This window comes from Salmo salar, chromosome ssa28 (assembly GCF_905237065.1).
Source record: "Salmo salar chromosome ssa28, Ssal_v3.1, whole genome shotgun sequence".
NCBI classification, from domain to species: Eukaryota; Metazoa; Chordata; class Actinopteri; order Salmoniformes; family Salmonidae; genus Salmo; species Salmo salar.
The window spans coordinates 34,938,283-35,010,371 of NC_059469.1; the positions used below are offsets into that span (position 1 = coordinate 34,938,283).

Sequence of the window (72,089 nt, forward strand, 5' to 3'; positions counted from 1 at the left end):
GCACTTTTTGCAATATTCTCAGTAGATAGCCCGGCATCACAGGGCTAGCTATTTAGACACCCAGCAAGTTTAGCACTAACCAAAGTCAGATTTACTATAAGAAAAATGTTATTACCTTTGCTGTCTTCGTCAGAATGCACTCCCAGGACTTCTACTTCAATAACAAATGTTGGTTTGGTTCAAAATAATCCATAGTTCTATCCAAATAGCGGCGTTTTGTTCGTGCGTTCAAGACACTATCCGAAAGGGTAAATAAGGGTGACGAGCATGGCGTATGTCTTGTTAGCAACCAAACGGTCCCTGTTTGCAAATGATTAAATCTGAGACGTAATTAGTTATATGAGTATGGTACTTTCAAGTTAGTCCTTCCCTTCCACCCCAGACAGAGTAGTCCTACCTTTCCACCTCAGACAGAGTAGAGCTACCTTTCCACCCCAGACAGAGTAGTCCTACCTTTCCACCCCAGACAGAGTAGGGCCTACCTTTCCACCCCAGACAGAGTAGGGCCTACCTTTCCACCCCAGACAGAGTAGACCTACCTTTCCACCCCAGACAGAGTAGTCCTACCTTTCCACCCGAGACAGAGTAGGGCCTACCTTTCCACCCCAGACAGAGTAGGTCTACCTTTCCACCCCAGACAGAGTAGGTCTACCTTTCCACCCCAGACAGAGTAGGGTCTACCTTTCCACCCCAGACAGAGTAGGTCTACCTTTCCACCCCAGAGTAGGCCTACCTTTCCACCCCAGACAGAGTAGGCCTTCCTTTCCACCCCAGACAGAGTAGGCTTACCTTTCCACCCCAGACAGAGTAGGCCTACCTTTCCACCCCAGACAGAGTAGTCCTACCTTTCCACCCCAGACAGAGTAGACCTACCTTTCCACCCCAGACAGAGTAGTCCTACCTTTCCACCCCAGACAGAGTAGGTCTACCTTTCCACCCCAGACAGAGTAGTCCTACCTTTCCACCCCAGACAGTGTAGACCTACCTTTCCACCCCAGACAGAGTAGACCTACCTTTCCACCACAAACAGAGTTGACCTACCTTTCCACCCCAGACCGAGTAGACCTACCTTTCCACCCCAGACCGAGTGGGCCTACCTTTCCACCCCAGACCGAGTGGGCCTACCTTTCCACCCCAGACAGAGTAGGACTACCGACGTAGAAAACATGTGAACTTTTACTGCTGTCTACTCTTCAACCATGGCTTAACCTAACAATAGAAGGTCACAAGTGTTTCCCTAAAAGCTTTCTGGGTTTAAATATCTTCTAATGTACAGAAAGTGAATAGCTTTAATCAATTGATAGTGACTTAATTAGATTACTCCCCTAGCAACTCCCCTAGTCAGACTCTGAATATCAAAGAAACAAAACAATGCTATCCCATAATGCATCAGAGTCACGTCTTTTCCCGAGTGTTTTACAGCTTCTTTCTAGCATAAAGCATTGTGGACCAAAGTGCTGGTACAGATCACTTTATACACTATATATACACAAAGGGATGTGGATTCGGCTATTTCAGCCACACCCACTGCTGACAGGTGTATAAAATTCAGCAAACAGCCATGCAATCTCCATAGACAAACATTGGCAGTAGAATGGCTTTACTGAAAAGCTCAGTGACTTTCAACATGGCACCGTGATAGGATGCCACCTTTCCAACAAGTCAGTTCGTAAAATGGCTGCCTTGCTAGAGCTTCCCTGGTCAACTGTAAATGCTGTTATTGTGAAGTGGAAATGTGTATGAGCAACAACAGCTCAGCTGCAAAGTGGTATGCCACATAAGCTCACAGAACGGGGCCGCCAAGTGCTGAAGTAAAACTCGTCTGGCCTCGGTAGCCGCACACAAGCCTAAGATCACCATGCACAATGCCAAGTGTCGGCTGGAGTGGTGTAAAGCTCGCCACCATTTCATTCTGGAGCAGTGGATACGTGTTCTCTGGAGTGATGAATCACGCTTCACCGTCTGGCAGTCCGACGGACGAATCTGGGTCAGACCGATGCGAGGAGAACACTACCTGCCCCAATGCATAGTGCCAACTGTAAAGTTGGGTGGAGGAGGAATAATGGTATGGAGCTGTTTTTCATGGTTCGGGCCCCTTAGTTCCAGTGAAGGGAAATCTAAATGCTACAGCATACAATGACATTCTAGACAATTCTGTGCTTCCAACCTTGTGGCGGCAGTTTGGGGAAGGCCCTTTCCTGTTTCAGCATGACAATGCCCCCCTGCACAAAGCGAGGCTCATACAGAAATGGTTTGTCGCAATCGGTGTGGAAGAACTTGACTGGCCTGCACAGAGCCCTGACCTCAACCACATCGAACCTCTTTGAGATGAATTGGAATGCCAACTGCGAGCCAGGCCTAATCGCCCAACATCAGTTCGCAACATTACTAATTCTCTTGTGGCTGAATGGAAGCAAGTCCCAATGTTCCAACATCTAGTGGAAAGCCTTTCCAGAAGAGTTGAGGTTGTTATAGCAGCAAAGGTGGGACCAACTCCATATTAAATGCCCATGATCCTGGAATGAGATGTTCGACGAGCACATACTTTGGTCATGTAGTGTTTAATTGGGTCCGTTTTATTGTTTACTGCCAAAGTGGTACGCTACATAAGCTCACAGAACGGGACCGCCAAGTGCTGAAGTAAAACTTGTTTGGCCTCGGTAGCCGCACACAAGCCTAAGATCACCATGCACAATGCCAAGTGACTTTTGTCTGACTCCGTTTTATTGTCTATAAAGTCTTAATCTAACAAGGGGTAGGCCTGTGCTTTCTGCTATTTTCTTTAATATAAAATAGGCCTATGGCATACCCTTTCATACCCCCTCCATTCCAGTCTTGGTTTTAACTTAACAGCCCTTCACTGACAAGGAGATAGGCTATTTAAAGAGTGCATGGTGGGTGGAGGAATTTAACGACACATCTATGGAAAAAACAGCAGTCTATAGCCTAATATCGTCTGTCAAACAAGTAGGCCCACCTCTTATTTCTAAACTAGGAAGAAACAGGCTCCGACACAAAGCCCTCTTGTTGTTACTAAAGTCGAATTAAAATGGAGATGGTTTAAATGAATTTGCGTACTTTCAGCAACATGAGCTGTCCGATTGATTGTGCTGCAGCTGCTGCTTCAAGTTTTAGCACCAACATGCAAGTTACTCGAATCTCGCTTATTGTGAGGTCAATAACTCTGATAAATACATCAATTCTAGTAGAAGCAAGCGATCAAAGTAGGACCTCTAGTCCTCCTTCTCATCTTCGCGCTCTCCTTTTCAAACTGAACAGAACATAGGCTATAGGCTAGTCTGCGTGCATATGTTGGGACTAGGCCTAATATAAAAAATTGTTTTTGGAAGAAATCTTTGACTGTCCTCTCTGAACTGCCATCATAACCCTACATAGCACAACCAATGGTTAGGCAGCACACATATTTGTTTTTGATCAGCAAGAGCAGATTAGGCCAGGGCTCAGGGTTGGAATATCCATTTCAGTGTGTAATGCAGCCTGGTTTTATTTACAACATCAGCAGCGCAAAAGACTCGTGAAGGACGTACATTTTCTTTGAAATATAACTATGCTCTGTGCTTCTTACTTCATAGCATATAGTCTTTAGGCTACGGATTATTTAATTGAGACCACACAAATAGCCTAATGTATCGATATTGCGCAATCAGCGGAGAATCAGAGATCAAATCAAATCAAAGTTTATTTGTCACATGCACCGAATACAACAGTTCGAATACAACTGTTACGTTGAGGGATAGGTTGTTATTCTGGCACAACCCTGCCAGGTCTCTGACCTCCTCCCTAAAGGCTGTTTCGTCGTTGTCGGTGATCAGGCCTACCACTGTTGTGTCGTCTGCAAACTTAATGATGGTAAAGGAGGGGACTGAGCACGCACCCCTGGGGGGCTCCAGTGTTGAGGATCAGCGTGGCAGATGTGTTGCTACCTACCCTCACCACCTGGGGGCGGCCCGTCAGGAAGTCTGAGGGGCGGCATTGGGCACACATCGATATATAACCTAATAAAATAACTGATTCTACAACATTGAGAAATATTGTAGAATTTTGGAAGGGGAGATTCGGCCCCATAGACTTGCCCGTAACTTGCAACGAGAGAGGGTGGAGCTCGTCGTTCTGGTTCCAATCCTCGTTCTCTCTCTTCTCTTAAAATACAGAACTTCATTGAGCATCTGACCAATTACACAAGCCTTTAGTTCTGGGTTAACCAAGAATACTGAAAGAGCGACAGATCAGAACCCATGCTGGCAGCGGTACGCATGTTATATGTGTTCTAGAGACAGTGGTTTAGAACGCTATACCAGGCCATGTACGTCACCTATGGACCGAGTCAACAGTAGTGCTCTATGTTGGGAATAGGGTGCCATTTGGGACGTAGCCTGAGATGTAAGTCTGTCTGACTTTTGTCTGACTCCAGTAGAATTACAGATGTCCCTATTGTTGAGTTAATGTCTCCCCCCAAGCTTTCAGTCTCAGTCTCATTCTCTAAAATGTCTTAGGATTTTCAAAGGTTTAGCTGTGAAGCTTTATCCTTGATCTCTCTCTCCGCTTTCTCTCTCTCTCAAGTTCTCTAGCTCTCTCTCTCTCTCACCCAACTCTCTCTCTCTGCATCCCAATTTATTTTCCCCAGGGCTCCCCCGTTTCATGGATCTAGTCAGCGGAAAAGTTAAGAGTCTCAAGGCCTCACCTAAAGCTACAGTAATCATGGAGTAGTTTGAACTATTAGTACCACAGGCCTAGCAGTGGCAGACGTGTGGGATGAGACGGCCTTGGATGGGGAGGAGGGAAGAGAGGATGTAAGGGGAAGAAGGGGTAAGGAGGGGAATAGGAAAGGGGGTCTCTTACACCTCACCTAAAGCTACTGTAATCACACTGTTAGATCTATTAGCACCGCAGGCCTGGCATGTGGGATGAATCGGATCCAAGTAAAAGCAGAGGAGAGGAGGGGGAATAGGAGGAGAAGGTAGGAGTCTCAAGGCCTCACCTAAAAGTACTGCAATTATGGTGGTATAGATCTATGCTGTAGCATCGCAGGCCTGGCAGGAGAAGATGGTGGTGGATGGGGGGGCCTCACCTAAAACTACTGTGTATCATCCTGGCAGACATGTGGCAGCCATTCTCCTTCACAGATCATCTCCCCGATGTGGGTTCCCAAGATACCTTGGATGGGGTAAGGGAGGAAGGGGAGGGAGGAGGGAGAAGGGGGGGTAGCGGTAGAGGACTGGGGATGTGATTTTCAGGAAGGGAGATTTTGAGATGCTGGATAGACTGCTCATGCTAATAAACCATCTGGGCATAGCTAGCACTGAGTGATGGGTTCACCTCTCATTGTACCAGTTAAAGGGGTAATACGCAGTTGAAACAATAACAAAGTGACTTCCCTGCCACTGGCTCAGTAAAAAGCTGAGGGATGGGTCTGGAGAAATATAACAACTCTCAAATTCATAGACAAAACTTTGGATGCAAGAACTGACATTCCATTATGTCTATATAATTTCGGGTTTGACAGTTAAACTAAGCTAATGAGGCATTTCTATATTCTTCACAAATCAGTGGGTACATATCATACATTTTTAAATGGTTGCAGCAACTGCAGATTGCCCCATTTAAATCTGCTCAACGTCAAAGGCAGGTATGAATAGAATGATTCTATCCGGCAACATTTCGGACAATAGCAAACATTTCATTCTTTGATCTAAACATATTGCGTTAGCACTCAGTATGTGGTAGCTAATGAGGTCTCAAGTTTTTACCTCGCCTGAGGTAGAAAACCTCATGATAAGCTGTAGACCACACTACTTACCGAGAGAGTTTTCATCTACAGTTGAAGTCAGAAGTTTAGTACCACCTTAGCCAAATATACACTGCTCCAAAAAATAAAGGGAACACTAAAATAACACATCCTAGATCTGAATGAATGAAATAAATTATTTCATAAATTATGAATGAATCATTTCTTTACATAGTTGAATGTGCTGACAACAAAATCACACAAAAATAATCAATGGAAATCCAATTTATCAACCCATGGAGGTCACACTCAAAATTAAAGTGGAAAACCACACTACAGGCTGATCCAACTTTGATGTAATGTCCTTAAAACAAGTCAAAATGAGGCTCAGTAGTGTGTGGCCTCCACGTGCCTGTATGACCTCCCTACAATGCCTGGCCATGCTCCCGATGAGGTGGCGGATAGTCTCCTGAGGGATCTCCTCCCAGACCTGGACTAAAGCATCCGCCAACTCCTGGACAGTCTGTGGTGCAACGTGGCGTTGGTGGATGGAGCGAGACATGATGTCCCAGATGTGCTCAGTTGGATTCAGGTCTGGGGAACGGGAGGGCCAGTCCATAGCATCAATGCCTTCCTCTTGCAGAAACTGCTGACACACTCCAGCCACATGAGGTCTAGCATTGTCTTGCATTAGGAGGAACCCAGGGCCAACCGCACCAGCATATGGTCTCACAAGGGGTCTGAGGATCTCATCTCGGTACCTAATGGCAGTCAGGCTACCTCTGGCGAGCACATGGAGGGCTGTGCGACCCCCCAAAGAAATGCCACCCCACACCATGACTGACCCATCGCCAAACCGGTCATGCTGGAGGATGTTGCAGGCAGCAGAACATTCTCCATGGCGTCTCCAGACTCTGTCACGTCTGTCACTTGTGCTCAGTGTGAACCTGCTTTCATCTGTGAAGAGCACAGGGCGCCAGTGGCGAATTTGCCAATCTTGGTGTTCTCTGGCAAATGCCAAACGTCCTGCACGGTGTTGGGCTGTAAGCACAACCCCCACCTGTGGACGTCGGGCCCTCATACCACCCTCATGGAGTCTGTTTCTGACCGTTTGAGCAGACACATGCACATTTGTGGCTTGCTGGAGGTCATTTTGCAGGGCTCTGGCAGTGCTCCTCCTGCTCCTCCTTGCACAAAGGCGGAGGTAGCGGTCCTGCTGCTGGGTTGTTGCCCTCCTACGGCCTCCTCCACGTCTCCTGATGTACTGGCCTGTCTCCTGGTAGCGCCTCCATGCTCTGGACACTACGCTGACAGACACAGCAAACCTTCTTGCCACAGCTCGCATTGATGTGCCATCCTGGATGAGCTGCACTACCTGCGCCACTTGTGTGGGTTGTAGACTCCGTCTCATGCTACCACTAGAGTGAAAGCACTGGCAGCATTCAAAAGTGACCAAAACATCAGCCAGGAAGCATAGGAACTAAGAAGTGGTCTGTGGTCACCACCTGCAGAACCACTCCTTTATTGGGGGGGGTCTTGCTAATTGCCTATAATTTCCACCTGTTGTCTATTCCATTTGCACAACAGCATGTGACATTTATTGTCAATCAGTGTTGCTTCCTAAGTGGACAGTTTGATTTTACAGAAGTGTGATTGACTTGGAGTTACATTGTGTTGTTTAAGTGTTCCCTTTATTTTTTTGAGCAGTGTTTTTAAACTCAGTTTTTCACAATTCCTGACATTTAGTCCTAGTAAAATTCCCTGTCTTGGGTCAGTTAGGATCACCACATTATTTTAAGAATGTGAAATGTCAGAATAATAGTAGAGAGAATGATTTATTTCAGCTTTTATTTCTTTCATCACATTCAGAAGTTTACATACACTCAATTAGTATTTGGTAGCATTGCCTTTAAATTGTTTAACTTGGGTCAAACGTTTCAGGTAGCCTTCCACAAGCTTCCAACAATAAGTTGGGTGAATTTTGGCCCATTCCTCCTGACAGAGCTGGTGTAACAGGTTTGTAGGCCTCCTTGCTCGCACATGCTTTTTCAGTTCTGCCCACACATTTTCTACAGGATTGAGGTGAGGGCTTTGTGATAGCAAGTCCAATACCTTGACTTTGTTGTCCTTAAGCCATTTTGCCACAACTTTGGAATCATGCTTGGGGTCATTGTCCATTTGGAAGATTTGGTAAGGGTCCTCAGTTCCTCAAAATATTGAAAAGCTTCACCATTTTAGTGTGTGAGCACCTCTGCCTGCAGACACTCAATGACCCTGAGTGTGAACGGGTCACCTATTCAGCCACGTAGTCCGGGCCTGATGAATGAAAGTAATCTTCGTCTGCAGACTATGCACACACACACACACACACACACACACACACACACACACACAGTCCCATGAGGAAGTAAAAGAGGTGTCCTTCACCAAAGACAGTACAGTACAGAATGACTATAGACATAAATGGCTTCTCCAATAGAAATCCACGATCATGCTTGTCATGGAGATGTTGGCTAGCTAAGCTCATGTGCAGAAACACGTCATAGGGTCTAACGGTTGTCTCGTGCCAAATCAAAAAGGCACTGCTTCAACAATAAAGTTGTTTTTGACCAAAAACATTGGAGTAACAACATGTTCAACTACTTACAGTTTTTTTTCCCCCCAATTGCTAACATCAAAACTGAAGTCACACGGTCAAAACTGAAGTCACAAGGTCAAAACTGAAGTCACACGGTCAAAACTGAAGTCACACGGTCAAAACTGAAGTCACACGGTCAAAACTGAAGTCACACGGTCAAAACTGAAGTCACACGGTCAAAACTGAAGTCACACGGTCACACGGTCAAAACTGAAGTCACACAGTCACAACTGAAGTCACACAGTCACACGGTCAAAACACAAACCAGTCATTGGCCCCTACAATACAGAGAGGCTCATTTCTTTTCTGGATGACCTGCATAATCGTCCCTTGCCAGCAGAGGAGAGAGGGGCAAGAAACTCCCCTACCTTTGTTATTGTGTGGGATAATGTGGCATTCCACCACTCTGCTGCAGTCAGACTGGTTTGCTGCACATCCCAGGATATCAGTACTATTCCTGCCTCCATACTCCCCCTTCCTAAACCCCATAGAGGAGTTTTTCTCTGCGTGGAGGTGGAAGGTTTATGAACACCATCCACATGACCAGATGTCCTTACTGGATGCCATGAATGCAGAGTGTGGAGACACTTCTCCTGAAGACCGCCAGGGATGGATTAGACATTCCAGAAGATACTTTCCAAAATGCATCACCAGAGAAGACATAAGATGTGATGTAGATGAGAACTTGTGGCCAAATGCAGGAGAGAGGGAGAACTAGAACCCTCACAGTACTGTACAGTATGAGTGATTATACTATACATGTTGCTGAGAACTAGAACCCTCACAGTACTGTACAGTATGAGTGATTATACTATACATGTTGATGAGAACTAGAACCCTCACAGTACTGTACAGTATGAGTGATTATACTAGACATGTTGATGAGAACTAGAACCTTTACAGTAGTGTACAGTATGAGTGATTATACTAGACATGTTGATGAGAACTAGAACCCTCACAGTACTGTACAGTATAAGTGATTATACTAGACATGTTGATGAGAACTAGAACCCTCACAGTACTGTACAGTATGAGTGATTATACTAGACATGTTGATGAGAACTAGAACCTTCACAGTAGTGTACAGTATGAGTGATTATACTAGACATGTTGATGAGAACTAGAACCTTCACAGTACTGTACAGTATGAGTGATTATACTATACATGTTCTTTATGAGAACTAGAACCATCACAGTACTGTACAGTATGAATGTTATACTATACATGTTGATGAGAACTAGAACCCTCACAGTACTGTACAGTATGAGTGATTATACTATACATGTTGTTATGAGAACTAGAACCTTCACAGTACTGTACAGTATGAGTGATTATACTATACATGTTGATGACGTCATTTTTATTGCAACTCTGGAATTTCAGGAATTCGTTTAAACTTTTTATTTTTCACAAGTAAATTACTATATGCAAAGATATAGAAAAAAATAAAGTCGATTGAAGCAAATTGCTGCATTTCTGATTCATTCTTGTTACATATAATTTAGTACAGTCAATAAAGTGAAAAGGTGTTATTCTTATTCTATAATGAAATACTGATTTATGTGAAAAATCTTTCAAACTTCAACGAAAAAAGTGAATGATTTATGTAATGCTCCCTGTTGTTAGTGTTTTTCAGGTCAGCGTGTTATGAGGGACAATGTATGCTTTCTGAGTGAGAATTGTTGCCACTGTTATGGTCAAACAAGCTTATTTTGAGACATGTATGGAGTGTTTTGGTGGTTTGAGGGAGTTTTGGAGGTGAGATGAACTGTTTGGCCAAAATGCGTGTTGGTAACACAGACTGTGTGAAGAGCTTTGAAATGTGGCTTCAGTATTGACCGATGCTTGTTAGCAATTGAAAGAAAAACGGTAAGACATTAGCGGTTGAGAGCAGTTAAGAGTTTTAAGCCAGTAACTGAAAGGTTGCTGGTTCGAATCCCCGAGCCGAATAGGTGAAAAATCTGTTGATGTGCCCTTGAGCAAGGCACTTCACCATAATGGCTCCTGTAAGTCACTCTGGATAAGCGCGTCAGCTAAATGACCAAAAAAATTCAACAATAAATAAAATACAAATCTAGGTTGTGACTTTAAATTTCTAGAAAATTAACAACGAAGAAATAAGATTTTACGGTCCTGCTGCAGCTGTAACCAGAGAGAGACCAACCGAGAGAGAGAGAGACCAACCAAGAGAGAGAGAGAGAGAGAGAGAGAGAGACCAACCGAGAGAGACCAACCGAGACCAACCGAGAGAGAGGAGACCAACCGAGAGAGAGGAGACCAACCGAGAGAGAGAGAGAGAGAGAGAGACCAACCGAGAGAGAGAGAGAGAGAGAGAGAGAGAGACCAACCGAGACCAACCGAGAGAGAGACCAACCGAGACCAACCGAGAGAGAGACCAACCGAGAGAGAGAGAGAGAGAGAGAGACCAACCGAGAGAGAGAGACCAACCGAGAGAGAGAGAGAGAGAGACCAACCGAGAGAGAGAGAGAGAGAGAGAGAGAGAGAGAACCAACCGAGAGAGAGAGAGAGAGAGAGACCAACCGAGAGAGAGAGAGAGAGAGACCAACCGAGAGAGAGAGAGAGAGAGAGACCAACCGAGAGAGAGAGAGAGAGACACCAACCGAGAGAGAGAGAGAGAGACCAACCGAGAGAGAGAGAGAGAGATCAACCGAGAGAGAGAGACCAACCGAGAGAGACCAACCAAGAGAGAGAGAGACCAACCGAGAGACCAACCGAGAGAGAGAGAGAGAGAGAGAACCGATCGAGAGAGAGAGACCGATCGAGAGAGAGAGAGAGAGAGAGAGAGAGACCGACCGAGAGAGAGAGAGAGAGAGAGAGAGAGAGACCGACCGAGAGAGAGAGAGACCGACCAAGAGAGAGAGAGACCGACCGAGAGAGCGAGACCGAGAGAGAGACCAACCGAGAGAGAGAGAGAGAGACCGACCGAGAGAGAGAGAGAGAGAGAGAGACCGAGAGAGAGAGACCGAGAGAGAGAAAGCGAGAGACCAACCGAGAGAGAGAGAGAGAGAGAGAGAGACCGAGAGAGAGAGAGACCGAGAGAGAGAAAGAGAGAGACCAACCGAGAGAGAGAGACCAACCGAGAGAGAGAGAGAGAGAGACCAACCGAGAGAGAGAGAGAGAGAGAGAGACCAACCGAGAGAGAGACCAACCGAGAGAGAGAGAGAGAGAGAGACCAACCGAGAGAGAGAGAGAGAGAGAGAGACCAACCGAGAGAGAGAGAGAGAGAGAGAGACCAACCGAGAGAGAGAGAGAGAGAGAGAACCAACCGAGAGAGAGAGAGAGAGAGAGAGACCAACCGAGAGAGAGAGAGACCAACCGAGAGAGAGAGAGAGAGAGAACCAACCAAGAGAGAGAGAGAGACCAACCGAGAGAGAGAGAGACCAACCGAGAGAGAGAGAGACCAACCGAGAGAGAGAGAGACCAACCGAGAGAGAGAGAGACCAACCGAGAGAGAGAGAGACCAACCGAGAGAGAGAGAGAGAGAGAGAGAGAGAGAGAGAGAGAGAGAGAGAGAGACCGAGAGAGAGAGAGACCTAGAGAGAGACCGACCGAGAGAGAGAGCGAGACCGAGAGAGAGAAAGAGACCAACCGAGAGAGAGAGAGAGAGAGAGAGAGAGAGAGAGACAGACAGACAGACCGAGAGAGAGAGAGAGAGACCGAGAGAGAGAGACTGAGAGAGAGAGAGAGACACCGAGAGACCAACCAAGAGAGAGAGTGAGAGCACCTCTCCATTATTTGAACCTCTCAAGACCTCACTAAGATGTCACTGCGGGGCAATAACAAGTAGTTTCAGGAAGATCTCCATTACCTCATTCTTACAGCTGTTCTTGTGCATAGCGTCTCTACAATAGTACAATAGCCCAGTGTTGTCTTTCCATTATTTGGAAGTGCATGTCAATAAGCAATAGTTTCCGGAGGAGATATCTATTGTCTCTCGTCTCTCTTCTCTTAGTACTTAAAACTATTCTGCTGCTTTCCTCCCTTCTACAGTAAAACAATACCACAGTGCTTTCCTCCCTTCTACAGTAAAACAATAGCACAGGGCTTTCCTCCCTTCTACAGTAAAACAATACCACAGTGCTTTCCTCCCTTCTACAGTAAAACAATAGCACAGGGCTTTCCTCCCTTCTACAGTAAAACAATACCACAGTGCTTTCCTCCCTTCTACAGTAAAACAATAGCACAGGGCTTTCCTCCCTTTTACATTAAAACAATAGCACAGTGTTTTCCTCCCTTCTACCGTAAAACAATAGCACAGGGCTTTCCTCCCTTCCACAGTAAAACAATAGCACAGTGTTTTCCTCCCTTCTACCGTAAAACAATAGCCCAGGGCTTTCCTCCCTTCCACAGTAAAACAATAGCCCAGGGCTTTCCTCCCTTTTACAGTAAAACAATAGCACAGGGCTTTCCTTCCTCCACTCCCTCATCCAAACCTAAAACTACATTATAGAGCTGTACTTATCAATGGCACTTTGGGAGTAATAACTAATAATGATCAACTTTTCCAAGGCTTTCCTATACACTAGTACACTTGTCTCATGTGCCCCTACCTGCATCACATTTGGATGATGGAGATGTAGTTATTGTACTTATTGCTACCACTTTGGGAGTGATAAACGGAATATACAACAGCTCTAGAAACCCATCTCACAGCACTAACATTATCATGCTCCTCAGGTGCATGGAGACAGGCAATATCATTACCGACTGTACAGTGAAGGAAATCTTTCAGGAAAGAGTTTCAGGAGAGTGGGAGGGAAGTAGGGGGGAGTGAGGAAGACAGCGAGGCAGGGAAGGAAAGAGGGAGAGAGAGAGCAGAGCGGAGAAAAGAAGGGAGTGGGTGGATGACAGGAGTGTGGGGGAAAGAGAGAGTGGGAGAGGGAGGGAGCGAGTGGATGACAGGAATGTAGGGGAAAGAGAGAGTGAGTGGAAGACAGGAGTGTAGGGGAAAGAGAGAGTGAGAGGGAGGGAGTGAATGGAAGACAGGAGTGTAGGGGAAAGCGAGATGGGGAGAGGGAACGTTAAGGGAGGGAGGGAGGGAGAGAATGGTTGGATATGATGGAAGGCAGCGTAGAGGGAACAAAATATTCTCCATGATGGGAGGCAGAATAGAGGGAACAAAATATTCTCCATGATAGGAGGCAGAATAGAGGGAACAAAACATTCATGATAGGAGGCAGAGTAGAGGGAACAAAATATTCTCCATGATAGGAGGCAGAATAGAGGGAACAAAACATTCATGATAGGAGGCAGAGTAGAGGGAACAAAATATTCTCCATGATAGGAGGCAGAATAGAGGGAACAAAATATTCTCCATGATAGGAGGCAGAGTAGAGGGAACAAAACATTCATGATAGGAGGCAGAGTAGAGGGAACAAAATATTCTCCATGATAGGAGGCAGAGTAGAGGGAACAAAATATTCTCCATGATAGGAGGCAGAGTAGAGGGAACAAAATATTCTCCATGATAGGACGCAGAGTAGAGGGAACAAAACATTCTCCATGATAGGAGGCAGAGTAGAGGGAACAAAATATTCTCCATGATAGGAGGCAGAATAGAGGGAACAAAACACTATCCACGTGAGAGGCGGATGAAGATGAAGGCCTGACACTTTTCTGTCTAGGAGTTGGGGAGGTGGAGAAAGAGAGAGAGAGAGCGAGAGACAGAGAGTCATACAGAGAGTGTCACATCTGCTCCTGCAACACCCTCTACTGCTCATCCTGTGTCTCCTTGACCTGCCACCACCCTCTCCGTGTGTGATTGTGTGGGCAGAGACAGTTGTGCTGGAGTCAGAGCAGATCCCCACCAGCTGCAACCTGTTCCAAAATCAAGATCTTTACAAATACTCAGTCCTGCCACACCGCCAGATCGTAATCTCTGCTCAGTCAGTCTACGTTCCTATCCGTTTGTTACTATTCAGATCCTGTTATGCGTTTTTTCCTGTTTCCCCTTGTCTGACACTGTTTTCCTCTCCGCTACAGTTCTGCCCGCTCTGACTCTGGTCCCCGTCTCCAGTCCCACGTCTCGTCATCCTGCTGACCTGGATTCCCCACTACTACTCCCTTGGATTCCCCTCCGGAACTGCTTACCCTGTGCCAACCCCTCTCGCTTCAGCCTCCGCACCTGGTTTCCAGCAACCTGCTCAAGCTTCCCCTGACCTGCACTCCATCTCCCCCTGTGTCTCAATAAATACCTTGGTTACTTCATCCCAGTCTCCTCGTCTGAGTCTGCTCTTGGGTTCCCCTGTTCCACTCCGCTTAACAGAGAGAGAGAGAGATTGTGAACGAGAGGGAGCGAGAGACGCACACTAGCTATCTATACACCCCTTCTGCCCTTCAGCTCCAATCCTCCATGGTCCCTTAGCAGTCAGAGACGGTGACTGGTTGCTCCTGGCTACTGGGCTCAGAGATGAGATGAGAGCGGAGGGGTGTGTGTGTGTTTGTGTGGAGGGTTGGGTGGCAGGGGAGGTAGGGACTGGGAGCCGCAGAAAATAACGTCTGTTTGTTTATCTATTGTCTCTGTGAAACAGCCCTGCTTTCCTGTGAATGCTCCCTGGGACTCCCTTACAGAGAAATGCCCTTTTCAGCAGAGTGCTGACTGGTTGGTTGTCTGGTTGGTGGGTTGGCTGGCTGGGTGGTCCAAAAGGAGTACTCAGATTGATTCTCGAGTTGCCCCTCAAACACTGCACAAATAATCCATAGGCCTTCTCACTTTGTAAAGTACCTGCCACTAAAGTTAGACGTAAAGTAATGAGGAACAGAGTTACAGTACATGGCATGACAGTCGTCAATCTAAACAGAAGCAGGCATTACCTTGGAAGACTTGAGGGATTTTGTCCTTGTAGATCCTGTAGTCTGTGTCCAGGAAGACACAGAAGATAACATGTTCGATCTGCACAGAAAGGAAAGAAAAGAGAGAGAAAGAGAAAGAGAAAGGATTGCATTATTCCACTATTGCTATTAATTTCACATTCAACTCCGGACCATCGGGACTGGCAGATCACAAAATAGCTGCTAAATGGACACAATTAGGAACAATTGATGAACCTATGATACCAGTCTACCCCAGGGAAACCCAATCAGCTAATATGTCACGATCGTCGTAATGAGCGGACCAAAGCGCAGCGGATGTTGAGTTCCACCTATTTATTACAAAGTAAAACTTTAAGCAAAAAAAATACAATACGTGACTACATTGTGCACAAACACAAAACAATATCCCACAAAACACAGTTGGGGAAATGGCTACCTAAATATGATCCCCAATCAGAGGCAACGATAAACAGCTGCCTCTAATTGGGAACCATATTAGCACCGACATAGAAATAAACATACTAGATCACCCCCTAGTCACGCTCTGACCTACTACACCATAGAGAACCAAGGGCTCCCTATGGTCAGGTCGTGACACCGTAAGCACAGTTCAGAATATCCAATTAGCCAATTAGCTGTCTTCCCAGGACAGACCACCAGACTGTCTTTGTTCCAAATGTCACCCTATTCCCTATATAGTACACTACTTTTGACCAAGGCCCATAGGGTCTAAAGTAGTGCACTATATAAGGAATAGGGTGACATTTGGGACACAAACCCATGTCCCACTGGTTGCAGCTGTGGGATCCACTACTGAACAGGCGCTATATGAATATTACACTACATTACATTAGATATTGGCAACACTATCTGAACGGGAGAATTTCATTTGGTAGGATAAATAAATTATGTACCCAGTACCATAGAATAGTATTAAAATGTTACTCATAAACCATAAACTAAACGTTGTAAGTTATAGGTACCCTCTCTGATTCAGAAGGGTTGGGTTAAATGCAGAAGACACAATTCAGTTGAAGGCATTCAGTTGTACAACTGACTAGGTATTCCCCCCCCTCCTTTCCCCTTTGAATTTGACCCAGTAATGTGTTCTTATGCACTACCCCAGCATGTCCCTAACTTGACCCCCTCCTCGGGGTGCTCGTCTAGGTTATAATAATTAGCTCATTATCAAGCTTTGCTCCTTTGAATCAGCTGTGTAGTGCCCGGGCAAAAAAACCTAATTGTCAAATCAAAGATTATTTGTCACGTGCTGTATTCTACAGCTCACCCAGGGGGGTGGGGGGGCAGGACTGAGTTTAATACTAGCCCCCTACTACTGTAGCAGACCCTCACTAACCTGTGATTCATTGTAAAGTTTGAGTGGATGCGATCTAATTATTAGTCATTCATAACCACTATAGTAATCATCTCAAGCCGACACATTGGAGGGATTTTGCATCTATATTACTTTGGCAAAAATCTAATTGTACCCTATAAATGTAAATGTATTATTTTTCAGTTACTATATCCTCTTTAAATTCATTTCCTTAAGTCTCATTTGAGGTTCTGAAGATTTCCCTTTGTGGGTTGCAATATATTTATTCATATTACGCCAATAAGCAACAATTCAAGAGCTATTCAAAAACATTATTTAAATATAAATCCCTGTCTTCAAATGCTGAATACATTGTACACATATCACTGAGATAATGTCTGCTCAAATTAACAATAACGTGATGGAATGGGAAACCGCTGTGAGACTCTATCCAAAGCTCACCCTCAGCCTCCTCCCCACAGCTCACCCTCAGCCACCTCTCTTCAGCTCACCCTCAGCCTCCTCTCCACAGCTCACCCTCAGCCTCCTCTCCACAGCTCACCCTCAGCCTCCTCTCCACAGCTCACCCTCAGCCTCCTCTCCACAGCTCACCCTCAGCCTCCTCTCCACAGCTCACCCCCAGCCTCCTCTCCACAGCGCAACCTCAGCCTCCTCTCCACAGCGCAACCTCAGCCTCCTCTCCACAGCTCACCCTCAGCCTCCTCTCCACAGCTCACCCCCAGCCTCCTCTCCACAGCTCACCCCCAGCCTCCTCTCCACAGCTCACCCTCAGCCTCCTCTCCACAGCTCACCCTCAGCCTCCTCTCCACAGCTCACCCTCAGCCTCCTCTCCACAGCTCACCCTCATCCTCCTCTCCACAGATCACCCTCAGCCTCCTCTCCACAGCTCACCCTCAGCCTCCTCTCCACAGCTCACCCTCAGCCTCCTCTCCACAGCTCACCCCCAGCCTCCTCTCCACAGCGCAACCTCAGCCTCCTCTCCACAGCTCACCCTCAACCTCCTCTCCACAGCACAACCTCAGCCTCCTCTCCACAGTTCACCCTCAGCCTCCTCTCCACAGCTCCCCCCCAGCCTCCTCTACACAGCTCACCCTCAGCCTCCTCTCCACAGCTCACCCTCAGCCTCCTCTCCACAGCTCACCCTCAGCCTCCTCTCCACAGTTCACCCTCAGCCTCCTCTCCACAGCTCACCCCCAGCCTCCTCTCCACAGCTCACCCCCAGCCTCCTCTCCACAGCTCACTCCCAGCCTTCACTCCACAGCTCACCCTCAGCCTCCTCTCCACAGCTCACCCCCAGCCTCCTCTACAAAGCTCACCCTCAGCCTCCTCTACACAGCTCACCCTCAGCCTCCTCTCCACAGAACAACCTCAGCCTCCTCTCCACAGTTCACCCTCAGCCTCCTCTCCACAGCACAACCTCAGCCTCCTCTCCACAGTTCACCCTCAGCCTCCTCTCCACAGTTCACCCTCAGCCTCCTCTCCACAGCTCCCCCCCAGCCTCCTCTACACAGCTCACCCTCAGCCTCCTCTCCACAGCTCACCCTCAGCCTCCTCTCCACAGCTCACCCTCAGCCTCCTCTCCACAGTTCACCCTCAGCCTCCTCTCCACAGCTCACCCCCAGCCTCCTCTCCACAGCTCACCCCCAGCCTCCTCTACACAGCTCACCCTCAGCCTCCTCTCCACAGCTCACCCCCAGCCTCCTCTACACAGCTCACCCTCAGCCTCCTCTCCACAGCTCACCCTCAGCCTCCTCTCCACAGCTCACCCTCAGCCTCCTCTCCACAGTTCACCCTCAGCCTCCTCTCCACAGCTCACCCCCAGCCTCCTCTCCACAGCTCACCCCCAGCCTCCTCTACACAGCTCACCCTCAGCCTCCTCTACACAGCTCACCCTCAGCCTCCTCTCCACAGCTCACCCCCAGCCTCCTCTCCACAGCTCACCCTCAGCCTCCTCTCCACAGCTCACCCCCAGCCTCCTCTCCACAGCTCACCCTCAGCCTCCTCTCCACAGCTCACCCTCAGCCTTCTCTCCACCTTTCTATTATTAAATACCACACCCTCTCCACACAGCAAGCAGGCATGAAATACAGTACACAAACACATGACATAATGTTATCCAAATAAATACTACAGTAAACTTAACTGTTCTGTAATGTTCCATTTGAATACAGAACTCTTAGTTTGCACTCATTCAAGAATTTAAATGTATTTTTATTTAACATTTTTTTTTTAACCTTTATTTAACTAGGCAAGAGAAGAGTACTAAAGAGAAGTATGATGTTTTCCTGTCTGTCCTGTCTGTCTATCCGTTTGGCCGCCTTGGCGAGACAAAAAAATTGCCGCCCCGCACAAGAATAGTCCCAGTAAGCAAAAGGATGTTGAAAAGACGTCTAAAATATGTATTTTCCAGACTTTGACGTTAGGTTCAATTTAGGTTTTGAATGAAAGGTGAAAATACGTATTTTCCGGACGTTGATAATACATATTTTCCAGATGTTGAAATCAGGTACATTTTCAGTTCTGATTGAAAGTTGAAAATATGTCATTCATAAATGTCTATGTTTTGGCCCCGGTAGGAGATTATGACATAGGGTTTCACACGAGTGTGTTAAAATCCATTTAATCCGTTTTATTTAGAAATTCTTAATATTTAAAAGATAAGTCTAGTTGTCCTATTTTAATTATTTATATAAAACATGGGGAGGAAATGGTGTTGTACATGCCACCATTAATATCTGCACTATGAGGAGACGATGTAAAGTCAATCTTTCTAACTCAGCTGCACATTCATTTTCTTTGTTCTTTCTTTGTTGTTCCTTTTCCATACATTATGTACAATTGCACTAAATATGATTTGAATAATTAAAGATTTTAAATCCCAGCAGATTTTTAAATTCAGTTCAGGAGCAAAAGGTTTTAAATAATTGTATTAAATTCATAAAAACTTCATTGGAATATAAATAATAAGATGAAATAATATTGGAATATAACATTTAATAACAATAACTTAACTAGTTAACTCACTGTGACATTGATGTGGCAACTATCTTATGCTCTGCTATTGCATGATTCTAATTTGTACCTGTACTCTAGGTCACATAAATCTATCCCCAGTTAAATTGGAGCACAACTCATGAGCCCACCTCCTGCACTGCTCATACCTCATCCAATTCCCACCTGTGACTGAAAACAGTGGGAGAGATGCCAATTGAAAATCTCTCTCTTAAAAAACGTAGCTAGCTATATGACATAAAATGCTATGTAAAATAGCTAAAAGGCTATGAAGTTGCATTAACTGTAAAGCTATCAGTCACTAGTGGAAACATGTACAACTGAAATTAAGTTACGTTATCTTTTTTGATGTACTTCACCTCAGACAATCTGGTAGTAAGGTTGCTAGCTAGTACTCCTAGCAGCTTATGCTAACTAGCTAGCCGGCTAGCATTTACTGATAGTTAAGTTTCTAGCTAGCAAGTTAGCATAAACTAGCGCTAACTTGGATAGTCATTGTCTAAATGACAGGTAGAAACACATTCATAACCATAAAGGGGTAACAAGCCCCCAGGGGCCAGTTACAACCTAGTGAGTTGCCCCCAACACACTCATCCAACATATTACTACTTTACAAAAAAAATATAAAATGTTTTCTCTTTAAACAAGTGGATTATTTATCGTAAGGCTTTCCTACTTGAAAATAAAAAATATATAGATAAATCTAACTTCAATTGAATATATCTACAACTTACCACAAAATCGTTTTGTTGAAATATCTCCAAAAGTTGTGTTGCCGCAGAGGCCATTTTTTGTTCAGTAAGAACAGTGACAGCCAGGGAAAGTGTTGGGAAAATAATTTGGTGACTTCTTGTGGTCTTTATGTGAATTACAGGGGGGGGGGGAGTTACCCCAGGGAGTTAGTTACCCCTTACTACCCTACAAACTTGAAACCACTGATCACGACTATTTAGGCCACGGGATGAAACTCCTGGACAGCAGTTGTGAGTAGCCTGATTGTTCATTCGATATTGTCCATTTTACTTTGACCATGTCCTGTTTTGTTAGGATATGTTGTTTGTTATTAACATGTCAGTGCAGTTTTTTTTGATTGGGCGCCATTTAGATCATGCTATTTGATCAGAGAAACCTGCATGATGTAAATACTTTCAGTCTCATTGCATTGTCATACATTTTCATACATCCCTGCCTTTATCTCTAGTCTGTAGGCTACTGAAAAGTCCACATGCTCTTTCTACCATATATCTGCTACATGATTTATGTTACATCATTTTTTTGACTGAATTTTGGTGAAGCGCCACTGTGATACATCTCTCCAAAAGCACCCAGGAGAGGCATGCTGGGATTGGACAAGATACATATTTTGCGTCCCTGCCTTTGAAACAAAAGTGTCCGCTGTTTATGACAGGTCGACATCAAAGCTCACATAAAAAAGCCCATATGTCACATGGTTGAGAGAAATTGTCATTGTTTTTTGGGGGGCAGAATTATGTGAGGTTTTAAGTGTTGTTATTGGAGGTAGGTCTTGGTCACTTTGGTTCAGAAAATGCAGCCCTCGCCCAGCTGCCGCCATAGGCCCTGCCTAATCCTGCCCAATGAGAGTGATCCGGCCCTGCCTAATCCTGCCTAATCCTGCCTAATGAGAGTAATCCGGCCCTGCCTAATCCTGCCTAATCAGAGTGATCCGGCCCTGCCTAATCCTGCCTAATGAGAGTGATCCGGCCCTACTTAATCCTGCCTAATCCTGCCTAATGAGAGTGATCCGGTCCTACCTAATCCTGCCTAATCCTGCCTAATGAGAGTGATCCGGTCCTACCTAATCCTGCCTAATCCTGCCTAATCAGAGTGATCCGGCCCTACCTAATCCTGCCCAATGAGAGTGATCCGGCCCTACCTAATCCTGCCTAATCCTGCCTAATCAGAGTGATCCGGCCCTACCTAATCCTGCCCAATGAGAGTGATCCGGCCCTGCCTAATCCTGCCTAATGAGAATGATCCGGCCCTGCCTAATCCTGCCTAATGAGAGTGATCCGGCCCTACTTAATCCTGCCTAATCCTGCCTAATGAGAGTGATCCGGCCCTGCCTAATCCTGCCTAATGAGAGTGATCCGGCCCTGCCTAATCCTGCCCAATGAGAGTGATCCGGCCCTACTTAATCCTGCCTAATCCTGCCTAATCCTACCTAGTCCTGCCTAATGAGAGTAATCCGGACCTACCTAATCCTGCCTAATGCATCTCTTTCTTCCTTCTCTGATTGGTGTCTTGGGCTAGGGAGACACATTACAGACAGTGGGACATAGAAACAAGATAATAGCTCCACTCAATATGGCAATGTTACACAACAGCCGTAATGGGGAAAATACAGACAAGCCCTATATAGAGACAAGCCCATGCCAGCTGTAATGGTGGAGATTACAGACAAGCCCTATATAGAGACAGGCCCTAGATACAGACAGGCCCTAGATACAGACAGGCCCAAGCAAGCTGCAGAGACACCCAGGGATCTGATTCAAAGAGGTCGACGCCCTTTCTGGCGCTCAGACAGCCATACATCTAGTAATACTTTTATGCTTTGAAGTAAATGTTAAGAGTTGAAATGTAGAATTGTAACATTTTATTTTGCTGGATGCCATGGGGGAGGCTTTGTTAATAAAGTGTTGGGCTTTTTCTCTCTCTGTCTCGATCTCGCTCTCTATGCCTCTCTCTGTCTCCCTCTCTGTCTCAACCCTTTCAACCCCTCTCTCCCTCTCCCTCTCCCTCTCTCTCTCTCTCACCCCCTCAACCCCTCTCTCTCTCTCTCCCCCTTAATCTTTATCTCTCTCTCTGTCTCACACCCCCCTCAGCCCCCCCCCTCTCTCTCGCTCTCTCTCTTTCTGTCTCACCCCCTCAACCCCCTCTCTCTCTTTCTGTCTCACCCCCTCAACCCCTCTCTCTCTCTCTCGCTCTCTTTCTCTGTCTCAACCATTTCAACCCCTCTCTCTCCCTCTCTCTCACCTCCCCTCTTCTACGCTCTCTCTCACCCCCTCAACCCCTCTCTCTCCCTCTCTCTCTCTCACCCCCTCAACCCCTCTCTCTCCCTCTTTCTCTGTCTCATCACCTCAACCCCTCTCTCGCTCTCTCTCTCGCAATCTCTCTGTCTCACCCCTTCAACCCCTCACTCTCAGGAAGAAAATGAAACAAATATTTTATATAGTTCTTTGAAGTCTTGTCCGTCTGACAAACGGACTGTGTGCAATGTGATAATACGTCTTCCTACTGAAATGTTCAGCAGGAGCTGTAGCACAGTTCAACGATTACATGTGTACGTGTGTGTGTATGTGTGTGTGTGTGTGTGTGTGTGTGTGTGTGTGTGTGTACATCCCAGGCCCTTACAACAGATCAGATCCATATTGTCCCTATTGTACACCCTGAGATGAATAGGAGCAGAAAGCTGTGCCAAATTAGAAAATAAACACAGGTCAGAGAAGGTCACAGAGTCTAACCACAGAGTCTAAACTGCCATTATAGCTATATGGGTAAATGGATGGATTCTCTATGAAAATAAAAACACGTAAAAACTTGAAATTCAACTCAGCAACGGACCTGCAAATTGTTCTCTTCAATTTGCATCTGACCCCCCCCCTTCAACTCTGCTGCTACTCTCTGTTATTATCTATGCATAGTCACTTTAATAACTTTACCGATATGTACATATTACCTCAGTTACCTGGACTAACCGGTGCCCCGGCACATTGACTCTGTACCGGTACCCCCTGTATATAGCCCCGCTATTGTTATTTACTGCTGCTCTTTAATTATTTGTTATTCTTATCTCTTAGGTATTTTTCTTAAAACTGCATTGTTGGTTAAGGGTTTGATAGTGAGCATTTCCCTGTAAGGTCTACTACACCTGTTGTATTCGGCGCATGTGACAAATACAATTTGATTTGATTTGGTTTGAAAAGTAATTTCATCCTGACTTCCGTCGCAAGTAAAAATATGTTATTTGCATCCAAAATGGCACCCTATTCCCTTATGTAGTTCACTACCCTTCACTAGGGCCCATTAGGTTCTATTCAAAAGTAGTGCACTTATGTTCAACAGGTTTCATGTGTACCCCAAAGCCCCTCACATCTGCAACCTGAGACCCAGCCGTCTCGCACTCCACCTTTGGCAACGGCCCCGGCAACAGTCGTCCAATCAGTGATGAGTAATGAGCAGTCTGACGACCATGCAGTGATCCCAGCTATCTAATTAGTCTGCAATTAACTTTACCAGCCTCTGTTGGACGCAGGTGCACGTGAGTGTGTGTGTGTGTGTGTGTGTGTGTGTGTGTGTGTGTGTGTGCCTTCCTTCGACATCAGCAGGTCGCAACACCCAACACACTGGGGTCAGTCAATCAGAGCAGGATACAGACTCTGTCTACAGTCAATTGAGAGTCGCCACAGCGCTGGCCATCAAATATACCATCTGCCAGTTCATATTTATAGAACCATAATCTTTTACATTTTTTTTATTTAACCTTTATTTAACTAGGCAAGTCAGTTTTAAGAACATATTCTTGTTCACAATGACGGCCTACCCCGGTCAAACCCAGATGACGCTGGACCAATTGTGTGCCGCCCTATGAGACCCCCAATCACGGCCGGTTGTGATACAGCCTGGAATCAAACCAGGGTCTGTAGTGACGCCTTTAACACTGTGATGCAGTGCCTAAGACCACTGCGCCACTCGGGGGGACCAACTCTCAGCGGTCTTCATTATTCTGTAAAGTTACATTAGTTTATACAGTATATTTATTTTCAGTACAGGCTTAAGAATTCCTGGATGATGAAGATACAGTACCAATGTCATTTTCAGTAGGCAAGTTGGAGTGAAAAGGCTTTGTGTATAGAGACGAGACAAAATGGCGGGTTAGTGTAGGGGAGCTAGAGACTGGGAACAGAGCATCATGTGTGGGTATCTATGGTCTCCGTGGATGCTCTCTGGGATAACCATGCCCTTTTCAGCATGTACCACCAGTGTGTACACAATATTAGAGGTTTATGTATTTTTGATTAATCAAGCATATGTCTCGGTGTGTGGAGGCTGCTGAGGGGGAGAACAGGCTCATAATAATGGCCGGAACGGAGCAAATGGAATGGCATCAACACCTGGGAACCATGTGTTTGATGACATTCACACCGATTCCGCTCCAGTCATTACCACGAGCCCGTCCTCCCCAATGAAGGTGCCACCAGCCTCCTGTGGTCTGGACATGTGTGGACATAGGACATATCAACGTTGTGTACAGCATGAATGTCACATCCTCTCGTGGCGTTCCAGGCAGTCTTGTCTCTGACTGCGTGCTCTGCTCTAGCAGCTAGGGCTCAGCTGTGTGTAATTACAGCCAGTAATAAGCCTTGGATATGGTCCACCTGCCTCCCTGTGTGTCTCCTCTCTCCTGCCTGCCTACGCTGGAGCTGCTGACAACAAAAGAGACGTGTGTGTGAGTGTGTGTGTGTGTGTGTGTGTGTGTGTGTGTGTGTGTGTGTGTGTGTGTGTGTGTGTGTGTGTGTGTGTGTGTGTGTGTGTGTGTGTGTGTGTGTGTGTGTGTGTGTGTGTGTCTGTGTGAGTATGTATTCACACTCTCCTCTTGCAGATTGTGCATCGTTGGGTCCCAGCTCAGGCTGTGTTTTATCCTTGGCAATACAATACAAAGAACTGTGCTGTTGTCACTGAATCTTTATAATGATCTGCGTACTGTGTCATCATGTCATATACTGTTGCCTATGGCATATGCAATATACAATACTTCATTGGGCTGGACTGGAAGCTCTTTCTGGGTTGTGTAGGCAGGTATTCCCCCCTTTACTTCCAGCTAGAGAAGTCATGCTAGGCTAGGCTAGGGTAACGTATCCCTGCTATGTCATACTATGCTAGGGTAACGTATCCCTGCTACGTCATGCTAGGCTAGGGTAACGTATCCGTGCTATGTCATACTAGGCTAGGGTAACATATCCCTGCTATGTCATGCTAGGCTAGGGTAACGTATCCCTGCTATGTCATGCTAGGCTAGGGTAACGTATCCGTGCTACGTCATGCTAGGCTAGGGTAACGTATCCGTGCTACGTCATACCAGGCTAGGGTAACGTATCCCTGCTATGTCATACTAGGCCAGGGTAACGTATCCCTATTATGTCATGCTAGGCTAGGGTAACGTATCCCTGCTACGTCATGCTAGGCTAGGGTAACGTATCCGTGCTACGTCATGCTAGGCTAGGGTAACGTATCCGTGCTACGTCATGCTAGGCCAGGGTAACGTATCCCTGCTATGTCATGCTAGGCTAGGGCAACATGTCCCTGTTATGTCATACTAGACTAGGGCATCATGCCCCTATTATGTCATACTAGACTAGGGCATCATGCCCCTATTATGTCATACTAGACTAGGGCATCATGCCCCTATTATGTCATACTAGACTAGGGCATCATGCCCCTATTATGTCATACTAGACTAGGGCATCATGCCCCTATTATGTCATACTAGGCTAGGGCAACATGTCCCTGTTATGTCATACTAGACTAGGGCATCATGCCCCTATTATGTCATACTAGACTAGGGCATCATGCCCCTATTATGTCATACTAGACTAGGGCATCATGCCCCTATTATGTCATACTAGACTAGGGCATCATGCCCCTATTATGTCATACTAGACTAGGGCATCATGCCCCTATTATGTCATACTAGACTAGGGCATCATGCCCCTATTATGTCATACTAGACTAGGGCAACTTGTCCCTATTATGTCATACTAGGCTAGGGCAACTTGTCCCTATTATGTCATACTAGGCTAGGGCAACTTGTCCCTATTATGTCATACTAGGCTAGGGCAACATGTCCCTGTTATGTCATACTAGGCTAGGGCAACTTGTCCCTATTATGTCATACTAGACTAGGGCAACTTGTCCCTATTATGTCATACTAGACTAGGGCATCATGCCCCTATTATGTCATACTAGGCTAGGGCAACATGTCCCTGTTATGTCTGGGTAAGGGGAAAAGGGGATACCTAGTCAGTTGTCCAGCTGAATGTATTCAACTGAAATGTGTCTTCCACATTTAACCCAACCCCTCTAGGCTAGGGCAGCATGTTCCTATTATGTCCTGCTAGGCTAGGGCATCTTCGGTCAGGGAGAGGTTGAAAATGACATTGAAGACACTTGCCAGTTGGCCCGCGCATGCTTTGAGTACACACTCTGGTCGTGCGGCCTTGTGAATGTTGACCTGTTTAAAGGTCTTGCTCACATCGACTATGGAAAATGATCACACAGTCTTCCGGAACAGCTGGTGCCTGTTTGATGGTTCATCTGAGGGCATAGCAGGATTTCTTATAAGCGTCCAGATTAGTGTCCAGCTCTAGCCTTTTAGCTCGGTGAGGATGTTGCCTGTAATCCCTAGCTTCTGGTTGGGATGTGTACGTACATTTACATTTTAGTCATTTAGCAGACGCTCTTATCCAGATCGACTTACAGTAGTGAATGCATACATGAATGCATACATTTCATACATTTTTTTCCCCGAACTGGTCCCCCGTGGGAATCAAACCCACAACCCTGGCATTGCAAACACCATGCTCTACCAACTGAGCCACATGGGACGTACGGTCTCTGTGGGGACGACGTCGTCAATGCACTTATTGATGAAGCCGGTGACTGAGGTGGTATACTCTTCAATGCCATTGGATGAATATATTCCTGTCTGTGCTAGCAAAACAGTCCTGTAGCGTAGCATTCACGTCATCTGATCAGCTCGGTGTTGAGCGAGTCAATGGTACTTCCTGCTTTCGTTTTTGCTTGTAAGCAGGAATCAGGAGGATAGAATTATGGTCAGATTTGCCAAATGGAGGGCGATGGGCTTTGTACGCGTCTCTGTGTGTGGAGTAAAGGTGGTCTAGAGTTGTTTTTCCTCTGGTTGCACATGTGAAATGCCGGTAGAAATGTATTTATTGTCACATGCGCCGAATACAACTGGTGTAGACCTTACCATGAAATGCTTACTTGCAAGCCCTTAACCAACAATGCAGTTCAAGAAATATGGTTAAGATAATATTTGCTGAATAAACTAATGTAAAAAATGTAAAATTAAAAGTAACACAATAAGATTACATAAAAATAACAAGGTTCTATACGGGGGGTACCGGTACTGAATCAATGTGCGGGGGTACAGGTTGGTTGAGGTAATTTGTACATGTATGTAGGGATGAAGTGACTATGCATAGATAATAAACAGCTAGTAGCAGCAGTGTAAAAAAAAGGGGTGAGTGGGGTGTCAATGCAAATAGTCCGGTTGACCATTTGATTAGCTGTTCAGCAGTATTATGTCTTGGGGGTAGAAGCTGTTAAGAAGCCTTTTGGACAAAGACTTAGCGCTTCTGTACCGCTTGCCGTGTGGTAGAAGAGAGAACAGTCTATGACTAGGGTGGACGGAGTCTTTGGCAATTTTTAGGGCCTTCCTCTGACACCGCCTTTTGTAGAGGTCCTGGATGGCAGGAAGCTTGGCCCCCAGTGATGTACTGGGACGTTCACACTACCCTCTGTAGCGCCTTGCGGTTGGAGGACGAGCAGTTGCCATACCAGGCGGTGACGCAGCCAGTCAGGATGCTCTCGATGGTGCAGCTGTTAAACTTTTTGTTGATCTGAGAACCCATGACAAATATTTTCAGTCTTCTGAGAGGGAATAGGTTTTGTCTTCCTCTCTTCACAACTGTCTTGGTGTGTTTGGACCATGATAGTTTGTTGGTGATGTGGACACCAAGGATCTTGAAGCTCTCATCCTGCTCCGCTGCGGCCCCGTTGATGAGAATGGAGGCGTGCTTGGCTCTCCTTTTCCTGTAGTTCCCGATCATCTCCTTTGTCTTGATCACGTTGAGGGAGAGGTTGTTATTCTGGCACAACACGGCCAGGTCTCTGACCTCCTCCTTATAGGCTGTCTCGTCGTTGTCAGTGATCAGGCCTACCACAGTTGTGTCGTCAGCAAACTTAATAATGGTATTGGAGTCGTGCTTTGCCACCCAGTCGTGGGTGAACAGGGAGTACAGGAGGGGACTAAGCACGCATCCCTGAGTGTTCCCGTGTTGAGGATCAGCGTGGCGGATCTATCCTTACCACCTGGTTCAGCCTGTCAGGAAGTCCAGGATCCAGTTGCAGAGGGAGGTGTTTAGTCCCAGGTTCCTCAGCTTAGTGATGAGCTTTGAGGGCACTATGGTGTTGAACACTGAGCTGTAGTCAATGAACAGCATTCTCACGTAGGTGTTCCTTTTGTCCAGACGTGTGGTGTGTGTGTGTGCGTGACTCTACATGACCATCTTTGTGTGTGGTTGCGCATACGTGCGTGTGAGTGTTTGTGGTGTGTGTGTGTGTGTGTGTGTGTGTGTGTGTGTGTGTGTGTGTGTGTGTGTGTGTGTGTGTGTGTGTGTGTGTGTGTGTGTGTGTGTGTGTGTGTGTGTGTGGGTGTGTGAGTGTGTGTGTGTGTTTGTGGTGTGTGTGTGTGTGTGTGTGAGGTTGTGCGTACGTGCGTGTGAGTGTTTGTGGTGTGTGTGTGTGTGGGTGTGTGAGTGTGGGTCACTCTGCCCTCGGCTCTTCCTGCAGCTGAGCTCAGTACCATAACCAGGAGAGAATTTGCACGTCCTCTCTCCTCATCTCCCCATCTCCTTCTTAAAACCCATTGGAGGAGAAGGTCAAAGGGGTGAGAGGAAGTGAGGCGTGTGCAATTGTGATTCTCCCATTATCATTTCAAAGAAGAGGCTCAGAGAAGGTTAGACCTTTGAAAAAAAAGACTGACCTTAACCCTAACCCAGAGAAGGTTAGACCTTTGAACAGAATGCCTGGTATCATACATCAAAGGAAGACTCTGACATAGACAGATAGATAGACAGACAGATGCACTAAGCTCTAAGCACTAAGGAAAGGGAGAGAAAGTGATGATGTCTGAAGTCCTTCACTTTTCAAAGCAACACTTTTCTGGTCAACATAGCCCCTTACTTTGGCTCTCTCTCAATGTTCTAACACCCTGTCCTCTCTCCGTGTCTCTCTCTCAATGTTCTAACACCCTGTCCTCTCCTTGTCTCTCTCTCAATGTTCTAACACCCTGTCCTCTCTCCGTGTCTCTCTCTCAATGTTCTAACACCCTGTCCTCTCTCCGTGTCTCTCTCTCAATGTTCTAACACCCTGTCCTCTCTCCGTGTCTCTCTCTCAATGTTCTAACACCCTGTCCTCTCTCCGTGTCTCTCTCTCAATGTTCTAACACCCTGTCCTCTCTCCGTGTCTCTCTCTCAATGTTCTAACACCCTGTCCTCTCTCCTTGTCTCTCTCTCAATGTTCTAACACCCTGTCCTCTCTCCGTGTCTCTCTCTCAATGTTCTAACACCCTGTCCTCTCCTTGTCTCTCTCTCAATGTTCTAACACCCTGTCCTCTCTCCTTGTCTCTCTCTCAATGTTCTAACACCCTGTCCTCTCTCCTTGTCTCTCTCTCAATGTTCTAACACCCTGTCCTCTCTCCTTGTCTCTCTCTCAATGTTCTAACACCCTGTCCTCTCCCCGTGTCTCTCTCTCAATGTTCTAACACCCTGTCCTCTCTCCTTGTCTCTCTCTCAATGTTCTAACACCCTGTCCTCTCTCCGTGTCTCTCTCTCAATGTTCTAACACCCTGTCCTCTCCTTGTCTCTCTCTCAATGTTCTAACACCCTGTCCTCTCTCCTTGTCTCTCTCTCAATGTTCTAACACCCTGTCCTCTCTCCGTGTCTCTCTCTCAATGTTCTAACACCCTGTCCTCTCTCCTTGTCTCTCTCTCAATGTTCTAACACCCTGTCCTCTCCCCGTGTCTCTCTCTCAATGTTCTATCACCCTGTCCTCTCCTTGTCTCTCTCTCAATGTTCTAACACCCTGTCCTCTCTCCGTGTCTCTCTCTCAATGTTCTAACACCCTGTCCTCTCTCCTTGTCTCTCTCTCAATGTTCTAACACCCTGTCCTCTCTCCTTGTCTCTCTCTCAATGTTCTAACACCCTGTCCTCTGTATTTTGAATTATCCTGTAATTCCACCCCACAGAATAGAGTACTGTATCGAATCTTTGGAGTGCCAAAATACCTTCTGATCACTAGTGAGTGTATGGAATTGTTTTCGGCTCATTAACATATTTTGAGTTGTGCCTTGTAAGAGGCTATATTTGTTGCACCCGTGAGTGAGAATTCTGTACCAATATACCTCATATGTGGTTATAGTGCCCCAGCACTATTGAATGGCAGCAAGTCTAAAACCTTAGCTGGTTTAATTTCCTGTTGATCTGCAATATCCTGTCATTTCTGCCCGTTTGGAAGCCTTTGTTATGGTCTCTAGATGTGCAAATGATATAAAACACTAAAATATTAATTAATATACTGAAATGTGTAGACACTTTACCTAGCAGCCAACCTGCTTCCACCAATCCCTTGTAATTACAGCAAAACACGGTCAAATACAAACCCCTCCCCTGTCCCCTCAACAAATATCATTAATTCATCCATGAACTCGTTAATGATTACGGTATCGTTTACTACTTTACCGTATAAAATACAGTACATATTACAGTATTGTTCTGTGTGGCATTATACATTAGTTGCTTTGATACCATATTTATATTACAGTAGCTGTACTGTGATATGAAACACAAAATTGTACTTGTCACCAAGCTGCCTGTATGCTACAGTAATCACAGTAACCCTCTTTTACAGTGTAGGTAAAAACAATATGGCGGAAAAACATCACTAGGATGTCTCTCAACCTGGTCAGTTATTTCAGATCAGTGAAGGATACGAAGGAGAGGAAATTAAGAAATGAATGAAAGAGTAAAGAGCCTGTTTCACAGTGAGGAAGACATTAGAGGACATTGTCGATAGAGGAGAGCGAACAAACATGGCTGCTCAGCTCACTGTGACTGACGTGATACCATTCTGCATGGCTGCACAGCTCACTGTAACTGACGTGATACCATTCTGCATGGCTGCTCAGCTCACTGTGACTGACGTGATACCATTCTGCATGGCTGCTCAGCTCACTGTGACTGACGTGATACCATTCTGCATGGCTGCTCAGCTCACTGTGACTGACGTGATAACATTCTGCATGGCTGCTCAGCTCACTGTGACTGACGTGATACCATTCTGCATGGCTGCTCAGCTCACTGTGACTGACGTGATACCATTCTGCATGGCTGCTCAGCTCACTGTGACTGACGTGATACCATTCTGCATGGCTGCTCAGCTCACTGTGACTGACGTGATAACATTCTGCATGGCTGCTCAGCTCACTGTGACTGACGTGATACCATTCTGCATGGCTGCTCAGCTCACTGTGACTGACGTGATACCATTCTGCATGGCTGCTCAGCTCACTGTGACTGACGTGATACCATTCTGCATGGCTGCTCAGCTCACTGTGACTGACGTGACACCATTCTGCATGGCTGCTCAGCTCACTGTGACTGACGTGATACCATTCTGCATGGCTGCTCAGCTCACTGTGACTGACGTGATACCATTCTGCATGGCTGCACAGCTCACTGTGACTGACGTGATACCATTCTGCATGGCTGCTCAGCTCACTGTGACTGACGTGATACCATTCTGCATGGCTGCACAGCTCACTGTGACTGACGTGATACCATTCTGCATGGCTGCTCAGCTCACTGTGACTGACGTGACAACAATCTACATGTGTGTGTCTGTGTGTGTGCGTGTCTGTGTGTGTGTCTGTGTGTGTATCTGTGTGTGTCAGTGTGTGTCTGTGTGTGTCTGTGTGTCTATGTGTGTGTGTGTGTGTGTGTGTGTGTGTGTGTGTGTGTGTGTGTGTGTGTGTGTGTGTGTGTGTGTGTGTGTGTGTATCTGTGTGTGTCTGTGTTCCCTATATAGTGCACTACTTTAGAACAAAACCCTATGGGGCCTGGTCAAAAGTAGTGCACTGTAAAGGGGAATAGACTGCCATTTAGGACACATACTATATTTCATATTTAGTATTATAAAAGTGAACGTGATGACTTCTTTATGGAAGTGCAACTTCCTGAAAAACGTCAAACTAGTAGAGGAATGAAATGTTAAACAGCAACGGCCTGTTTATTTATCAGTCTCTCGAACTTCAGGATGTCTCTCCCTAGAACCTTGGAGGACATGATAATGTGCACAACACATGATTACACAGGAAAAACTGTGTTATTTAAATATTGGTCGCTTCATTTTTATTTCAATGTTTGTTGCTACTTGTTATGCCATCAATATGGTCAATAACTAAGCACAAAATAATTACAATCTGAATGACTAACTACATCTAATAATTACAATCTGAATATCTAACTACACCTAATAATTACAATCTGAATGACTAACTACACCTAATAATTACAATCTGAATATCTAACTACACCTAATAATTACAATCTGAATATCTAACTACACCTAATAATTACAATCTGAATATCTAACTACACCTAATAATTACAATCTGAATGACTAACTACACCTAATAATTACAATCTGAATGACTAACTACACCTAATAATTACAATCTGAATGACTAACTACACCTAATAATTACAATCTGAATATCTAACTACACCTAATAATTATAATCTGAACAACTAACTACACCTAATAATTACAATCGGAATATCTAACTACACCTAATAATTACAATCTGAATATCCAACTACACCTAATAATTACAATCTGAATATCTAACTACACCTAATAATTACAATCTGAATAACTAACTACACCAAATAATTACAATCTGAATATCTAACTACACCTAATAATTACAATCTGAATTCTAACTACACCTAATAATTACAATCTGAATATCCAACTACACCTAATAATTACAATCTGAATATCTAACTACACCTAATAATTACAATCTGAATAACTAACTACACCAAATAATTACAATCTGAATATCTAACTACACCTAATAATTACAATCTGAACTAACTACACCTAATAATTACAATCTGAAAATCTAACTACACCTAATAATTACAATCTGAATATCTAACTACACCTAATAATTACAATCTCAATAACTAACTACACCTAATAATTACAATCTCAATAACTAACTACACCTAATAATTACAATCTGAATATCTAACTACACCTAATAATTACAATCTGAATAACTAACTACACCTAATAATTACAATCTGAATAACTAACTACACCTAATAATTACAATCTGAATATCTAACTACACCTAATAATTACAATCTGAATGACTAACTACACCTAATAATTCAATCTGAATATCTAACTACACCCAATAATTATAATCTGAATAACTAACTACACCCAATAATTACAATCTGAATAACTAACTACACCTAATAATTACAATCTGAATATCTAACTACACCTAATAATTACAATCTGAATAACCAACTACACCTAATAATTATGTCAATCTGAATATCTAACTACACCTAATAATTACAATCTGAATAACTAACTACACCTAATAATTATAACGAAGTCCAATCTGAATATCTAACTACACCTAATAATTACAATCTGAATAACTAACTACAGCTAATAATTACAATCTGAATAACTAACTACACCTAATAATTACAATCTGAATATCTAACTACACCTAATAATTACAATCTGAATAACTAACTACACCTAATAATTACAATCTGAATATCTAACTACACCTAATAATTCAATCTGAATATCCAACTACACCTAATAATTACAATCTGAATATCTAACTACACCAAATAATTACAATCTGAATAACTAACTACACCTAATAATTACAATCTGAATATCTAACTACACCTAATAATTACAATCTGAATAACTAACTACACCTAATAATTATAACGAAGTCCAATCTGAAAGCACATGAACACCTGAACATACTGTATATAGTGATAGTTTCTATGGTCTGAGTTTTCATCGTCTCTCTCTCTCTCTCTCTCTCTCTCTCTCTCTCTCTCTCTCTCTCTCTCTCTGGTTAAGCCAAAGTCTTGAGGCTTTTTCCTCTGTTTTCTTCCTCTCCATCTTGTAATCATCCTTCTTCCCAGTTCGTCACCTTGGTGGTAAGAGGGAGTTTCATGGTTGACTGGTCTCTGTCACCTTTGCCCTTCTTTCTATAACCTTTTGACAACCAATAGACTGGAATTACACAGACTGGAATTAAAAGTTGAAAGATTGGTGTTGGGTCTTCCTCTCTCTCTCTCTCTCACCCCCCTCTCTCCCACCCCCTCTCTCTCTCTCTCTCTCTCTCTCTCTCCCCCCTCTCTCGCTCTCACCCCCCCCCCTCCCTCTCTCTCTCTCTTTCTCTCTCTCATTAACTGCCTTAAGTTAGGATGCGTTCCAAATGGCGCCCTCCTCTCCATAGGGTTCTGGTCCAAAGTAGTGCACTATATAAAGAAAATGGTGACAGCAGATCAAACCCTAGTCTAGTCGAATGATCTCATAAAACATTTAAAATAATTAGTTTGTTGTGCAGCTCCACATGGAATGATTTGTTGACTGTATCCTACTGTGTAACAGTGGAGTAGTTTCGGGAGAATATTCTAGAAGCTTTTAGAGAGATACGCTCTCACAGACAGTCAAACACACAGGGAACATCCCAAAGGACTCCCTATTCCCTGTATAGTGCACTACTTAGGCCACTACTAGCCCTATGGGTCCTGGTCCTCCAAAGTAGTGCACTATAAAGGGAATAAGATGACATTTCAAAAATAAAAAAAAATGTGGAACGAATCCAGAGTTTCTTCCAATTAAGGTGGAAGAACATGCTCTGAATCTAAAGTTCAACAAACTGTCTGAAGGACCTGTAGCGGTGTGAGATTCAGACTACGAATGTGAGATTCAGATTCAGTGTACTATATCAGCAGCACTTCAAGGTCTCTCTATGGTGGAAGGTCCTGGTATATAGTGCATTTCTGTAGAAAGGGAGCGACGGAAAGGGATGCTGTACACTGATTATAAAACTGAAGATAAAACTAGCCTTTCTATGGGATCAGAGTCTTAATGCTTACTATCAGAAACAAAGATAAGATAGGAAGAGCTGGAGAGGAAGAGAGGAAGAGGATGAGAGATGGAGAGGAAGAGAGGAAGAGAGCAAGAGAGAAGGTGAGGAAGAGAGAAGGTGAGAAAGAGAGGAAGATAGATGGAGAGATGGAGAGGGAGAGAGGAAGAGAGATGGAGAGAGGAAGAGAGATGGAGAGATTGAGAGATGGAGAGAGGATGAGAGATGGAGAGAGGAAGAGAGATGGAGAGGTGGAGAGGGAAAGAGGAAGAGAGATGGAGAGGTGGAGAGGGAGAGAGGAAGAGAGATGAGAGATGGAGAGAGGAAGAGAGATGGAGAGGAAGAGAGGAAGAAAGGAAGATATATGGAGAGATGGAGAGAGGAAGAGAGATGGAGAGGTGGAGAGGGAGAGAGGAAGAAAGATGAGAGATGGAGAGGAAGAGAGTAAGAGATGAAGAGAGATAGAGAGGAAGAGGTGTAGAGGGAGAGCGGTGGAGAGGGAGAGAGGAAGACAGGAAGGGATGGAAAGGAAGAGAGGGAGAGAGATCCAGAGAGGAAGAGGTGGAGAGGGAGAGCGATGGAGAGGGAGAGAGGAAGACAGGAAGAGAAGAAGAGAGATGGAGAGGGAGAGAGATGGAAAGATGGAGAGGAAGAGGAAGAGATGAAGAGAGATAGAGAGGAAGAGGGATGGAGAGAGGAGAGAGGAGGAGAGGAAGAGAGGGAGAGGAAGAGAGAGGAAGAGAAGAAGATTAGATGGAGAGGAAGAGAGATGGAGAGGGAGAGAGGAAGACAGGAAGGGATGGAGAGGAAGAGAGATGGAGAGGAAGGATACTGGGGGATAGTGTATTTTCAAGGCGGCAGTGACAGTACATTAGCCCAAGGTGCTGAGGTGTAGTTTGTGTCCTGGATGATGGACGGCCGTATAGTAGCAGCACTGTATATGTTGTTCGTGTGTGTGTGTGTGTGTGTGTGTGTGTGTGTGTGTGTGTGTGTGTGTGTGTGTGTGTGTGTGTGTGTGTGTGTGTGTGTAACGTGTTTCCCTGTCCACTCCTCCAGCTTCACAGTCACTATGCCAGGAACTCTGCACGCACACGAACACGCACGCAAACACACACACACACACACACACACACACACACACACACACACACACACACACACACACACACACACACACACACACACACACACACACACACACACACACACACACACACACACTTTATCTATCCACATCTCGGCCGTCCATCCCCCAGTGGTTAGGCAGAGTAGTCATAGCGACATATCCCTAATGCTACTGAGGCCGTAGAGTCCCGCTACAATAAATCACGTTAATAAAATGTCAACAGTGCTACTGAGGCCACAGAGTCCCACTGTAATTCATAATGTTCTACTGTGGCCACAGAGTCCAACTGTAATTCATAATGTTATACTGAGGCCACAGAGTCCAACTGTAATTCATAATGTTATACTGAGGCCACAGAGTCCAACTGTAATTCATAATGTTATACTGAGGCCACAGAGTCCAACTGTAATTAATTACCCAGGCATTATAAACCCCTCATCAGTTAGTATTGTCTCCCTAGGCATTATAAACCCCTCATCAGTTAGTATTGTCTACCGAGGCATTATAAACCCCTCATCAGTTAGTATTGTCTACCTAGGCATTATAAACACCTCATCAATTAGTATTGTCTACCTAGGCATTATAAACACCTCATCAATTAGTATTGTCTACCTAGGCATTATAAACACCTCATCAGTTAGTATTGTCTACCTAGGCATTATAAACACCTCATCAATTAGTATTGTCTACCTAGGCATTATAACCTGTTAGGGCTAGGGGGCAGTATTTACACGGCTGGATAAAAAACGTACCCGATTTAATCTGGTTACTACTCCTGCCCAGTAACTAGAATATGCATATAATTATTGGCTTTGGATAGAAAACACTCCAAAGATTCTAAAACTGTTTGAATGGTGTTTGTGAGTATAACAGAACTCAAATGGCAGGTCAAAACCTGAGAGATTCCTTTACAGGAAGTGGCCTGTCTGACCATTTATTGTCTTTCTTTGACATCTCTTTCCAAAACTTAGGATCTCTGCGGTAACGTGACACTTCCCACGGCTCCAATAGGCTCTCAGAGCCCGGGAAAAACCTGAATGTCGTCATTCCAGCCCCAGGCTGAAACACATTATCGCCTTTCTCAAGTGGCCGATCAAGGGACAGTGGGCTTAGGCGCGTGCACTGGCCGCCCCCGTCTTTCTGTTTTTTCCTCTGTTTACCGAAAAGGAGATTCCCGGTCGGAATATTATCGCTTTTTTTACGAGATAAATTGCATAAAAATTGATTTTAAACAGCGGTTGACATGCTTCGAAGTACGGTAATGGAATATTTAGAAATTTTTTGTCACGAATTGCGCCATGCTCGTAACCCTGATTTACCATTTCGGATAGTGTCTGGAACGCACGAACAAAACGCCGCTATTTGGATATAATGATGGATTATTTGGGACCAAACCAACATTTGTTATTGAAGTAGAAGTCCTGGGAGTGCATTCTGACGAAGACAACAAAGGTAATAACATTTTTATAATAGTAAATCTGATTTTGGTGAAGGCTAAACTTGCATCTTGTATCTAAATAGCTAGCCCGTGATGGCTGGGCTATGTACTTAGAATATTGCAAAATGTGCTTTCACCAAAAAGCTATTTTAAAATCGGACATATCGAGTGCATAGAGGAGTTCTGTATCTATAATCTTTAAAATAATTGTTATGCTTTTTGTGAACGTTTATCGTGAGTAATTTAGTAAATTGTTAGTAAATTCCCCGGAAGTTTGCGGGGGGTATGCTAGTTCTGAACGTCACATGCTAATGTAAAAAGCTGTTTTTTGATATAAATATGAACTTGATTGAACAAAACATGCATGTATTGTATAACATAATGTCCTAGGGTTGTCATCTGATGAAGATCATCAAAGGTTAGTGCTGCATTTAGCTGTCTTCTGGGTTTTTGTGACATTATATGCTAGCTTGAAAAATGGGTGTCTGATTATTTCTGGCTGGGTACTCTGCTGACATAATCTAATGTTTTGCTTTCGTTGTAAAGCCTTTTTGAAATCGGACAATGTGGTTAGATTAACGAGAGTCTTGTCTTTAAAAAGCTGTAAAATAGTCATATGTTTGAGAAATTGAAGTAATAGGATTTTTAAGGTATTTGAAAATCGCGCCACTGGATTACACTGGCTGTTGCGTAGGTGGGACGAATTCGTCCCGCCTAGCCCAGAGAGGATAAACCCCTCATCAATTAGTAATGTCTACCGAGGCATTATAAACCCCTCATCAGTTAGTATTGTCTACCGAGGCTCCCGAGTGGCGGAGCGGTCTAAGGCACTGCATCTCACTGCAAGAGGCGTCACTACAGACCCTGGTTCGAATGCAGGCTGCATCACATCTGGCTCTGATTGGGAGTCCCTAAGGGCGGAACATAATTGTCCCAGTGTCGCCCGGGTTTGGCCGGGGTAGGCCGTCATTGTAAATCAGATTTTGTTCTTAACGGACTTGCCTAGTTAAATAAAACCCTCATCCAGCTCTGTGTTTGTTGTGTCTGTGGTCAACTAGTCACCACCGTGGTGCCAGTCTCTGTGTGTGTGTAAAGACCGAGACAGATGGCAGAGGATAGGATGTGCCTCTGGAATAGTGTGACCTCACTTCCTATGCTGTGGCAGCTGGACCACGGGGTCGGGGGGTTAAGGAGGTCAACAGACAGCTTGCACTTGCCGAACACATGCACACACGCCGACCGCAGGTGGGCTAGTAGCTTCCCCCTATCACAACCCATAGGGTGCAGACAGGATGTAACCTAGGTCATAGGCAGGAAGTGACTTATCAAAACCGAAATGATTTAAAAAAAAACAGAGGAAGGAGAGGAAGAGAGAAGTTCAGAGCACGGCTGGGGAATGAGTTAGTATCTTCTCACTTCCTCTGTCTTTTCGCAAGATAAGGAGAGGATCCTCAAGTATTTCCATTGATTTACCTTTACTGAGTTGTAGTGGATCATGATGTTTGATGTTTTACATATGTCTGTCTGTGTGTGTGTGTGTGTGTGTGTGTGTGTGTGTGTGTGTGTGTGTGTGTGTGTGTGTGTGTGTGTGTGTGTGTTTCTAATTTACATTCAGTATGATAAGCAGAAGTACCTCTATCAGCAGAAGTCCTTCTCTTCGCTATCATGCAAATTCTTTCAAATGTACTTGAACAACTAGAACCTGGCTGTGGTAAAAATAATTTACATTTGAATAATCATATTTATAAGATAATATCTACCAAAAGAATCGTCTGTCAGACCTGTAAATATACTATATTGCTGACCAACAAATCATTATAATAATTATAATTATAATATAATAATAACTATTCATGATGGTGTGATTATGTCATTTAAAACTCTCAAATATTCTCAACAGATACAGATACTTATTCTGACTCCTTGCTCTGTATTATTCATGGGCCGGATCTGATGTCCTCGTTGATTAATGTATTCATAATCATGTATTGTAATTTATTCAATAATAATCATTTATTGTAAAATGGTTGTTTGCCTCATGTTGTTTATTGTTTCAAGTCATTTCCCCGCCCTCCGGGGGTAGATCTGTCTTTTGAAAACGTTTTACATAATCTATTAGACTTTAAAGGTTAGATTAAAGATACATAAAAAAAAAATCTAAGACTTATCAGGCGGATACAATACAAGATGTTGAATAAATGTAGATTAAGTATTTATTAGGTGTTAAAACATGCATCAGTAAATCTGTTTATATTGACTCATATACAATTAATATACTGTATTGTATGAATTATTGAATGAAAATAGTATAAAAGGTACACGCTGAGGAGAATAAGGATTCCTAGTGGCAGTAGATTATACCCGTAACAGTATCACGTTACTGAGACTGTAACGGTCGTCGTACGTAGTGGACCAAGGCGCAGCGGGTTGAGCGCTCATCTTAACATTATTAGAACACGTAACGAAACAAAACGAGAAAACGATCGAACGAACAGTGTTGCAGGCTAAACACACAGCAGTACAACAACAACTTCCCACAAAGGGACAGGTGAAAACAGGGCTACCTAAGTATGACTCTCAATCAGCGACAACGATGTACAGCTGTTCCTGATTGAGAGCCATACCAGGCCAACACAAAGAAATACACAACATAGAAAACCATAGAAATACAAAACATAGAACATTACCCAAAAAGCCCAGAACACATAAATCAAACACCCCTCTTACATAAATACATATACCATTAAACCCCGAACCACATAAAACAAATACCCCCTGCCACGTCCTGACCAAACTACAATAACCAATAACCCCTTATACTGGTCAGGACGTGACAGAGACCCTCTGGTATAAAACGTCACCGGCCAGCATGATAAGGCTTATAGTTATTTTGTCGCCCCCCCAAAAAAAGTTGGGAATTTTCTATTTTAAATGTAATTTCATGGAACTGTAATTGTTACCACAAATCACTGGTTTCAATCATCTACTACTGTATGAATAGGAATAAACATAACAACGTTGCCATTGCATTAAGTACATTTAAAATCAGCCAGCAAATCTATCTTTGGCACAGGCCAATTAATTAAGTTTGACATTTAGTTTAAAGACAGCTTTGCGGTGGAAGCCTGTACTGTGGATTTATGAATATGTAAAAACTCCCTTATGGATATCTATAAGACATTGGATCAACATCTGTAATAATTAAATACCTTTTTCTGTTCCTTTTGTATATATATATATATATATATATATATGGGAAAGTTTAAATCATCCTAATTTTAATTTGCTGGTTTATATCGAGAATCAGATTGAGGAGAAAGTGGAGAACATGTGTGACTCCTTACAACACTGGTTAGTGAGAAAGAGAGAGAGAGTTGTGTGTGTGTGTGTGTGTGTGTGTGTGTGTGTGTGCTTCGGTGACTTCTGTTGGAATAATAAATCGTCTCAGATATTGTCACTTAGCATCAACTCAACTCTGAGTGAATCTCCGTCTTGCCCCAACCAATATTCCAGGAACACACACACACACACACACACACACACACACACACACACACACACACACACACACACACACACACACACACACTGAAGACATATACTGAACACTCCCAAATGTATTGAAGAGGGGAAAAGGATTGTGAAGTATCAGAGAGAGAGAGAGAGGGAGAGAGAGAGAGAGAGAGAGAGAGAGAGGGGGAGAGAGCTGAAGAGATAGAGATAGAGAGACAGAAAGAGAGGGGGAGCGAGAGAAGGGGAGAGAGAGAGAGAGAGAGCGAGAGAAAGAGAGAGAGATCATGAGATCAGCCTACATCTGTGTGAGAGACAACAGACAGGGCACTTAGCAGACTATTAGAATCTGTTAAAAGACAATAAAAACATCAACATGCTACTCCACTGTGAGCTCTGCTGACAGAGAGAGAGAGAGAGGAGGGGTGTGAGCTCTGCTAGACAGAGGGAGGGAGGAGGGGTGAGCTCTGATAGAGAGAGGGAGGAGGGGTGAGAGCTTTGCTAGACAGAGGGAGGGAGGAGGGGTGTGAGCTCTGCTAGACAGAGGGAGGGAGGAGGGGTGTGAGCTCTGCTAGACAGAGGGAGGGAGGAGGGGTGAGCTCTGATAGAGAGAGGGAGGAGGGGTGAGAGCTCTGCTAGACAGAGGGAGGGAGGAGGGGTGTGAGCTCTGCTAGACAGAGGGAGGGAGGAGGGGTGAGAGCTCTGCTAGACAGAGGGAGGGAGGAGGGGTGAGAGCTCTGCTAGACAGAGGGAGGGAGGAGGGGTGAGAGCTCTGCTAGACAGAGGGAGGGAGGATGGGTGTGAGCTCTGCTAGACAGAGGGAGGGAGGAGGGGTGTGAGCTCTGCTAGACAGAGGGAGGGAGGAGGGGTGAGAGCTCTGCTAGACAGAGGGAGGGAGGAGGGGTGAGAGCTCTGCTAGACAGAGGGAGGGAGGAGGGGTGAGAGCTCTGCTAGACAGAGGGAGGAGGGGTGAGAGCTCTGCTAGACAGAGGGAGGAGGGGTGAGAGCTCTGCTAGACAGAGGGAGGAGGGGTGAGAGCTCTGCTAGGAGGAGGGAGGAGGGGTGAGAGCTCTACTAGACAGAGGGAGGAGGGGTGTGAGCTCTGCTAGGAGGAGGGAGGAGGGGTGAGAGCTCTGCTAGACAGAGGGAGGAGGGGTGTGAGCTCTGCTAGACAGAGGGAGGAGGGGTGAGAGCCCTGCTAGACAGAGGGAGGGAGGAGGGGTGTGAGCTCTGCTAGACAGAGGGAGGGAGGAGGGGTGTGAGCTCTGCGAGACAGAGGGAGGGAGGAGGGGTGAGAGCTCTGCTAGACAGAGGGAGGGAGGAGGGGTGAGAGCTCTGCTCGACAGAGGGAGGGAGGAGGGGTGAGAGCTCTGCTAGACAGAGGGAGGAAGGGTGAGAGCTCCTACAGCTTCCAGTACAGTATGTACTGCGCACCTACAGCTTCCAGTACAGTACGTACTGCGCACCTACAGCTTCCAGTACAGTATGTACTGCACACCTACAGCTTCCAGTACAGTACGTACTGCGCACCTACAGCTTCCAGTACAGTATGTACTGCGCACCTACAGCTTCCAGTACAGTATGTACTGCGCACCTACAGCTTCCACTACAGTATGTACTGCGCACCTACAGCTTCCACTACAGTATGTACTGCACACGTACAGCTTCCACTACAGTATGTACTGCGCACCTACAGCTTCCAGTACAGCAGGTACTGGACGTCAGTGAAACCACAGGTGTTCTCTCTGCAGTGCCTCCCACCAGAAACGTGATCCACCAGAGAACCAGAGTAAGCCCCAAATGCCTGAGTGTGACTCAGTGCCTGGTGTAGGAACAAGTTTAAATCTCAAATCAGGCCTGGCTGCTTTTTGAATCTCAGAGTGCCAATCTAGGACAGTTAGGCTGTGACTCAAATGGCACCCCACCCTAGGATGTACACTTAAGCTCTGGTATTGTGCTCTGTGCACCTACATGCTGAGAGAGAGAGAGAGAGAGAGAGAGAGAGAGAGAGAGAGAGAGAGAGAGAGAGAGAGAGAGAGAGAGAGAGAGAGAGAATCTGTTAAAAGACAATAAAAACATCAACATGCTACTCCACTGTGAGCTCTGCTGAGAGAGAGAGAGAGAGTATCAGGGATCTCATTAAGGTACAGTCTCTCTCTATTTAAACCAAACTCAGTGTCCCCACTAGTGTCTGTCCAATGGCCCCCAGGTTTGGAAGCTTGAACCTGGGTTAGGGGCGGCAGAGAGCCACACGGATGCCCTGAGTGCCTGGAGAGGATCCCAGTCAACAGATTAGTGAGGGAGAAATGGGCACAGGGTTGTAAGGACAGGGGCATCGGAGACTACAGGGGGACAGGGGAATATGAGAGGACAGGGGCATCGGAGACTACAGGGGGACAGGGGCATATGAGAGGACAGGGGCATCAGAGACTACAGGGGGACAGGGGAATATGAGAGGACAGGGGTATCGGAGACTACAGGGGGACAGGATCATTGGAAACTACAGGGGGATATGGGAGGACAGGGGAATTGGAGACTACAGTGGGACAGGGAGATCGGAGACTACAGGGGGACAGGGGCATATGAAAGGACATTGGCATTGGCATTGGCAGTCAGTGTGCCACTAGCACACTAGCACAGTCAGTGTAGTCAGCTCAGCTTTCCCCATTGAGACCGTGTCTGTGCCTCGATCTAGGTTGGGCAAAAGATGGCGGTGTTCGCTTTAGCAATCTCACTAGTATAAAGACCTCCTCCATTCCTGCCATTATTGAAAGAGATTGTGATACCTCACATCTCAAAATTGGCTTACTTAATGTTAGATCCCTCACTTCCAAGGCAGTTATAGTCAATGAACTAATCACTGATCATAATCTTGATGTGATTGGCCTGACTGAAACATGGCTTAAGCCTGATGAATTTACTGTGTTAAATGAGGCCTCACCCCCTGGTTACACTAGTGACCATACCCCCCGTGCATCCGGCAAAGGCGGAGGTGTTGCTAACATTTATGATAGCAAATTTCAATTTACAAAAAAAAAAACAATTACGTTTTCGTCTTTTGAGCTTCTAGTCATGAAATCTATGCAGCCTACTCAATCACTTTTTATAGCTACTGTTTACAGGCCTCCTGGACCATATGCAGTGTTCCTCACTGAGTTCCCTGAATTCCTATCGGATCTTGTAGTCATAGCAGATAATATTCTAATTTTTGGTGACTTTAACATTCACATGGAAAAGTCCACAGACCCACTCCAAAAGGCTTTCGGAGCCATCATCGACTCAGTGGGTTTTGTCCAACATGTCTCTGGACCTACTCACTGCCACAGTCATACTCTGGACCTAGTTTTGTCCCATGGAATAAATGTTGTGGATCTTAATGTTTTTCCTCATAATCCTGGATTATCGGACCACCATTTTATTGCGTTTGCAATTGCAACAAATAATCTGCTCAGACCCCAACCAAGGAGCATTAAAAGTCGTGCTATAAATTCTCAGACAACCCAAAGATTCCTTGATGCCCTTCCAGACTCCCTCTGTCTACCCAAGGACGTCAGAGGACAAAAATCAGTTAACCACCTAACCGAGGAACTCAATTTAACCTTGCGCAATACCCTAGATGCAGTTGCACCCCTAAAAACTAAAAACATTTGTCATAAGAAACTAGCTCCCTGGTATACAGATAATACACGAGCTCTGAAGCAAACTTCCGGAAAATTGGAACGGAAATGGCGCCACACCAAACTGGAAGTCTTCCGACTAGCTTGGAAAGACAGTACCGTGCAGTATCGAAGAGCCCTCACTGCTGCTCGATCATCCTATTTTTCCAACTTAATTGAGGAAAATAAGAACAATCCGAAATGTATTTTTCATACTGTCGCAAAGCTAACTAAAAAGCAGCATTCGCAAATGGAGGATGGCTTTCACTTCAGCAGTAATACATTTATGAACCTCTTTGAGGAAAAGATCATTAGAAAGCAAATTGCAGACTCCTCTTTAAATCTGCGTATTCCTCCAAAGCTCCATTGTCCTGAGTCTGCACAACTCTGCCAGGACCTAGGATCAAGGGAGATACTAAAGTGTTTTAGTACTATATCTCTTGACACAATGATGAAAATAATCATGGCCTCTAAACCCTCAAGCTGCATACTGGACCCTATTCCAACTAAACTACTGAAAGAGCTGCTTCCTGTGCTTGGCCCTCCTATGTTGAACATAATAAACGGCTCTCTATCCACCGGATGTGTACCAAGCTCACTAAAAGTGGCAGTAATAAAGCCTCTCTTGAAAAAGCCGAATCTTGACCCAGAAATTATAAAAAACTATCGGCCTATATCGAATCTTCCATTCCTCTCAAAAAAAATTGAAAAAGCTGTTGCGCAGCAACTCACTGCCTTCCTGAAGACAAACAATGTATACGAAACCCTTCAGTCTGGTTTTAGACCCCATCATAGCACTGAGACTGCACTTGTGAAGGTGGTAAATGACCTTTTAATGACGTCAGACCGAGGCTCTGCATCTGTCCTCGTGCTCCTAGATCTTAGTGCTGCTTTTGATACCATCGATCACCACATTCTTTTGGAGAGATTGGAAACCCAAATTGGTCTACATGGACAAGTTCTGGCCTGGTTTAGATCTTATCTGTCGGAAAGATACACACAGCTGTACATTTCAATGAAACATGGTGAAGCCCCAAATTTGCCCTCGCTAGAAGCCTGTGTTTCAGACATAAAGAAGTGGATGGCTGCAAACGTTCTACTTTTAAACTCGGACAAAACAGAGATGCTTGTTCTAGGTCCCAAGAAACAGAGATCTTCTGTTGAATCTGACAATTAATCTGGATGGTTGTAGAGTCGTCTCAAATAAAACTGTGAAGGACTTCGGCCTTACTCTGGACCTTGATCTCTCTTTTGAAGAACATATCAAGACTGTTTCAAGGACAGCTTTTTTCCATCTACGTAACATTGCAAAAATCAGAAACTTTCTGTCCAAAAATGATGCAGAAAAATTAATCCATGCTTTTGTTACTTCTAGGCTGGACTACTGCAATGCTCTACTCTCCGGCTACCCGGATAAAGCACTAAACAAACTTCAGTTAGTGCTAAATACGGCTGCTAGAATCCTGACTAGAACCAAAAAATGTGATCATATTACTCCAGTGCTAGCCTCCCTACACTGGCTTCCTGTTAAGGCAAGGGCTGATTTCAAGGTTTTACTGCTAACCTACAAAGCATTACATGGGCTTGCTCCTACCTATCTTTCCGATTTGGTCCTGCCGTACATACCTACACGTACGCTACGGTCACAAGACGCAGGCCTCCTAATTGTCCCTAGAATTTCTAAGCAAACGGCTGGAGGTAGGGCTTTCTCCTATAGAGCTCCATTTTTATGGAATGGTCTGCCTACCCATGTGAGAGACGCAGACTCAGTCTCAACCTTTAAGTCTTTACTGAAGACTTATCTCTTCAGTAGGTCCTATGATTAAGTATAGTCTGGCCCAGGAGTGTGAAGGTGAACGGAAAGGCTCTGGAGCAACGAACTGTCCTTGCTGTCTCTGCCTTGCCGGTTCCCCTCTCTCCACTGGGATTCTCTGCCTCTAACCCTATTACAGGGGCTGAGTCACTGGCTTACTGGTGTTCTTCCATGCCGTCCATGGGAGGGGTGCGTCACTTGACTGGGTTGAGTCACTGACGTGGTCTTCCTGTCTGGGTTGGCGCCCCCCCTTGGGTTGTGCCGTGGCGGAGATCTTTGTGGGCTATACTCGGCCTTGTCTTAGGACGGTAAGTTGGTGGTTGGAGACAGCCCTCTAGTGGTGTGGGGGCTGTGCTTTGGCAAAGTGGGTGGGGTTATATCCTGCCTGTTTGGCCCTGTCCGGGGTTATCATCGGATGGGGCCACAGTGTCTTCTGATCCCTCCTGTCTCAGCCTCCAGTATTTATGCTGCAGTAGTTTATGTGTCAGGGGGCTAGGGTCAGTCTGTTACATCTGGAGTATTTCTCTTGTCTTATCCGGTGTCCTGTGTGAATTTAAATATGCTCTGTCTAATTCTCTCTTTCTTTCTTTCTTTCTCTCGGAGGACCTGAGCCCTAGGACCATGCCTCAGGACTACCTGGCATGATGACTCCTTGCTGTCCCCAGTCCACCTGGCCGTGCTGCTGCTCCAGTTTCAACTGTTCTGCCTGCGGCTATGGAACCCTGACCTGTTCACCGGACTTGCTTGTTGCACCCTCGACAACTACTATGATTATTATTATTTGACCATGCTGGTCATTTATGAACATTTTAACATCTTGACCATGTTTTGTTATAATATCCACCCGGCATAGCCAGAAGAGGACTGGCCACCCCTCATAGCCTGGTTCCTCTCTAGGTTTCTTCCTAGGTTTTTGGCCTTTCTAGGGAGTTTTTCCTAGGGAGTTTTTCCTAGCCACCGTACTTCTTACACATCCATTGCTTGCTGTTTGGGGTTTTAGGCTGGGTTTCTGTACAGCACTTTGAGATATCAGCTGATATACGAAGGGCTATATAAATACATTTGATTTGATTTGATTTGATTGGAGACTACAGGGGGACAGGGAAATCGGAGACTACAGTGGGACAGGGGATTATGAAAGGACAGGGGATTTGGAGACTACAGTGGGACAGGTAATTATGAAAGGACAGGGGCATTGGAGAGTACAGTGGGACAGGGAATTTTGAAAGGACAGGGGCATTGGAGACTACAGGGGGACAGGGAATTTTGAAAGGACAGGGGTATCGGAGACTACAGGGGGACAGGGGCATCGGAGACTACAGGGGCACAGGATCATTGGAGAGGACAGGGGTCATTGGAGACTACAGAGTGGACATGGGGATTGGAGAGGACAGGGGGACAGGGGTATTGGAGACTACAGGGGGACAGGGGAATATGAGAGGACAGGGGTATCGGAGACTACAGGGGGACAGGGGAATATGAGAGGACAGGGGTATCGGAGACTACAGGGGGACAGGGGAATATGAGAGGACAGGGGTATCGGAGAGGACAGGGGTCATTGGAGACTACAGAGTGGACATGGGGATTGGAGAGGACAGGGGGACAGGGGAATATGAGAGGACAGGGGGTTGTTGGATGAGAGAGTAGGGAGACGACCCTCCCAGGCCACTGTACTAATATCCACAACCTCTTAAGAGCACCACAATATACTGTACTGATCCTACTATAATAGTCCTACTATACCTCAACAAATGTAGTTATCCTCACATTACTGGCCATATCAATCACATTTCCTGATGTTTTAATTTGTGACATTACTTTTGAATAAGAAATGAACAACTCAAATGTAAACTTCAATACAAACTGTAACAGAAGACAAGAACTTTCAGCTTGAGATCTCAGTGCAAAATAAAGACAAAAAAAATCAATAGGCTTATATTCTATTCACACCAAAACAGTTGAAGCTATGACCTGAAGCTATTCATAAGCCTTCATCGGCCCAGAGAATGGAAATATTCACTGTTAGACAGGGGGGTGTCCCAAATAGCACCCAATTCACAATATAGTGTGATACTTTTGATCAGAGACCCATGGGCCCTATATACCATTTGGGACACAGTAATGGAGGCAGTGACATCTCTCGGGCCCAGCTCGGATAATGAGGTGTCAAAGGGAGCCAATCGGCTTGCAGGATGAGGACAAAGACGCATCACAACAGATGACTACACGAGTGAGACACACACACACACGAACACAAGCGAGGCGAGGAGAGGAGACTATGAATTACTTAGAGATTAGAGCTATGCTTCAGGGCCTGCCTCATACAGGAACAACACTGCAGTTCCTGAGGGGATGGAGAGAGGGATCTCTCTCTCTCTCTCTCTCTCTCTCTCTCTCTCTCTCTCTCTCTCTCTCTCCTGAAGAGACGGATAAGAGAGCACTTCTATATCTTTCTGTGTTTGGCCTGTAAACAGAATGTTAAAGTTGGCCCTTAGATCTCTCCTGTACGCAAGGGATCATGAAGCAGAGAAAGAGAGAGAGACCAACCCAAAAAGGCCTGTGGTGTTGATGGTATCAGTGGCGACCCGTCATTCAGGGAAGGTGGGGCAGAGCCCACCTGTTTTGAGCCCCACCTGCTTAGCTAAATGTACACTACCAGTCAAAAGTTTTAGAACACCTACTAATTCAAGGGTTTTTCTTTATTTTTACTATTTTTTACATTGTAGTATAATAGTGAAGACATAAAAACTGTGAAATAACACATATGGAATCATGTAGTAACCCAAAAAATTTTAAAACCTCTTTGGGCTAGGGGGCAGTATATTCACGTCCGGATGAAAAGTGTGCCCAAAGTAAACTGCCTGCTACTCAGGCCCAGAAGCTAGGATATGCATATCATTAGTAGATGTGGATAGAAAATACTCTGAAGATTCTAAAACTGTTATATATATAACAGAACTGATTTGGCAGGCAAAACCCCGAGCACAATCCATCCTGGGAAAAACATTTTTGAGCTCAATGTGTTTTCCGTTAGGTTTCTATGGTAATCCATTTTCAATAGAAATATGCTTGCAGTTCCTATGACTTCCACTAGATGTCAACAGTCTTCAGCAATTGGTTGATGTTTTACCTTTAAGAAATGAAGAAGTAGCCCTGTTCTTTCCGTGTCACACAAAGGGACTCAAGTCTTTTGGAGTGCGCGACCTGGAACACGCTTCACTTTGTTTTCGTCCGGTATTGAGCACAGTATTTCCCGTCTTAAATTATATCGATTATTTACGTTTTAGGATACATAAGTTTGGATTAGGAACGTTGTTTGAAATGTTTGGACCAAGTTTACAGGTAACTTATTAGATACTTTGTAGGCGAGTTGGAACCGGTGTATTTCTGAATCAAACTCGCCAAATAAATTGACATTTTGGGGATATAATGAAGGAATTTATCGAACAAAAGGACCATTTGTGATGTTTATGGGACATTTTGGAGTGCCAACAGAAGAAGATCTTCAAAGGTAAGGCATGAATTATGTCGTTATTTCTGATTTTTGTGTAGCACCTGCCTGGTTGAAATCTGATTTTCTTGTGTTTGTATTGCGGGGTGCTGTCCTCATAATCGCATGGTCTGCTTTCTGTTTTTGAAGTCGCTGCAATTTCACTGGATGTTGTCAAATCAATCCCGTTCACGGGATCCGAGCGGGATCCGAGCGGGATCCGAATGGGGGTGAAGGGATCCCTAAGAGGTTTAAACAAATCAAAATATATTTTAAATTTGAGATTCTTCAAATAGCCACCCTTTGCCTTGATGACAGCTTTGCACATTCTTGGCATTCTCTCAACCAGCTTCATGAGGTAGTCACTTGGAATGCATTTCAATTAACAGGTGTGCTTTGTTAAAAGTTAAGTTGTGGAATTTATTTTTTAAGCCAATCAGTTGTGTTATGATAACTTAGAGGAGGTATACAGAAGATAGCCCTATTTGGTAAAAGCCCAAGTCCATATTATGGCAAGAATAGCTCAAATCAAATCAAATTATATTTGTCACATACACATGGTTAGCAGTTGTTAATGCGAGTGTAGCGAAATGCTTGTGCTTCTAGTTCCGACCATGCAGTAATATCTAACAAGTAATATAACCTAACAATTTCACAACAACTACCTTATACACACACAAGTGTAAAGGAATGAATAAGAATATGTACATAAAAATATATGAATGAGTGATGGCCGAATGACATAGGCAAGATGCAGTAGATGGTATAGAGTACAGTATATACATATGAGATGAGTAATGTAGGGTATGTGAACATTATATAAAGTGGCATTGTTTAAAGTGGCTAGTGATACATTTATTACATCAGTTTTTCCATTATTAAAGTGGCTAGAGTTGAGACAGTATGTTGGCAGCAGCCACTCAATGTTAGTGATGGCTGTTTAACAGTCTGATGGCCTTGAGATAGAAGCTGTTTTTCAGTCTCTCGGTCCCCGCTTTGATGCACCTGTACTGACCTCGCCTTCTCGATGATAGCTGGGTAAACAGGTAGTGGCTCGGGTGGTTGTTGTTCTTGATGATCTTTTTGGCCTTCCTGTGACATCTGGTGGTGTAGGTGTCCTGGAGGGCAGGTAGTTTGCCCCCGGTGATGCGTTGTGCAGACTTCACTATCCTCTGGAGAGCCTTACAGTTATGGGCGGAGCAGTTGCCATACCAGGCGGTGATACAGCCCGACAGGATGCTCTCAATTGTGCATCTGTAAAAGTTTGTGAGCGTTTTTGTTGACAAGCCGAATTTCTTCAGCCTCCTGAGGTTGAAGAGGCGCTGCTGCGCCTTCTTCACCACGCTGTCTGTGTGGGTGGACCATTTCAGTTTGTCCATGACGTGTACACCGAGGAACTTAAAACTTTCCACCCTCTCCACTACTGTCCCGTCGATGTGGATAGGGGCTGCTCCCTCTGTTGTTTCCTGAAGTCCACGATCATCTCCTTTGTTTGTTGACATTGAGTGTGAGGTTATTTTCCTGACACCACACTCCGAGGGCCCTCACCTCCTCCCTGTAGACCGTCTCGTCGTTGTTGGTAATCAAGCCTACCACTGTAGTGTCGTCTGCAAACTTGATGATTGAGTTGGAGGCATGCGTGGCCACGCAGTCATGGGTGAACAAGGAGTACAGGAGAGGGCTGAGAACACACCCCTGTGGGGCCCCAGTGTTGAGGATCAGTGGGATGGAGATGTTGTTACCTACCCTCCCCACCTGGGGGCGGCCCGTCAGGAAGTCCAGGACCCAGTTGCACAGGGCAGGGTCGAGACCCAGGGTCTTGAGCTTAATGACGAGTTTGGAGGGTACTATGGTGTTAAATGCTGAGCTGTAGTCGATGAACAGCATTCTTACATAGGTATTCCTCTTGTCCAGATGGGTTAGGGCAGTCTGCAGTGTGATTGCGTCGTCTGTGGACCTATTGGGGCGGTAAGCAAATTGGAGTGGGTCTAGGGTGTCAGGTAGGGTGGACGTGATATGGTCCTTGACTAGTCTCTCAAAGCACTTCATGATGACGGAAGTGAGTGCTACGGGGCGGTAGTCATTTAGCTCAGTTACCTTAGCTTTCTTGAGAACAGGAGCAATGGGGCCCTCTTGAAGCATGTGTGAACAGCAGACTGGGATAAGGATTGATTGAATATGTCCGTAAACAGCCAGCTGGTCTGCGCATGCTCTGAGGACGCGGCTGGGGATGCCGTCTGGGCCTGCAGCCTTGCGAGGGTTAACACGTTTAAATGTTTTACTCACGTTGGCTGCAGTGAAGGAGAGCCCGCAGGTTTTGGTAGCGGGCCGTGTCAGTGGCACTGTATTGTCCTCAAAGCGAGCAAAGAAGTTGGTTAGTCTGTCTGAGAGCGAGACATCGTGGTCCGCGACGGGGCTGGTTTTTCTTTTGTAGTCCGTGAATTGTGGCTGAATTGACGTTGAATTGCGACTCTACTTTGTCTCTATACTGACGGTTAGCTTGTTTGATTGCCTTGCGGAGGGAATAGCTACACTGTTTGTATTCGGTCATGTTTCCGGGCACCTTGCCCTGATTAAAAGCAGTGGTTCGCGCTTTCAGTTTTACGCGAATGCTGCCATCAATCCATGGTTTCTGCTTGGGGAATGTTTTAATAGACGCTGTGGGTTCAACATCACCGATGCACTTGCTTATAAACTCACTCACCGAATCAGCGTATTCATCAATGTTGTTGTTCGACGCTATGCGGAACATATCCCAGTCCACGTGATCGAAGCAATCTTGAAGCGTGATTTCCGATTGGTCGGACCAGCGTTGAACAGACCTGAGCACGGGTGCTTCCTGTTTTAGTTTCTGTCTATTGGCTGGGAGCAACAAAATGGAGTCGTGGTCAGATTTTCCGAAAGGATGGAGGGGGAGGGTCTTATATGCGTTGCGGAAGTTAGAATAACAATGATCGAGGGTTTTGCAAGCCCGGGTCGTGCGATCAATATGTTGATAGATTTTAGGGAGCCTTGTTTTCAGATTAGCCTTGCTAAAATCCCCAGCTACAATAAATGCAGCCTCAGGATATGTGGTTTCCAGTTTACATAGAGTCGAGTGAAGTTCTTTCAGGGCCGTCGATGTGTCTGCTTGGGGGGGAATATACACGACTGTGATTATGATCGAAGAGAATTCTCTTGGTAGATAATGCGATCGGCATTTGATTGTGAGGAATTCTAAGTCAGGTGAACAAAAGGACTTGAGTTCCTGTATGTTGTTATGATCACACCACGTCTCATTAATCACAAGGCATACACCCCTGCCCTTCTTCTTACCAGAGAGATGCTTGTTTCTGTCGGCGCGATGCGTGAAGAAACCAGGTGGATGTACCGACTCCGATAGCGTGTCTCGAGTGAGCCATGTTTCCGTGAAACAAAGAATGTTACAGTCTCTGATGTCTCTCTGGAAGGCAACCCTTGCTTGGATTTTGTCTTTTGTTGTCAAGAGACTGGACATTGGCGAGTAGTATGCTCGGGAGCGGTGCGCGATGTGCCCTTCTACAGAGCCTGACCAGAAGACTGCTCCGTCTGCCCCTTCTGCGGCGCCGTTGTTTTGGGTCGCCGGCTGGGATCCGATCCATTGTCCTGGGTGGTGGGCCAAACAGGGGTTCCGCTTCGGGAAAGTCGTTATCCTGGTCGAAATGTTGGTGAGTTGACGTTGCTCTTATATCCAATAGTTCCTCTCAACTGTATGTAATAAAACCTAAGATTTCCTGGGGTAACAATGTAAGAAATAACACATAAAAAAACTAAATACTGCATAGTTTCCTAGGAATGCGAAACGAGGCGGCCATCTCTGTCGGCGCCAGAAGTTCTTTGTAAATAAGCAAAGAGAAACGACAGCGTCATTACTCTAAGACATGAAGGTCAGTCAATATGGAACATTTCAAGAACTTTGAACGTTTCTTCAAGTGCAGTTGCATAAATCATCATGCGCTATGATGAAACTGGCTCTCATGAGGACTGCCACAGGAATGGAAGACCCAGAGTTACCTCTGCTGCAGAGGATGTTCATTAGAGTTACCAGCCTCAGAATTGCTGCAAAGAAACCACTACAAAAGAACACCAATAATAAGGGCCAAGAAACACAAGCATTGGATATTATACCGGTGGAAATGTGTCCTTTGGTCTGGTGTCCAAATTGGAGATTTTTGGTTCTAACTGCCGTGTCTTTGTGAGACGCGGTGTGGGTGAACGGATAATGTCACGCCCTGACCATAGAGAGCCCTTGGTTCTCTATGGTGTTGTAGGTTAGGGCATGACCAGGGGGTGTTCTAGTCTTTTCATTTCTATGTTGGTGCTCTTAGTATGGTTCCCAATTAAAGGCAGCTGATGTTCGTTGTCTCTAATTGGGGATCATACTTAAGGGTTCCCTGTTTCCACCTGCTTTGTGGGATATTGTTTTGAGTGAGTGCATGTAGCACTACGGTACTTCACAGACATTGTTTGTTTCTTGTTTTGTTTAAGTTTCACAGTAATAAAAAATGTGGAACTCCAATCACCCTGCACCTTGGTCTGCTCTGTATGACGATCATGACAGATAATTTCCACATGTGTATTTCCCACCGTAAAGCATGGAGGAAGATGTGTTAGGGTGCTTTGCTGGTGATACTGTCTGTGAATTATTTACAATTCAAGGCACACTTAACCAGCATGCCTACCACAGCATTCTGCAGTGATGCGCTATCCCATCTGGTTTGGGCTTAGTGGGACTATCAATTGTTTTTCAACAGGACAATGACACAACACACCTCCAGGCTGTGTAAGGGCCATTCTACCAAAAAAGGAGAGTGATTGAGTGCTGCATCAAATGACCTGGCCTCCACAATCCCCTGATAACCAAATTGAGATAGTTTGGGATGAGTTGGACCGCAGAGTGATGGAAAAGCAGCCAACAAGTACTCAGCATATGTGGGAACCCCTTCAAGAGTGTTAGAAAATCATTCCAGGTGAAGCTGGTTGAGAGAATGCCAAGAGTGGGCAAAGCAAGGCAAAGACAAAGGGTGGATATTTGAAGAATCTCAGATATAAAATATATTTTGATTTGTTTAACACTTTTTTGGTTACTACATGATTGCATTTGTGTTATTTCACAGTTTTGATGTCTTCACTTATATACTACAATGTGGAAAATAGTGAAAATAAATAAAAACCCTTGAATGAGTAGGTGTTCTAAAAAGTTTGACTGGTAGTGTAATTTTTTGGGGGTTACTACATGATTCCATATGTGACCCGATGTAAGGGCTGTCTTCAGGAAAGGACCAAAATGCAGCAGATTTAGTATTCATCCTTCAATTTAATAGGAAAGAACACTATACAAAACAAAAACAAGGAAACTGACAGCCAATAGTCCTGTCAGGTGCAACCACACTAAACAAGAAACAATTACCCACAAACCCCAGTGACAAACAACTCCTACATATGTGACTCCCAATCAGGAACAACGATTCCCAGCTGTTCCTGATCAGGAGTCACAAGACACACACCAGACTGCCCCGTCCTGACCCCCAAACTACTACACCAGCTCCATCTGCTGGTCAGGACGTGACAGTACCCCCCCCTCAAGGTGCAGACCCCAGAATGCACCGAACCACAACAACAAAAAACCACCAACAAACAAAATCCCCAACAAAACCCTAAAACAGTAACCCTAAACAATAAGGGAGGGAAGGGAGGGTGGCTGCCGTCAACGACGGCACTGTGCTACACCCTCCCTCCCCAACCCACCTATCCTGGAGGCGGCTCAGGCTCTGGCCGTTCCAGGCAGTCTGGGCAGTCTGGCAGCTCGGGGCAGTCTGGGTAGTCTGGGCAGTCTGGCAGCTCGGGACAGTCTGGGCAGTCTGGCAGCTCGGGACAGTCTGGCAGCTCGGGGCAGTCTGGCCACTCCGGCAGTTCGGGGCAGTCTGGCCACTCCGGCAGTTCAGCGCAGTCTGGCCACTCCGGCAGTTCAGGGCAGTCTGGCCACTCCGGCAGTTCAGGGCAGTCTGGCCACTCCGGCAGTTCAGGGCAGTCTGGCCACTCCGGCAGTTCAGGGCAGTCTGGCCACTCCGGCAGTTCAGGGCAGTCTGGCCACTCCGGCAGTTCAGGGCAGTCTGGCCACTCCGGCAGTTCAGCGCAGTCTGGCCACTCCGGCAGTTCAGCGCAGTCTGGCCACTCCGGCAGTTCAGCGCAGTCTGGCCACTCCGGCAGTTCAGCGCAGTCTGGCCACTCCGGCAGTTCAGCGCAGTCTGGCCACTCCGGCAGTTCAGCGCAGTCTGACCTCTCTGGCGACTGTTGACTGGCGGGCAGCTCTGGCGACTGTTGACTGGCGGGCAGCTCTGACGACTGTTGACTGGCGGGCAGCTCTGACGACTGTTGACTGGCGGGCAGCTCTGATGACGACTGTTGACTGGCGGGCAGCTCTGATGACGACTGTTGACTGGCGGGCAGCTCTGATGACGACTGTTGACTGGCGGGCAGCTCTGATGACGACTGTTGACTGGCGGGCAGCTCTGATGACGACTGTTGACTGGCGGGCAGCTCTGATGACGACTGTTGACTGGCGGGCAGCTCTGATGACGACTGTTGACTGGCGGGCAGCTCTGATGACTGTTGACTGGCGGGCAGCTCTGATGACTGTTGACTGGCGAGGCTGGGTTGACACACTAGACTCCTGGTGCGTGGTGCTGGTACTGGGCGTACCAGATTGCGAACACGCACCTCCATGCTAGTGCGGGGAGCTGGCCTGGGGCTCCATTCTTGCCCCGCAAAACTCCCCTTGTGCCCCCCCCTAAAAATTTCTTGGGGGTGCCTCCCGGTCTCCCTTACCTCGCCAGCCTTCTTCCGCTGCTTGGTCCTTTGTTGGTGGGTAATTCTGTAAGGGCTGTCTTCAGGAAAGGACCAAAATGCAGCAGATTTAGTATTCATCCTTCAATTTAATAGGAAAGAACACTATACAAAACAAAAACAAGGAAACTGACAGCCAATAGTCCTGTCAGGTGCAACCACACTAAACAAGAAACAATTACCCACAAACCCCAGTGACAAACAACTCCTACATATGTGACTCCCAATCAGGAACAACGATTCCCAGCTGTTCCTGATCAGGAGTCACAAGACACACACCAGACTGCCACGTCCTGACCCCCAAACTACTACACCAGCTCCATCTGCTGGTCAGGACGTGACACCCGATTCAGGAAACTAGGTGAATGTCGCAAGTCACGACTTCACAGTAGAACCATTTGAACGTAAAAAATGTTGTTTTTTTTCAAAATGTGTTTTTTGGCAGAAATCCCATCTCAAACGTGAACTTTCATGTGCCTTAATAGCAAACTTCTATGCCATCTGTAAATACAAATAAAATTGTTAAATTACGAGCCTAGTTGGTTTAGCCATAGAAAAAGTGAGCAACCTTCCTGCTAGCCATGATTGGCTGAGATAATGAGTGGGCTGGACATGCCGAGAGATGAGTTTGGATTGGTCTACCATATAGCACTCGTCTGTCTACTGGAGCTGGTCAGTATGTTTAGGTTATCGTGTGGAACGTGGCTTTAAAAAAAATGTATGGCGTAGAACTGCATAAACCTAATGTCAAGTAAAAGAATACTGTTAGCTAGCTCACGTTAGCTGGATGGCTCGCTAGCTAACGTTATGTGTATGCTCTCCACTTTCTGGAGGACCGAGTTTTGAAATCAGTGGAATTCGAGTATGATAGCTAAGGAGATGGAGAAAACACCAGTCTGGATTACATGTTCAAACTAAGGGCAACCATGCATGGCATCAGACAGGAGACTAATCCAGCCATGATGTATACGGGTAAGATATTCTAGCTAGCTACATTTTCAGATATTATGTTTCTAATTTTGACAAAAAGTGGTTTCATTTCAAGTGTACTGTTAGCTAGCTAATGTTAGCTGGCTGGGTCACTAGCTAACGTTATGTGTATGATCTTATTCTTCGTATCTCAGACACATTTGCTTGACTAGTTATAGCCAGAGAACCTGGTTGGTTAGCTACCTGCTAACAGCTACGTCATGAGTTGTGCGTATGGTCCATTGTTTAGCTAGTCTTAACAAAATACTCCACTATGCAGTGTTGCCAACTTAGCAACTTTGTCGCTATATTTAGCGAGTATTCAGACCCCTCTAGCAACACATTTTCAAAAAAAGAGACTAGCAACAAATCTAGTGACTTTTTCTGGTGTTATTGGAGACTTACGTGAAAGCACGTATTGTTTTTACTCTTCTCAACGAGCGGCGGGTGCTGCTGTGGGCCCCACCCCCGTCCCAAAGCACTCACAGGCGGCCCAGTCCTCATGCAGCAGTTCCTCCCAGCTGCAGTCAGAGCAGGAGATGTTCACCCCTCTGTGTCCAGACTGCACATGAATCGCGCATGCGGGAAGCCGCTGCTGGCTGATCCCGCCCTGGCTTATATAAAATAAAATAAAATATCCTGAATTAGGGCCAGACTAGTTACCATAATTTTCTCACATTGCAATTGACAGTTTTTTTCTATTGTCTCTTTTTGGTCCATTTAGATTGTTAATGTGGACTGTACAACATTTTTTTTATGTTTTACTGTGACTTGTTGTAGGCTCCTGAGTGGACCATAAGGTTAAAAACCAAACCAAATTAAAGAAAACTAAACTAAAAAAGTAAATAAAGAAACCGTCAGAGTGTCTCTTTTGGGTCACTTTTTCCCGGTCACAAGCCCGGATAAAGGAGGAGGGTTGGAATTGTGACATAAAAAAACAAGAATCAACAGAAGAAAGTTCATTTGTAGTTCTAAACATATTTAGGGTGTTTTTTACTCACTTTTTGTCTCTCCCACAACGTTATTCCTCTCTCCTACAGCGTCCATCACAATTACATGCACATGGCTGTCGTGTCTTTGGCATCATTAAAACGGAAGACGTTTATCAAATAACTCTCTGTAATTATTATTACGCGATTAAACTGATTAATCGTGTAACTGTAATTAACTAGGAGGTCGGGGCACCAAGGAAAATATTCAGATTACAAAGTTATAATTTTCCTAATATAACTTTCAGATATCATAATATCTGCTCTATGAGTCTTCTGATTTAATGACGTATTCTTTACCTTGGTCAGTCTCATTCCAAACGTCGTAAATTGTTGGTTATCTGCACGAACCCAGTCTTCACTATGAGTCATCCATACATCAATTGTCTTAAAATCATTTATTTAATAACTAAATAAATCACAGAAATGCATAACAAGCAGATATGGTTACAAGGAAATGATAGGAGAATGTGCCCTAGTGGGCTAAACCGGCATGGCGGCTTGTTACACAAAGAAAGGGGGTTGGGCTTGAATGAAAGAGCGGGAAGACTGAGTAACAGAGAAAGCAGCTATACCATCGTAAATACATTATCGTATGCATTCTAAATTACCACCCATTTGGAAAAGGAAAATACAATAAATATTTACTCTGAGCTGCGCTTCGCTAGGTTGGTCATAGATGCTGGCCGGGTTGGCCAACAGAGATCTTCCTGTCCTCGGAAGAATGTCACTGGTGGTAAAATGGATACGTTGTAGTATCTTCGTTTTGTGTTAGACTAGATACGTCATCCATCCTTTCCGAGTCCACGTCTACAGTGGCCGCTGCTAACTCAACGGCTAGGAAGTATCACTTCTTTCGTGAATAAGGGTTCAAAGTTCATAGCATTCGCAACCAAAGCTCACGCTGAGGTTGGCTTAGTTCTGTACTTGACCTGTGTGTCCTTTTAACGCAGAGGCTGCAGACCTCACGTACACAGAACAGCCTGGTTACATTTTGTCACTGACTTATATAGTGGCGAGGGGAGAAGGGTGTGTTTCATCGTTTATAACCCCTGTCTCTTCACAGGGGTGGGCCACTGATTGGTCAGGGCTCTTTCCTTATGAAACCCAATTCTCTCATTTGGAAGCTAAAATTACATTTAATCTCCTAACAAACAGTTTCAATATGAAACATTTAAATTGCACAACAATTCCATGTGAATCTGATAACTTGAATGTGTAGACTTTCCCAGATACAGTTTATGTCGTCCTGTCATCAGTCATAATGTCTCAGACGACAACCGAACTGACATCCATACTCATTAAGTACCTGGTATATTTCCAACTGGTTCTATTACCGAAATATGGTTCCTTTCCCCCCACTTGTTTGATGTTCCCAGACTCTCTATATTTAACAAAGGCTATTCAAAAGTCCTTCAGTAGGGTCAGAGAGAGAGGGGAAGGGAGAAAGGTATTTATTAAGGGGTCATAAACCTTGCCCACAGGCCAACGTCATGACATGGCCAGTTATGCAAATTAGGCGATGACGTCATTTAGCAACTTTCAGTGACTTTTAGGACAGCCAATAGCTACTCCTCAGTAAGGAAAGTAGCTATTGGCTGTCCTAAAAGTCGCTAGAAGTCTTGTGATTCTACGTTTGATGGCGGAGCTCCAGGGCATGCGTCAAAATCACTAAGCAGTTTACTTCAAAACAGTCTGCCGATGCCTGTACCAGCTTAATTTTGTCGACCAACTGATTGGTTTGGTATGCTCTAGGGTAAGGGTGGGCAATTCCAGTCCCCGACGGCCTGATTGGTGTCACAGTTTTGCCCCCAGCTCCAGCTAACACACCTGACTCCAATAATCACTTAATCATGATCTTCAGTTTAGAATGTAATTAGTTTAAATCAGCTGTGTTTGCTAGGGATGGAGAAACAGTGTGACACCAATCAGGCCCTCGAGGAGTTGCCCACCCCTGATCTATGTACTGTGGGACGTCATCTATAATAATTTAGCTACTCTAAATTATTTTGACCAGCAGGTGCCACTAGTGTGCGCTGTGTTGATCAAAGCCTCACGTAAATGAACCTATTTTCGACACAATTGACTGGAAAGCCTCAATGCTTCAGGAAGCTTAATTACTCCGTCACCAGCATTATCATCATTTTCACAGTATTATTCCAACCACATAGTGTGGAAATATAAAACACAGGGCCTTTACAGCTTTAAGACTAGCTGCCACTCCAATCTGCCTTTTATACAGTTTAAATTGATTTGCATCTACTACCACATATCAGTTAAATTGGTACAGCACTCTCACTCACAGGCACAACAAATATAGCCTCTCACAAGGCACACCTGAAAATATGTTAATGAGCCTGAAACAACAATACCATGGTCAAAAGGTTTTTGGCTCCAAAATACATTACGGTCCTACATTCTGTGGGATGAAATTATATTACCATTCCAAATACAACAATTATTTCCCCGCCCTCAAAATGTTCCTACAATGCACCATAATTTACAGTTGGCGGTAAAACATTTCACAAAACAATAATAACCCAAATTACCGTATACGTGATCATTTTCCAGTATGGACATTGGAGTAGCACACTGATACACTGATAACAACTCCTTCAAAAACACCATCAACACTCCACCACAAACATATTGGAAATAGTATATAGGGAAACATATTGCAAAGAAACCTTCAAGCACAGTAACACTGTGCATGGTGGTGGCAGCATTATGCTGTGGGGACGTTTTTTAGTGGCAGGGACTGGGTGACTAGTCAGGATCGAGGCAAAGATGAACAGAGCAAAGTACAGGGGAGATCCTTGATGAAAACCTGCTCCAGAACGCTCAGGACCTCATACTGGGGCGAAGGTTCACCTTCCAAAAGGACAACGACCCTGAGCAAACAGCCAAGACAATGCTAGAGCGGCTTCGGGACAAGTCTCTGAATGTCCTTGAGGGGCCCAGCCAGAGCCTGGACTTGAACCTGATCAAACATCTCTGGAGAGACCTGAAAATAGCTGTGCAGCAACATTCCCCATCCAGCCTGGCAGAGCTTGAGAGGATCTGCAGAGAGGAATGGGAGAAACTCCCCAAATTCAGGTGTGCCAAGCTTGTAGTGTTATACCAAAGAAGACTTGCTGCTGTGCGTTTTGTTGCCGATCTTACTTTGCTACCTGACGGTTTTTCATTTTTCATTACCGTATATTTTTACTTTTTCCCTCACTCAACTTTTTTCATTCAACTTTTTTTTACCCCAGAGGTTTTATCTGGACATGGTTCGTCAGGACTTCAAACAGCCGAAGCTAAGTAAAATTAACATGATGCCTTCTAATTGCAGTCGTTGTACTTATAATATACAGGAGAACGATCGCCTTACGGCAAGGATAGCTGTGCTGCAAGCCCAACTTCAGACGCAATCGTTAGGCAAGGGCAATTTCAGTGTAGGAAAGGATGAAACAGCGTCTGTGCCACCAGTAAGTACAGATAGTAACGTTAGTATAAACCCCCTCGCACGGTCCCCGCAGCCGGACAACTTTCTCATGGCTTCTGGAGGGAAACGCTGTAGGAATGCTCAACCGGTGTCGCTTATTCACCCGACAGAAACTTTCAACCGGTTCTCCCCATTAAGCGAGTCGGAGTCAGAGGCTGAATCTTCTCTGGTCTCTACTCCTCCCGCTGTGGGGTCTGAGACGCCGAAGGCTCCCACCATTAGCTCTGACAAATGTAAAACCCTAGTCATTGGCGACTCCATTATCCGCAGTATTAGACTTAAAACTAATCATCCAGCGATCATACACTGTTTACCAGGGGGCAGGGCTACCGACGTTAAGGCTAATCTGAAGACGGTGCTGGCTAAAGCTAAAACTGGCGAGTGTAGAGAGTATAGAGATATTGTTATCCACGTCGGCACCAACGATGTTAGGATGAAACAGTCAGAGGTCACCAAGCGCAACATAGCTTCAGCGTGTAAATCAGCTAGAAAGATGTGTCGGCATCGATTAATTGTCTCTGGCCCCCTCTACAGCAGAGTCTCACAACTCAATCGCTGGTTGAAAACTGTTTTCTGCCCCTCCCAAAAGATAGAATTTGTAGATAATTGGCCCTCTTTCTGGGACTCACCCACAAACAGGACCAAGCCTGGCCTGTTGAGGAGTGACGGACTCCATCCTAGCTGGAGGGGTGCTCTCATCTTATCTACGAACATAGACAGGGCTCTAACTCCTCTAGCTCCACAATGAAATAGGGTGCAGGCCAGGCAGCAGGCTGTTAACTACCCTGCCAGCTTAGTGGAGTCTGCCACTAGCACAGTCAGCGTAGTCAGCTCAGCTTTCCCCATTGAGACCGTGTCTGTGCCTCGATCTAGGTTGGGCAAAATTAAAAATGGCGGTGTTCGCTTTAGCAATCTCACTAGTATAAAGACCTCCTCCATTCCTGCCATTATTGAAAGAGATTGTGATACCTCACATCTCAAAATTGGGTTACTTAATGTTAGATCCCTCACTTCCAAGGCAGTTGTAGTCAATGAACTAATCACTGATCATAATCCTGATGTGATTGGCCTGACTGAAACATGGCTTAAACCTGATGAATTTACTGTGTTAAATGAGGCCTCACCCCCTGGTTACACTAGTGACCATACCCCCCGTGCATCCGGCAAAGGCGGAGGTGTTGCTAACATTTACGATGGCAAATTTCAATTAAAAAAAAAAAATGTTTTCGTCTTTTGAGCTTCTAGTCATGAAATCTATGCAGCCTACACACTCACTTTTTATAGCTACTGTTTACAGGCCTCCTGGACCATATGCAGTGTTCCTCACTGAGTTCCCTGAATTCCTATCGGATCTTGTAGTCATAGCAGATAATATTCAAATTTTTGGTGACTTTAACATTCACATGGAAAAGTCCACAGACCCACTCCAAAAGGCTTTCGGAGCCATCATCGACTCAGTGGGTTTTGTCCAACATGTCTCTGGACCTACTCACTGCCACAGTCATACTCTGGACCTAGTTTTGTCCCATGGAATAAATGTTGTGGATCTTAATGTTTTTCCTCAAAATCCTGGATTATCGGACCACCATTTTATTGTGTTTGCAATCACAACAAATAATCTGCTCAGACCCCAACCAAGGAGCATTAAAAGTCGTGCAATAAATTCTCAGACAACCCAAAGATTCCTTGATGCCCTTCCAGACTCCCTCTGCCTACCCAAGGACGTCAGAGGACAAAAATCAGTTAACCACCTAACCGAGGAACTCAATTTAACCTTGCGCAATACTCTAGATGCAGTTGCACCCCTAAAAACTAAAAACATCTGTCATAAGAAACTAGCTCCCTGGTATACAGATAATACACGAGCTCTGAAGCAAGCTTCCAGATAATTGGAACGGAAATGGCGCCACACCAAACTGGAAGTCTTCCGACTAGCTTGGAAAGACAGTACCGTGCAGTATCGAAGAGCCCTCACTGCTGCTCGATCATCCTATTTTTCCAACTTAATTGAGGAAAATAAGAACAATCCGAAATTTCTTTTTGATACTGTCGCAAAGCTAACTAAAAAGCAGCCTTCGCAAATGGAGGATGGCTTTCACTTCAGCAGTAATAAATTTATGAACTTCTTTGAGGAAAAGATCATGATCATTAGAAAGCAAATTACGGACTCCTCTTTAAATCTGGGTATTCCTCCAAAGCTCCATTGTCCTGAGTCTACACAACTCTGCCAGGACCTAGGATCAAGGGAGATACTAAAGTGTTTTAGTACTATATCTCTTGACACAATGATGAAAATAATCATGGCCTCCAAACCCTCAGGCTGCATACTGGACCCTATTCCAACTAAACTACTGAAAGAGCTGCTTCCTGTGCTTGGCCCTCCTATGTTGAACATAATAAACGGCTCTCTATCCACCGGATGTGTACCAAGCTCACTAAAAGTGGCAGTAATAAAGCCTCTTGAAAAAGCCGAATCTTGACCCAGAAATTATAAAAAACTATCGGCCTATATCGAATCTTCCATTCCTCTCAAAAATTTTAGAAAAAGCTGTTGCACAGCAACTCACTGCCTTCCTGAAGACAAACAATGTATACGAAACGCTTCAGTCTGGTTTTAGACCCCATCATAGCACTGAGACTGCACTTGTGAAGGTGGTAAATTACCTTTTAATGAGGTCAGACCGAGGCTCTGCATCTGTCCTCGTGCTCCTAGATCTTAGTGCCGCTTTTGATACCATCGATCACCACATTCTTTTGGAGAGATTGGAAACCCAAATTGGTCTACATGGACAAGTTCTGGCCTGGTTTAGATCTTATCTGTCGGAAAGATATCAGTTTGTCTCTGTGAATGGTTTGTCCTCTGACAAATCAATTGTAAATTTCGGTGTTCCTCAAGGTTCCGTTTGAGGACCACTATTGTTTTCACTATATATTTTACCTCTTGGGGATGTCATTCGAAAACATAATGTTAAATATCACTGCTATGCGGACGACACACAGCTGTACATTTCAATGAAACATGGTGAAGCCCCAAAATTGCCCTCGCTAGAAGCCTGTGTTTCAGACATAAAGAAGTGGATGGCTGCAAACTTTCTACTTTTAAACTCGGACAAAACAGAGATGCTTGTTCTAGGTCCCAAGAAACAAAGAGATCTTCTGTTGAATCTGACAATTAATCTGGATGGTTGTACAGTCGTCTCAAATAAAACTGTGAAGGACCTCGGCGTTACTCTGGACCCTGATCTCTCTTTTGAAGAACATATCAAGACTGTTTCAAGGACAGCTTTTTTCCATCTACGTAACATTGCAAAAATCAGAAACTTTCTGTCCAAAAATGACGCAGAAAAATTAATCCATGCTTTTGTTACTTCTAGGCTGGACTACTGCAATGCTCTACTTTCCGGCTACCCGGATAAAGCACTAAACAAACTTCAGTTAGTGCTAAATACGGCTGCTAGAATCCTGACCAGAACCAAAAAATGTGATCATATTACTCCAGTGCTAGCCTCCCTACACTGGCTTCCTGTTAAGGCAAGGGCTGATTTCAAGGTTTTACTGCTAACCTACAAAGCATTACATGGGCTTGCTCCTACGTATCTTTCCGATTTGGTCCTGCCGTACATACCTACACGTACGCTACGGTCACAAGACGCAGGCCTCCTAATTGTCCCTAGAATTTCTAAGCAAACGGCTGGAGGTAGGGCTTTCTCCTATAGAGCTCCATTTTTATGGAATGGTCTGCCTACCAACGTGAGAGACGCACACTCAGTCTCAACCTTTAAGTCTTTACTGAAGACTTATCTCTTCAGTAGGTCCTATGATTAAGTATAGTCTGGCCCAGGAGTGTGAAGGTGAACGGAAAGGCTGGAGCAACGAACCTCCCTTGCTGTCTCTGCCTTGCCGGTTCTCCTCTTTCTACTGGGATTCTCTGCATCTAACCCTTTTACAGCGGCTGAGTCACTGGCTTACTGGTGTTCTTCCATGCCGTCCATGGGAGGGGTGCGTCACTTGAGTGGGTTGAGTCACTGACGTGGTCTTCCTGTCGGGGTTGGCTCCCCCCCTTGGGTTGTGCCATGGCGGAGATCGTTGTGGGCTATACTCGGCCTTGTCTTAGGACGGTAAGTTGGTGGTTGGAGACATCCCTCTAGTGGTGTGGGGGCTGTGCTTTGGCAAAGTGGGTGGGGTTATATCCTGCCTGTTTGGCCCTGTCCGGGGGTATCATCGGATGGGGCCACAGTGTCTTCTGATCCCTCCTGTCTCAGCCTCCAGTATTTATGCTGCAGTAGTTTATGTGTCGGGGGGCTAGGGTCAGTCTATTACATCTAGAGTATTTCTCTTGTCTTATCCGGTGTCCTGTGTGAATTTAAATATGCTCTCTAATTCTCTCTTTCTCTCTTTCTGTCTTTCTCTCGGAGGACCTGAGCCCTAGGACCATGCCTCAGGACTACCTGGTATGATGACTCCTTGCTGTCCCCAGTCCACCTGGCTGTGCTGCTGCTCCAGTTTCAACTGTTCTGCCTGCGGCTATGGAACCCTGACCTGTTCACCGGACGTGCTTGTTGCACCCTCGACAACTACTATGATTATTATTATTTGACCATGCTGGTCATTTATGAACATTTTAACATCTTGACCATGTTCTATTATAATATCCACCCTGCACAGCCAGAAGAGGACTGGCCACCCCTTATAACCTGGTTCCTCTCTAGGTTTCTTCCTAGATTTTTCGCCTTTCTAGGGAGTTTTTCCTAGGGAGTTTTTCCTAGCCACCGTGCTTCTTCCACATGCATTGCTTGCTGTTTGGGGTTTTAGGCTGGGTTTCTGTACAGCACTTTGAGATATCAGCTGATGTACGAAGGGCTATATAAATACATTTGATTTGATTTGATTTGATCTGTAATCATTGCCAAAGACGCTTCAACAAAGTACCGAGTAAAGGGTCTGAATACTTATGTAAATGTGATATTTCCATTTTTTTTTTTTTTTATACATTTGCAAAAATGTCTAAAAACCGGTTTTTGCTTTATTGTCATGGGGTATTGTGTGTAAATTGATGAGGGAAAAAAATAAATGTAAACAATTTTAGAATAGGAGTGTAAACCTAACAAAATGTGTAAAAAATCAAGGGGTCTGAATACTTCCTGAAGGCACTGTACATCCCTCTTGCTCAAATAGAACCATGTATGGCGCCTCTGCCCCTAAACATGTTAAATGTAATAAAACCCTGATAATATTTTAATAAGAGAACAGGCCTTCATAAGAGAGGAACAGAGGAACAAAACAAATAATAAAAAAATATAGATGGGTGTGTCCCAAATGGCAGTCCACTCCCCCAATACTTTTGACCAGATCCCTATTTTAGACATCGACCATCAGTTTTTCTTCCACAGAGAACATTAGATCACATTTCTCCTTTTCAGGTATTTTTCTAATATTCCCATATCTAGCCAGACCTAGTCAGACTTAGCCAAACCTAGACATACCTATCCGTACCAAGTCTTATCTAGCCAGACCTAGCCATATCTAGCCAGACCTAGCCAGACCTAGTCATATCTAGCCAGACCTAGCCATATCTAGCCAGACCTAGCCATATCTAGCCAGACCTAGCCATATCTAGCCAGACCTAGCCATATCTAGCCATATCTAACCAGACCTAGTCATATCTAGCCAGACCTAGACATACCTATCCATACCTAGCCTCGGGGCTCCCGAGTGGCGCATCGGTCTAAGGCACTGCATCTCAGTGCTAGAGGCGTCACTACAGACCCTGGTTCGATTCCAGGCTATATCACAACCGGCTGTGATTGGGAGTCCCATAGGGTGGCGCACAATTGGCCCAGAGTCGTCCGGGTTAGGATTTGGCCGGGGTAGGACATCATTGTAAATAAGAATTTGTTCTTAACTGACTTGCCTAGTTAAATAAAGATACAAATAAAAATCTAGCCGGACCTAGTCCCTCCAGGATTATATAGTACTATATACAGTCCCTCCAGGATTCTATAGTGCTATATACAGTCCCTGCAAAATTCTATAGTACTATATACCGTCCCTCCAGGATTCTATAGTACTATATACAGTCCCTGCAAAATTCTATAGTACTATATACAGTCCCTCCAGGAATCTATGGTACTATGTACAGTCCCTCCAGGATTCTATAGTACTATATACAGGCCCTCCAGGATTCTATAGTACTATATACAGTCCCTCAAGGATTCTATAGTGTTATATACAGTCCCTCCAGGATTATATAGTACTATATACAGGCCCTCCAGGATTCTATAGTACTATATACAGTCCCTCCAGGATTCTATAGTACTATATACAGTCCCTCCAGATTATATAGTGTTATATACAGTCCCTCCAGGATTATATAGTACTATATACAGGCCCTCCAGGATTCTATAGTACTATATACTGTCCCTCCAGCATTCTATAGTACTATATACTGTCCCTCCAGATTCTATAGTGCTATATACAGTCCCTCCAGGAATCTATGGTACTATATACAGTCCCTCCAGGATTCTGTAGTACTATATACTGTCCCTCCAGGATTCTATAGTACTATATACAGTCCCTCCAGGATTCTATAGTGTTATATACAGTCCCTCCAGGATTCTATAGTACTATATACTGTCCCTCCAGGATTCTATAGTACTATATACAGTCCCTCCAGGATTCTGTAGTGCTATATACAGTCCCTCCAGGAATCTACGGTACTATGTACAGTCCCTCCAGGATTCTGTAGTGCTTATATATAGTTCATTGTTATTCTCCCCGAAATGCTTTATCTAATAGCAAAAATAGTGGAGCCTGGATCAAATGTATTAATGACGCAATTTTCCAACTAAGTCTGAACATACACATTGAGTCTCAAATGCCACCCTTTTCCCTATACTGTATGGTGCACTTTTGACCAGATCCCTAAATATGGAATAAGCTGCCATGTTGGATGCTTGCTCAGACAGGACTAAGGACATACAGTGAGGGAAAAAAGTATTTGATCCCCTGCTGATTTTGTACGTTTGCCCACTAACAGAAATGATCAGTCTATAATTTTAATGGTAGGTTTATTTGAACAGTGAGAGACAGATTTTTGACCCCTCTGCAAAACATGACTTAGTACGTGGTGGCAAAACCCTTGTTGGCAATCACAGAGGTCAGACGTTTCTTGTAGTTGGCCACCAGGTTTGCACACATCTCAGGAGGGATTTTGTCCCACTCCTCTTTGCAGATCTTCTCCAAGTCATTAAGGTTTCGAGGCTGACGTTTGGCAACTCAAACCTTCGGCTCCCTCCACAGATTTTCTATGGGATTAAGGTCTGGAGACTGGGTTGGCCACTCCAGGACCTTAATGTGCTTCTTCTTGAGCCAGTCCTTTGTTGCCTTGGCCGTGTGTTTTGGGTCATTGTCATACTGGAATACCCATCCACGACCCATTTTCAATGCCCTGGCTGAGGGAAGGAGATTCTCACCCAAGATTTGACGGTACATGGCCCCGTCCATCGTCCCTTTGATGCGGTGAAGTTGTCCTGTCCCCTTAGCAGAAAAACACCCCCAAAGCATAATGTTTCCACCTCCATGTTTGACGGGTCGATGGTGTTCTTGGGGTCATAGGCAGCATTCCTCCTCCTCCAAACACGCCGAGTTGAGTTGATGGCAAAGAGCTCCATTTTGGTCTCATCTGACCATAACACTTGCACCCAGTTGTCCTCTGAATCATTCAGATGTTCATTGGCAAACTTCAGATGGGCATGTATATGTGCTTTCTTGAGCAGGGGGACCTTGTGGGCACTGCAGGATTTCAGTCCTTCACGGCGTAGTGTGTTACCAATTGTTTTCTTGGTTGACTATGGTCCCAGCTGCCTTGAGACCATTGACAAGATCCTCCCGTGTAGTTCTGGGCTGATTCCTCACCGTTCTCATGATCATTGCAACTCCACGAGGTGAGATCTTGCATGGAGCCCCAGGCCAAGCGAGATTGACAGTTCTTTTGTGTTTCTTCCATTTGCGAATAATCGCACCAACTGTTGTCACCTTCTCACCAAGCTGCTTGGCGATGGTCTTGTAGCCCATTCCAGCCTTGTGTAGGTCTACAATCTTGTCCCTGACATCCTTGGAGAGCTCTTTGGTCTTGGCCATGGTGGAGGGTTTGGAATCTGACTGATTGATTGCTTCTGTGGACAGGTGTCTTTTATACAGGTAACAAGCTGATATTAGGAGCACTCCCTTTAAGAGTGTGCTACTAATCTCAGCTCGTTACCTGTATAAAAGACACCTGGGAGCCAGAAATCTTTCTGATTGAGTCGGGGTCAAATACTTATTTCCCTCATTAAAATGCAAATCAATTTATAACATTTTTGACATGCGTTTTTCTGGATTTTTTGTTGTTATTCTGTCTCTCACTGTTCAAATAAACCTACCATTAAAATTATAGACTGATCATTTCTTTGTCAGTGGGCAAACGTACAAAATCAGCAGGGGATCAAATACTTTTTTCCCTCACTGTACATTGTATACACAGTGAGGTTTATGCCATAGTCATAGCTTATAGGATTAGATTTTTTTGTTTGTTTTGTGAAAACACATTATAGCATTGAGATACGGCTACAGACATGAACACATAAACTAGCCTAAAGCCTGAAATGGTCCATGAAATATGGTAACTATACAGAAAAATACCAAAGCATGCATCAGACTTAACAATGTACTTTTCTTACTAACTGGTTTATGGTTATAAACATTCAATATAAACATGAGTAAATCCTGAAATGGTGCATGAAATGAGAGTGACTTTGGAGTGTGTGTGTTTGTGAAATGAGTGGGACTGTCAAGGCGGTGAAGCCTATCGGCTAGCCAAATAAATAATGAAGAAAATGGAGAATAGGAAGGAGTCTCTCTCTCTCTCTCTCTCTCTCTCTGAGTGCAGGCTGAAGCTACATGGTGAGAACACACTGACCGGAGGTGTGTGCGTCTCATGCTGGGCATCCTGTGTCCTTCACATAATTGGCAGAACGGCACCACGTGAAGCAAGCAGTGTGTGTGTGTGTGTGTGTGTGCGAGACAGAACGCTGTAGCAAAATAAGTAAATCAGTAGGTCACACTCTCTCCCCATGTGGAACACTCCCACTGCCCAAAGGAAGACACACACAG

At 45.0% G+C, this 72,089-nt stretch overlaps 1 protein-coding gene across 1 annotated transcript; it reads left to right on the top strand.

Moving 5' to 3' along the window:
- Nucleotides 1-16,955: 16,955 nt before the first annotated feature.
- Nucleotides 16,956-18,638, top strand: LOC123731424 (leucine-rich repeat extensin-like protein 5). The gene has a single exon (XM_045710002.1). It carries the CDS (start codon nt 16,956-16,958, stop codon nt 18,636-18,638), a length of 1,683 nt encoding a protein of 560 aa, XP_045565958.1.
- Nucleotides 18,639-72,089: the final 53,451 nt, after the last annotated feature.

Coding starts and splice junctions, on each gene's coding strand:
- LOC123731424 (XM_045710002.1), top strand. CDS start 16,956: ATGGAATGGGAAACCGCTGTGAGACTCTATCCAAAGCTCACCCTCAGC.